Source organism: Macaca nemestrina, chromosome 11 (genome assembly GCF_043159975.1).
Source record: "Macaca nemestrina isolate mMacNem1 chromosome 11, mMacNem.hap1, whole genome shotgun sequence".
NCBI classification, from domain to species: domain Eukaryota; kingdom Metazoa; phylum Chordata; class Mammalia; order Primates; family Cercopithecidae; genus Macaca; species Macaca nemestrina.
In genome coordinates, this window is record NC_092135.1 from 42,739,741 (window position 1) to 42,811,829 (window position 72,089).

Sequence of the window (72,089 nt, forward strand, 5' to 3'; positions counted from 1 at the left end):
TTTGCTTCCTAGTTGGAAGTTTTTGTCATTTTCAGGTTATGAAAGAACTCACCTAGAATGCGTTTTTAGTGCTTTAATCCCTTCCTTTCTCCCTCTCTTCCTACTCTTTTTAGGACTATTGACCCATTTTGAATTATCTGGTACTTGCTGTACCTAAAGTATGGATCTAATATTTTGTTTTAGATGGTTATTCAGGTGTCCCAAGATGTTTATAAAATAATTTACTTTTCTCCACTGATTTGGGATGACATCTTTATTGTAAACAAAATTTCTGTTTATATTAGACATAAGTTGGGATTTGTTATAATATTTTATTAGTCTATTGGTATTAATGTGATATTAACATACTATTAATTATTAAGAATTTAGAATAAATTTTAATATGTTAGAGCTAATCTACCTCTATTGCTCTTCTATATCAGGGTTTTCTTGGATATTATTGTATGTATGATTTTTTTCCATACAAATTTTTCAATTATCTTGTCTAGTTCTTAAAACAAGAAAAAGCAAAATAAAACAAACAAAAACAACAAAAAAAACACACTGTAATTTTTGGAAGGGTTGTATATAAAATGTATGAGATAATTTCAAACAAATTGGCTTCTTTACAATGTTGGGTCTTCTAGTCCACGGTAGGTTTTCCCATTAATTCAAGTCTTCATTTTTGTCCTACAGTAGCATTTACAATAGTTTCTTCATATGGGTCTTGCATTTTTTTTTTTTGTTTTGTTTTGGTTGTACCTCGGTATGTTTTTTTTTTTTTTTTTTTTTGAGACGGAGTCTCGCTCTGTCTCCCAGGCTGGAGTGCAGTGGCCGGATCTCAGCTCACTGCAAGCTCCGCCTTCCGGGTTCCCGCCATTCTCCTGCCTCAGCCTCCCGAGTAGCTGGGACTACAGGCGCCCGCCACCTCGCCCGGCTAGTTTTTTGTATTTTTTTAGTAGAGACGGGGTTTCACCGTGTTAGCCAGGATGGTCTCGATCTCCCGACCTCGTGATCCACCCGTCTCGGCCTCTCATTTTCATTCTCTTGTATTTTTCTTGGTTAGTACCTTTTATATAATGTTAACCATAGTGTTGATGTTGGACATTCTTCTTTTTTTCTTACATCCAGTGTATTCCAGATAAGTATGATGCTAGATCTGGGAATGAGAGAGATATTTTTTCATCATATTGAGGTGTTCATGTGCTTTTATTTTATTGATCTTTTAAAAACTAAAACCATATTAATAAATTTAACTCATAAAAAACTAAGAAAAATTGTGTATGGCCAAAAACTATATAAAACTCAAAAGATAAACCAAAATCTGGGAAAATTCCTCATAACTCATACTGTACAAAAAGTTCTAATGTAATAAAAATCTTCTAGAAATCAATAATTTAAAAAGACCAATAATGTTTAAAAATATAGACAAAAGTTATAGAAATATAACATACCTTTGTCTCTTAAATACATGAAAAGAGGCACAGTAATACCCTTAATAAGAGAAACGTTAATTGAACTATATCATAATACCACCGTTTTTTACTTAAAGATTGGGAAAAGTCAAGAAGTTCAATAAAATTCTTAGGCTGTGGGGAAGTAGAAATTAGTATGACACTATGAAAGGCATTTAGATATATCCGTTAAAATTACAAATGCAATACATTCTACTTCATCAATTTAACTTCTGGCAGTTTTTCTTACATATATACTGCATATGTGCAAAATGGAATATTACCAGGTTCTTGATTGCCACATTGTAACAGCAAAAGAGTCAAAACAACCTAAGTGTCTATGTTAAATTACTGGTTAAATAAGTTAAGTATGCCTATGCAACGGAATACTATGCAACTCTAAGACAGGAGAAATCTTTGCACATAGATGGGAAAATACGAGGTTCAGAGCAGTGTGCTACATTTTACTTAGAAAGAGGAGAAACGAGAACATACTTCTGTATGTGCTTATATGCTCATTATAAAATTCTGAAGGAATGGCAGGAAATTCACGACAATAATTATATTCATGGGTGGTGGGTGTGGTACTAAACTGAGGAGGGACTGACCTAGGAACGAAAGTTTCACTGTTTGCTTTTGAAATATACTTTTAAAATTGTTGAGCCATGTTAATGATGTATGCTCTATTTAAAATTATATTTAAAGAGATAAATCTACTTTTGCTACATTTATTTCTCAGAATATAGCTTTAGTAAAGGTTTCCTTTCTTACCGAGGTTGTTCTTAGGCTCTTTTGGCTACATCAAAGATAAAAAGAAAAAAGAAATCTACACATTATTACTGAAGTTTCTCAGAAAAGGGTAAATGAAGGAAGACATCATAAGATATTATAGGAAAGTATTCAAGATAGAATTCAGGATTTTTTATTTTTAAGATTCTTTGAGAGAAATCTAATTGAATTTGAAATTATTAGATTTTCTCATTGATTTTAATTGAATGTAACATAATTATTTCTGTACATGTAGGAATTTCAATAAATTCGTAAATAATACATACAATTTTATTTTATTTTATTTTTTAAGCCATCACTTGGTAGTTAATATGCTTTCGGTGGGATTCTTGTTGTGTTTTCCAAAGCAAAGTTCTCATAAAGGCAGAGGAAATCCTCAGGTTTCCCATTCCTACCTTGTAGATTGCGTTCCTCTGGGAGTGAAAGTCCGTGGGCAGAGAATGCCTCCAAAGGACGCAGGGCCTGGGGGAGGACCTTGGGTTCAGCAGCAGTTCTGGGGCTTGTTCTGATGTGCTAATCCTGTGACTGATTCTTGGCTTTGCCCATGGCCTTGGCTCCAACTCTTGGCTTAGATCTTGGGCCTTGGCTTGGTTAACTCTGTGACTTCTGGTTCTGAACACTGGCTGTGACCCCAGAATAAATACTTGCAGCAACCTCATTAGAACTTCTGGTCTGCGGTTCGATCCTGGTTTCCTGGCCCTAGGCTGGTTCTCTAAAGCCAGCTCACAGACTGAAGACTTTGTCCAGAGCTGTATGAGAAAGAGTTTTAAGTGAACTGTGATGAGCTATGTAAATGCAAAAGAGTAGTAATATTATTTTAATATTACATTAATAATAATATTCGACCTTCTGGCAAAGGCAGTAATAAGGAATGCTAGTATACAGTGATAAGGGGAAAAGACATGCAAAATCTGATGATACATATCAAAGACTGAACTAGAGACTCTACTCCTGGGTTCATATTTGAAAGAATTAGCTTCATATGTGTATAATGTATTCATTCCATTGAGGAAAATATTATCTCTGAAATTAATCTACTGTAATTGCTTCTCTCTTGTGTTTCAGACCCATATAGCCAACTTCCCTCTGGGTCCCTCCCTGTGGATGCCCACCAGGCAACACAGGTAAAGTAAGGGTAGAGCGGAGCTCATCCTATTCTTTCTCCAGCTCTGGTTCCTCAGCCTGCTCCTCCTTCTGTGCTTCCCAGCTCAAGGAATGGTAACAACATGTCCAAGGTGGATACCTTGGCAGCAGCCTCAGTTCTCCTGGCCTCATTCCTAACTAACAATAATTCTGTTCATCTCTTTCAATTTCTTCTGTTTCTCCTCTACTGTGGCCAACATCACCTCTTGAAGGTATAACTGCCATTGTCTTGTGGTTGATCTCCTTGCTTCTAATCCTTCCCTCATTGAAGCACTTTATGAAAAAGAGTGATATTTTGAAAACACACATCTGATTATGTTGCTTTTCAGATGCTATTTCTACCACTTTGAATAATCATTCTTCCATAGCCAGTAAGTTGATAGCTCCTCGTTCTTCACATTCAAGTCTAGACATCAAAACCTCCAGGAGTTTTTCCTCAAGAACCAACTCTTTTAGGACGAACTTACATGTCTCTTCTCTTTATTCTCACATAACTCTTCTGTGATCAAAGCATTTATCACACTCTATTATCATTGGCAGTTTACCTGTCTATCTTCTCCTGGTACCTAACATGATCCAGGAATGCAGTAAGTATCCAATATTTATATTTTAAGTAATTAATTGAATGAATGCATGAATATTTAACATGAAATGTAAAATAATTCAATTACTAAAGCCAGAAAAATACCTGTTTAGTTATTGAGAATGGCCAGTTGAGTGAAAGAGACAGCTAAAGAACAACAAGAAAATACTCAGAGTAAAACCCAAAGAGATTAACAAACATAAAGACAAAGATGAGAACTTTGCTAATTCTACTCAGTAAGGCAGAAAATGAGATACAGAGAGAAGGATGTGACCTCCACCTATATTCTTCAAGACACAAGGGAGGGAGGGAGGGAGGTGGAGGGGGGGAGAGAGAGAGAGAGAGAGAGAGACCAATACACAAAGATAAATAGATTTTTTAGACTTATCAACTCCCACATGGCAAAGAGGATGCAATAGATATCCTTGAAACTTATTACTATTCTTTGAATCTCTGATGGGCATAAAGAATTAATGTTTTACTAAAGTTTTGCAGTACTTTTCGTAAGAGGAGTGTTGACTTTTAACACTTTCTCCATGGGTTACCCACAATTAGGTTGTTCTTGGGAAGTTTCCCAAACACTAGCTGTCTAATAAAGGAGATTTTACCATCAAACAAATGCTAGCTTGTATTAAACTACTGAGCACAGCATTTTCAAACTAGACCTTGGAATACTGGCAAGAAGGCTAGGATGTAAACTTTCAATAATTCTGCTTTATTATGATTCATCTTTATCTGGTTAAAAATTCTTATACATGAACTGGATATTTTTTATTTATTTGAAGTATATTATAAATTTATTATGTACAAAGTTATTGGATATTATTTTTCTTCTCAAGACCCTTGAGCAAAGAGAATTTTGGTCTAGCCAGTCTTAACTGATCTCAAGCTGTGAAGTAGCCATGGTAGTTATTGGGGTTTCAGAAATACCATGGTGGTATAAATATAGCTTTTCTAAACTTAACCTCACCTACTATTGTATTCTTTATTTTTTTAATGAGGAAGTTGTTAATTCTACTCTAAGAAAATAATGGAAACAACTGTTTATACCTTCATCCACAAAAGTATGCTCAACAACAAGTCTTTCAACAACTCCCTTATGTAGTTTTTGTCATATGTGTCATATGTCTATGTCTAAAGTCATGTTGCTTAGTTAGATACAAATAATGAAACTGTTGCCTTTCAAAACAGTCCGAAAGAAAAAACCACTATTAAGAAATTTGTATTAAAATTACTCTTCACTCTCTGACTCACCCACTACTGTGTAGGGCAGGGTCTCTCAATCCAGGCATGAGCGATGTTTGAGACGGGATAACTCTTGTGGTGGAGGCTGTCCTGTGTGTTTTAAGATGTTTAGCATCATTCTTTGCCTCTACCCAGTAGATACCAGCAGCACCTCACCCCCTCGCCCCCACCAGCTATGACAAACAAAACTGCATTTAGTCTTTGCTGAATGTCCCCTGGAAGGTGAAATTGACCCTCATTGAGGACCACTGCTCTAGATTTTGTAGTTTGCTTTTGTTTTTTACATACAGTCCAGGCTATATAGTGGCTATTCAAAACTGTCATTTTAAATGAATGAATAAAAGGCCTCTATCCTCCTTTTGTTCTAAATATGTGTCAACCACAAAAACAAAAGTTTCAGGAGACTTACTGTATGCTCACCATTGTATTAGGTATTATGGTTGACTCAAAAGAAGTATATGGCTTGGCTTTGCACCAAAGAAGTTTTTAGTCAAGTTGGAGAGAGATCACTACTGAAAGAACATGAGAGATTAATGGAAGACAAAATATATTGGCAGTAGACTAAAAGACAGAATGGTCACACTTCAAAATGTTTGGTACAAGCTATGGTGATGTTGTTGATCTTCTGATTTGATGTTCCTGTGGAGGTTCTATGACCTATTTTGATATGTAGACAGTGGTAAAATGCTCATAGTTCTTTGCTACAATATGTAATAACAAAGGGAACAGTAAGAAAATATTCTGTTTAAATAAGCCAGATCACTTTTACATGTGATGGCCAAGCCATGCAAGAGAGGAGGTGCTGAGCCTGATTCTGTTAGTAACTGAGTGGTAACTGAAGAAGACAAAAATCTAACCAGGCATGGCAAGTCTGTGGATGCCATGTGAGCCTATGCATTTAGAACTAGGGCACACTAATAGAGATCAAACCAAGTTTTTCCACTAACATCAGACCTTTGCAATTTAATGATTATAAAACTTTCCTAACATTTGCAAGTTTCTAAACATTTATTTTCTTTTATTCTGCACAATTCCTATTACCATTGAAATGATTTAGGTCGCATATTTTTGTGTTATCTAAATAACACTCAAAAACAAAACCAAAAAATTCTTGTTCTACTTTTAACTATCCTGGTTGGATAGTTTATATCAAGTTCTAATCTCCTAAAATTTTTAATGTGTTTAATAATGAATCTTTGAAGAATAAGATATGATACACTTCTATAATAGCTTTTTCATATAATAAAATTTTCCAAAGTAAATAACTTGACAAATTAAAAAGAACTCATACATTAAATGCAAAGTACAATTTTGTTATAATCATAGAATTTAATAAGTTATAAGGATTTTAGAGACCATTAAGTTGATGGAAGTTACTGTAACTTGTGGGGAAAAGAAAGAGAGATCAGACTGTTATGTGTCTATATAGAAAGAAGTAGACATAAGAGACTCCATTTTGTTCTGTATTTGAGATGCTGTTAATCTGTGACCCTACCCCCAACCTTGTCCTTGCAAGAGACGTGCTGTGGTGACTCAAGGTTTAACGGATTTTGGATTGTGCAGGGTGTGCTTTGTTAAACAAGTGCCTGAAGGCAGTATGCTTATGAAAAGTCATCACCATTCTCTTAATCTCAAGTCCCCAGGGACACGTACACTGCCAAAGGTCGCAGGGACCTCTGCCTAGGAAAGCTAGGTATTGTCCACGGTTTCTCCCCATGTGATAGTCTGAAATATGGCCTCGTGGGAAGGGAAAGACCTAATCGTCCCCCAGCCTGACACCCGTGAAGGGTCTGTGCTGAGGAGGACTTGTATAAGAGGAAAGAAGGGTTCTTGGCAGTTGAGATAGAGAAAAGCATCTGTCTCCTGCCTGTCCCTGGGCAATGGAACATCTCAGTGTAAAACCCATTGTATGTTCTGTTTACTGAGAAAGGAGAAAACCGCCTTAGGGCTAAAGGTGGGACGTGCTAGGAAGGTGGGACGTGCTAGGGGCAGTGCTGCTCTTTATGCACTAAAAAGGTTTGTGGAGATGTTTGCATATGCATATCAAGGCACAGCACTTTTCCTTAAACTTATTCATGTCACAGAGATCTTTATTCATATGTCTTACTGCTGACCTCCCTACGAGGATCCTATTATCCTGCCACTTCCCTTTTTCTAAGATGGTAAAGATAATGATCAATAAATACTGAGGGAACTCAGAGACCTGTGGTGTCGGTATGGGTCCTCTGTATGCTGAGCGCTGGTCCCCTGGGCCCACTTTTTCTTTCTCTATACTTTGTCTCTGTGTCTCATTTCTTTTCTCAAGTCTCTTGTTCCATCTAACGAGAAACGCTCACAGGTGTGGAGGGGCAGGCCACCCCTTCAGTAACTCACAAATATTTTGGTATTCCCACCTTCTGGGCTCATGACAGAATTGCACTTCTCTGCTGACTTGAAGCCAGGTGTGGACATATGACATGCTTTAGCCAATTAAACATGAGCATGTGTATTACTGGGCAAAAGTTTTAAGAAACAGTGGGTGGTTTTCCTGTGTCGTTGTGACCAGTGATAGTCCAGGCAGTGGTAGCTCTGTTACCTTGAATCTTGGAGTGAGGATGATGACAAAGCAGTTACATGATCCCAGCTGACCTGCATAGAACATCTAGAGGGAAGGAGAAATAAAATTTTTGGTTTAAACAACTACAAATACAGTCAGCAAACACAAATACAGCCAGTGAGATTTGGTGATTGTTTGTAACCACAGCCTAACCCAGATCACTCTGTTTGATATAAAATCCACATTCCCCATTGTCAAAGAGTTATTTAAGGCACAGAGAAATTGTAGCACTTGACTGTGGTTGCAAATGAGGTTGACAAAATCTTTTCCAGAATCAATATCTGCTGCCTAGAGTAGTATATTTTCCCTCTATACCAATGTTCTCCCAAATTTGTAATGTGTACCAACATTAAATATGAGGTGATTTTGTGATATAAATATTACTTTAAATGATAATGGATCACATAGACAGAAAGTTAATGTCTTTTCAGTTGTCTTTCACTCTTTCCGATTAATGAAGGGAAGAATTCTTTATTTGGTGCTAGCATGTCTATAACTGTGGATCTTTAGCTGCCTTCTAACCATTCCTTTTTTAAAAAAAAAAAAAGGAATGAGAGAACAGGACTCAGGCTCTGAGTCTTCCTTAGGCACCAGACAGGATTCAATAAGTGTTTGATTTTCACTGAGATAAATTTTACAGTTACTTTTTGTTGTTGTTGTTGTCGTTGTTGTTGTTGAGACAGAATCGCTCTGTGTCGCCCAGGCTGGAGTGCAGTGACATGATCTCAGCTCACTGACACCTTCACCTCCCAGGATCAAGTGATTCTCCTGCCTCAGCCTCCTGAGTAGCTCAGACTACAGGCACATGGCCACCACACCCAGCTAATTTTTGTATTTTTAGTAAAGATGGGTTTTCTCCGTGCTGGCCCGACTGGTCACCCGACCTCAGGTGATCTGCCCACCTTGGCCTCCCAAAGTTCTGGGATTACAGGCATGAGCCACTGCTCCTGGCCACAGTCACTTCTTCTTCTTTTTTTTTTTTTTTTTTTGAGATGGAGTCTCGCTTTTTTGCCCAGGCTGGAGTGCAGTGGGGCTCTCTTGGCTCACTGCAAGCTCCACCTCCTGGGTTCACGCCATTCTTATGCCTCAGCCTCCTGAGTAGCTGGGACTACAGGTGCCCACCACTGCACCTGGGTAATTTTTTGTATTTTTAGTAGAGATGGGGTTTCACCATGTTAGCCAGGATGGTTTTGATCTCCTGACCTCGTGATCCACCCGCCTTGGCCTCCCAAAGTGCTGGGATTACAGGCATGAGCCACCGCACCTGGCCTACAGTCACTTCTTTTATAAGGTTTTCCATTTTCATAGTGACATAACATTTACTTAAAAAATATATTTGTTCAAGAACCAAAAGTTAAAGAAAAATATTAGCTAAATTACAAGACAGGTGCTGTGCAGATATGGCAGAAATTGCAAGAGTAATTAATACACAGTGGTGAGTGGTGAGTGGTGAGGTGAAAATAACTGATGCTGGGGAAAGAAATTCTACCATGTGGAAGTACTGACATCAGATCCTTTCTTTCTATAAAAAAAGAAAAATAGGGAAATACATATTCATTTATTCTATGAGTTTCTATTCAATTCTGTTAGCAAAACCCATTCCTTTGACATCTACCAAAGAGAATTTGCTAAGTCCTTGGTAGCACAAAAATGTGTACAGTCTTGTCACTAATCCTCAAAGACTGAATGTCACATATAACTGGAAAAAAAACTCTTTTAATGTAAGAAAACAAGAAAACATCAGCAATTTTACTGACCTTCTGTGATCTCATTTGAACCTTGTCTACACTTGTAGGCTTAATAATCTATTTAAATAATGCTTGTATAAATTGATTTCAAAAGTATTTTCTATTGTTACTGTTGTTTCTTTAATTTCAGATCTCTAAATAGTGTCCCTAACTGACATTTCTTTTCTATGTGGGTAGGTAAGATTGATTTTGTTTCAATTAGATAGCACCTATCTCTTTGTTGGCCTGGTCAGGGTGAGGAGCAAGTGAATGCTTTCTATATTTTGAATAATAGTGGAGAATGACATAATTAACTAAAAGTAAGCAACATAGAAGGAGGAGCAGGTTTGAAACAGTATGCTAGGTACAGTTTTGAACAGTGATTCCATTAAACTTATAGCAAACAGAGAAGCCACAATATTGAGCTACATTAATCAATTTTCAACAGAATCTCAAAATTAAGATTTAGCAAATTTCAATATCATGTAGGACCATGGGAATCACCTATTTTTTATTAGATGCATGGCTGTGGTATAATTTATTAGATGCATATGTGTGCGTATCAGTTTTAAGTCTCCAGGGTCAAACTCCATTTAAAGCCACAATGGCCTAATAATGTTTTTGTTTTATACTGTTCTACACTTTACTCTCTGCTACCTTAGCAGCCAAAGACTATATTATCGGAGTGGTATATTGCAATGGTTTTTCTGGCATTTTCACCAAGCAACATGTATTGAATGCTATTATATTAAATGTAGTTGGAGAAAGGGCTTTCAGATATGCTACTAAATAGTTGTTGCTCTTAAGAAATTTAAATTTAGATAAAACAGATTTTTTTAAGGGTATAAGAATAATGCAGACTGTAGCAGGATGATTCTGTATTGATCAGGCTGAGATTTATATTATATGTATTTCTATTTCATTCTGTTGGAAGGTGATAGAGGCAGTCTTGCTGTAATGCTCACATTGAAAATATGAATTTGTTCCAATGTGAATATCAGGGAACAATTTGCATAACATAAATTTTGCACTTGTTTATGTACAAAATTGTGTCTGTGAGAAATGCAAGGTGAGCATACAAAACTGCACTCAGTAGAACTGCACTGCTTAGGAACACACAAAATGCACACGTGCACATACTTCAAACATCTACCAGCTACCCTGTTCACGGTATGTGTTATGAGCCACACCTGTCCACATCTGGTATTACAGCTTGCTGTATAATTTCAAGTAGCCCTCCATCCACCCCTGCACATTAACTTAAGAGCTTTTGTCTTTCTGAGGCTCACTTCCACAAGCACACTTCAGGTCTTTTTCAAGGTAAGGTGACACGTTCTGTAGCATTTATGCAATTCTTAACTATTTATCGTTATGTAAAACTATGCTATCATTTTTATTAGGTGTCTATCTTTTTTTAATGAGTCACTGATAAAGTTTTTGAGTGTTGCATCCCAACACCATTTTTCCCCACAAGCCCTGTTGTTTTATTGCATGATTTTGCATATATATATCTCATTATCGCAGAACTGACTGTACATGTGTCTGCTTATTTTGGTCCAATATTAATAGAGCTAATACTGGCAGTGTTAAATCTATGACACTGTAGGAGTTGTATAGAAACTTAAAGCTATAGCAGTATCCTGTATTTCAATCTGGTACAGAAATCTCTAGAAGTTTTGAAACATTGCACTTGCCTCATATAAAAAAAAATTAGACACATCTTTAACTATGATAGTATCTGTTGTAAGAAGCAATTGTTTCCCAAATATATTGCAACTGTCTCATTTGGGAAAGATAGATTTTATTGTATAATCAGTAAGTTATCAGTTTAACGGGGCCAATTATTTCCCTTTCAGCAAATAGGGGAATAGGGAATGAGGTCCAGTTTCCCAATCTATTCCTTTATCCATATTTTTGGCAAAATTTTATTGAGCAACTACTGTGTATTAGACATAGTGGATATTATGGTAAGAAAAACCAAATCCTTGCCCTTAACTTACATTTGCTATCAAATTTATAGATATGCAATCACATGAGTAATCAAAGAGAATTAATAGTAGCTTTCTTCTATGTTTTTAGTTTTAAAATGAGTTTTTGAGTAGCAGTCCTTCAGGATTAATTTTTAGTTTCAACTGGTCCCTGGCAAATTCGATTTAGGTAGTCATTCTCTCAGAAGGGAAGGCCAGAGACAAATATTCTAGAAAACATGCTCTCCAAAAAAAATCGCTTGCTATTAGAATGATCAACAACCTTGAGCAGGCCGGGTTGTGAATGTGTGGCCTGGTGCTATGTCCCAGGGGTTGGGTATGTGGTAGAAAGATGCAAGAAAGACTGGTTTGGCTTCCAGTGGTTTCTAAATTGAATTAGCCAAGCAAACATTTCAACTATTCACTACCAGTTGGAAACATTAACTGTTCACATTAGACGATTACAATTTTTGACCATGTTTTAGTTCTGAATATAAAATTTAGTAGAACTCATTTAGTCTCATTGGAAGAGGGTTAACTTCTCTGGTTTCTTCTAAATATAAACTTGCTTCCTTAGTCCAGGACCCTCCCCAGTTCTCCTGGCTCGCCCTCTCTCTTCCTGATCGCCTTTTGTTTTGCAGAGGACTCCCTGCCTTGGGTGAGGCTCTGAACTACAATGCTGGAGAAGGGGCTTTTGTGGTCTGTTTTGAGCCCTGCGAAAATGCATTGGACAAGTTTTACTTTCTTAGAGTGCTATACAATGATTTTTTTAAAAATGTGTCTAAGAAATGGAAACATTTTGTCTCATATAAAAAAGAAATATTTTTATACTGTGCTCCACTCACAGACCACATCAGAGGTATTCTAAGAATAGAATAGATCAAATATATTTTATGGAAATATAATGAGAAAAGGATGTGTTCCCAAAACTCACTCTGAACAAAGGAATGCAGCATAGTCAGGAATACTTTAATGCTCCTAACAATTTTCTCATGTGAAAGGCTGAGGAACGGCCCTGGTTTGAAGAATTCTCCCACTTCTCCCCAGGCTCCCTGAACTTGAAATCAGAACTAGGAAATCTATACATTGCAAAAGAGAAAATGTGTGGAAAAAGTGACTTAGGGCATTAACCAAAAAGGCATTTTTGAAAGAAGGAAACATCAATATGAAACATTTTGTCATATTTCATTTCATTGATCATATATTTATTTTATGTATTCCAGAGTACTGAAGCTTAGAAGTAACTGAATTTCTGGGGATTCATATTAGATTTGTCAGTCTGTGTTTGAAGAAACTTACTGAGAAACAAAATATATTGCAATCATTTGCTTTTATCATGCTATTCTGTCATGTATACAAAGAACAGTAAGACTAAATACACAGAACGTATATCTTTCCTGAAAAACAAAGTACATCAGGAACTGAATATATCATCAAATAATATTCTTTTCACAATTATAACCTTCAGGTATTCAAAACACTGAACGTACTGGTTTATTGAAATCACCTGACTAGAGGTAGATTTTCTTCTAATCGTATTACATAATGCATCTTAGCAATATGTTAGTTTGCTTTTTTAACTTTTAAATTGTAGCTGTTACACGAATGCCTAAGTGTGATTTTCTTGCCTTTTCAAGACTCCGTGTTCCAGTTTATATACTCATGTTGATTCTTCTGCTGGATTCAGTGTTGCCACCAAATGTCTGATTGTTTTCCTGAGTTTATTTGGCTTAATAATTTTACATTTGGAAATATTCTACATTAGGCAATAACATTCAGCCCCCTTCAATTCAATTTGGGGTTTTCTCAAAAAATATATGCATTCTCAATAGATTACTGTTTATTTACTGTATATGCTGTAATAAAGTCTGAAGGGACTACAGAGTCCCATGAAAGGAAAATCATCATAATATTTATGCATTAAACACACATATTCATGTACATATATCTATTTTTTGAAAAACCCAAAATGCATATGCTATCATGGCCCCCAAGGTAGCAATAACATATGCAGAGAAAATTTATGCAGTTCCAGGCTGTGAACAGGATTTCTAAGAGCTACTTCCAGAAAACATTACCCCCCTCCTCGTTCTTCAATCTGTCCACTTACTTCACTCTGAAGACCTCCTTCTTTTTCTAAATTGACTAGTGAGCTGGGTGAGTTAGTCTAATCATTTAGGTTTGCTGTTTTGTGACTTTTGCAGGGTAACAAGAACATTTTTAGGAAGATGTGTGTGTTTGTGTGTATGTTGGCATGTTTTTTCCCCCTTATAAAGAATTTGCGGGATGGGTAGACTCCTTAATAGGGAATGGCTTTATTTTAAAAAGTCAAAATAGTATTGAGGTTGCATTTTTGTCAACTCGAATTCTCCTAGTTATTTTCAACTAGAAAAACAGATAGTAATTGTGTGATTCTTAAAAATAATTTTTAAACTTTTCAGTAGATAAATCTAAAGATGTTTACATTAAAAAAATTCCCTCAATGAGGAATGAATATATGCCCTGGAAATCTTACTGCTTTCACTATTTAACAGGAAATGTTGATGGAGGGTTAAAAACTGTCAAAAGCAAAATCGTGCTTAGTTTTGAATGACATACATTCACAATATCTGTGATATAAAGTTTGAAATACTATGTTTTATATTCATTTACTTTATAGTTTTGAATATGTAGTCTATAGTTTATATGTTATACTTGCTATAATAGTCCGTATTTTTAATAAATTAAAAGATATGTATCATTTATAATATGTGAACTACAACTACGATTTTGTTATTTGGAAACTGTTTCTCTAGGTTTTGACAGGCCATGAGGCTCATCATTAGAATTCTGTATTAGAATAAGAAGGACTTATGAAGTTTTGAAATCTCGTTTCATTTGCATTTTTTACTTTCTGCCTCTCTTTTTCTATAAGGAAATTGGACATAACTTATGGATGTACATTCAAGGTGCCTATCATAAAGTTACAAATTAGGATGAGGTGGCCCATTATATATTTCAGTTGATGTTAATCCCTGGTAATATTATTAATATAGCGTCAAATTTTGCCTCTTAAATTTTTCTACTCTTTGGATCATACAGATTTTAATCCAGCCTCATCTACTTACTCATTTTAGAGAAAACACCAACATTTTTGTAATGGCCTGCAAGGCCTTCCAAGATCTGCCTCCTGCAACTCAACTTCTCTTGTGCTTTCCTTCTGGACTCACTCTGCCTCAGCGACACTGTTCCCTGTTGTCCCACCAATATGCCAGGTAATCTCTATCCTGTGGTAGGGTATTTGCTTGAGTGTTTTCTCTGCCTAGAATATTCTTCTCCTGATATCCAGTTGACTGACTCCCTTACTCCCTTCCATTCTTTGATCCTTTCAATAAGGTCAACCCTCATCACAGTATTAACCCTGCAACTTATCACCTCACACTCTTCCCAGCACCCCAGACCCTCCTTTAATTGTTCAACATGTTTTTCCATAGGGCTTATACTTTCTAATGTTCTACATGATTTACTTATTTATTGTAATATTATCTGTTATTCTTTAAAGAATGTAAGGTACACGAGACAGATACCATTGTCTATTTTATTTGCTGATGTTTCCAAGTGTCCAGGTTTGTGCCAGGTATAATATACTCAGTCATACTCAATAAATGAATTAAATGAGTGAATGAATGAATACAATATAGCTGTTTTCAGTGATTGTAATGGTTTACCATCACCTCATTCTAATATCTGTTCTCTGAGTATTCTCCGATGTATTGGCATTCCTATAAAAGTAGTATCCCACAGTTTTCTTGGTATAGTTAGATCAATTTGAAGTATAAAGGGGAAGGCATTGCAGTGATTTAGGGCACTATACTCTGAGTGTTTCTGTCTTGAGGCAGTCATGCTGTTGACTCACCTGGAAATTGTAATTAACTAAAATTCTGAAGTACACTGTTGTATGAGCTGCCCTTAAGCTTCATGCTCCCCATTCTGCACCCGTGTAGTTGGCTGTATGGATATAAATGTTGGAATTTGCACTTATTCATTTTACATTAGAGTTTGTTATATTTGACATAATTATTACAGGTTATTGAGATCTTCACCCTGTCATTTGTTTAGACGTTAAGTAAGTATTACTTAAATATCTACCATGTACTAGGCATGGATGTGGAATGATGAACAAGAAAACAAGTATGCTGGCAGCTCTTCCGTAACTTACAACCTTGGAGGAGGGGATAGACATTAACATATAATCACAACACACATTAGGAGCTGCCACAGGAAACTCTCCCACCATAAGAACTTGTAACAGGGGACAGGATCTGTCTCTAAGAAATGACATCTGTGTTGAGAGCTGAAAGATGATTTCACTAATAAAAAGGTGAAGGCAGAAGTTTCCCACAGAGATAACAGAGTAGAGAAAGTGCTTGTGCATAAAGCGGCATGATACACATAAGGGTCTGAAAGAACACCAAGGTGTCAAAGTCAAGGATGTGTAGGGAAATGGGGTGAACTGGGAGGCAAGTAAGTAGGGGCCTGATCTTGTAGGGTCAGGAAGCTCGGTTCTCTTATCTGCCTGATATTTAGAGGTTCTCAGATGCAAAAGTTATTTTGTCCACTCTATCAAAGAATTGCACTAATGTGGAGTGGTTGTGTTTTAGCTACCTTGGAGAACTACAATATTCCATATACGATTTATTTCAGTTAAGATGCAATCACAGTCTTCAAGTATATGGAGCCAGGGGAATAAGAATATGGAGGTTGAGGAAAGTTTGGTAATAAACAGTTCTTCTTTATCACCTCTGAGGATAGCACAGTTGGGAGTAGTTTTAAAATACAGCACAAAGTTGTGTAGAGCCTGGAGGCAGCACATGGAATCTTCACTGTCTTGGCTTAGATTTATAGGGTCAGGGAGAAGACTTGTTACAAACCTTCTTCTATTTAGAATTGGTTTATCAGATGTATTGGATAAATCTTTGTAAATTCAGAGTTCTAGCATCTTTTTAAAAAATCTCATCCTGAACATAAAGGGCAAATATAAAAATTGTTAAACAAATGAAAAATACCAACTAGATATTAGTTTAATGCAACCTGAACGTACTTCTTTAATATCTCAGAGTACAAACCTGGTAATAATGTCCTTATTTCAGTGCATCACTCCACCCGCACATATGCTTATTAATAGGAAGTCTACTGCAGGGAGAAGTTTCTTCCTTACCCTAGAATTGTTCTGGAACCCCAGAAGCTTGGCTAATATGAAAGTAGTGTAGGTAGGTGTCCAGAGTTTGTTGTTCAGAGAACTGGAAATTCTAAGGCTTTTCCCTGTCATTTGTTGAGCCCCCTGTTTGTCCAAGCCCTGCACAGCTCACGGAGGGGCTGAATGCTGGGATTCGAGCTATAGCTATCTTACTTCACATGTATGTATACAGTGATTGCTCCCCAAGGCAAAACTCCATATTATGGGAGCTGGAACATGAAGAGCTTTGTTTTCTCTACACATTCTTATCAGAATCAGTTCTTCTCACAATCCTGGAGGTCTTCTCATAGAGATTCAAATCCAGTTGACCCAAACTTCTACCTTGTTCCAGGTAACATCACTCTTGGTTATTGATGTCACTTTCTGTCTGTAAACTTTGCTCCTGGCCACCTTGTTCTCACTGCCAAATTTCTTTAGCCCTAAGCCTTTAGTAACTAGAGTCAGAGTTTTTCATTCAGAAGACCATTGATCTCCTTCTGCCATTCACTCCACTCCTCCAGTAGACAGGAATCTACTGTCTTTAAGTCACTTGAAGAAAGCAAGTGCTTTCTTATATATGTCTCATACATTTCAGAATGAAGAGAAGCCCTTCAAATGACCTTGAAAAGCTTAAAATCCACCTCATGATGACACTGTTCTACTAACTGGAAGCGATAATTCAAGTCTGGCTTGCTTATTTGACCAACGCAGAGGAAACTATTGCCAATCAGAAACTGGGTTGCAGGATGGCAGGATTTGTGTCTGTTCCATATACTGCTATATCTTCAGAACCTAAGCGTGGTATATAGCAGGTGTACATGTAGGTATGGAATTAATAACTGAATGGTTATTTCTGGTACAATTGATTAGTTTATGATAGAATTGTGGGCACAAAGTGCCTCAGCAAGAGCAATGTGGATATGACTATCTGAAAGTTAAAATTTAAATCTATTTCATACATATTTGGAATAGGAAATAAATGGAGATGATATGATGATAAGGCTGGGGTGTGAGACTGAGTAAAATGACTGAACTGTTTTTCAGAAGCATATTGCAATAAAAATTTTACCTTTATAAATTATTTAATTTTGTAATAATGTCATATAAATAAGGAAATAAAGTTTTCATGTTAACATGAAGTAAATAGTTTTTTTCTCAGTTCTTCATACCCATGCAAACCTTCTTATTACACAGACACACACCACCCCATTACATGTCTTTCATATTGAAATATATTTTTAAATTAGATTAAAATTAATAATAATAAGCAAAATTTGATAAAACCACACCCCAAATGTTACTGTTTATCCTTTTATAAAAAATAAAGCAGGAATATTCAGGATAACCACTTATGTACTCCATAGATTTTATATATGTGATTTTATTACACAGAGTGTATGACTTGTTAGGTAATTTGTATCCTAACCTCCAAAGAAGGCATTCTGGTCTATTGGGTACATAAGGGAGGATTAAACAAAAACAAAAACAAAAACAAAAAAACCTTCCTAATCATGTAATTATCTATCAAACCAACATGTTGGGAAATTAATATAAACCACTAAGATTTCTCATTTAAATGATTGCATCCTCTAATGCTACATTCTAGTACCTTTGTGTCCTTCAGTTGAAAGCCATATTTACTTATGGAATAAACGGGAAAGGTACAAACATGTAAATTCACTTATGTCTATCACCTAAACTTAAATTCCATCATGTAATTAACTTAGGAAAAGATTGAATGAGATGACACTGTGTATGTGTGTGTGTTTTTTTAAATTGTTATTTATTTATTTATTTTGAGATGGAGTCTCACTGTGTAGCCCAGACTGGAGTGCAGCGGCACAATCTCAGCTCACTGCAAGCTCCACCTCCCAAGTTCATGCCATTCTCCTGCCTCAGTCTCCTGAGTAGCTGGGACTACAGGTGCCTGCCACCACGCCCAGCTAATTTTTGTATTTTTAGTATAGACAGGGTTTCGCCGTGTTGGCCAGGATTGTCTCCATCTCTTGACCTCGTGATCTGCCCACCTCGGCCTCCCAAAGTGCTGGGATTACAGGCGTGAGCCACCGTGCCTGGCTGAGATGACATTGTTTTAAAATTCAATATACATCTGACATTCCTTTATCTCAGATCGTTCATTCTTTGTTTTCTTCCTGAAGTAATATCTAATGTCTACATTAACTTTGAATTTCTTGTTTTGTAGTCTTATTAAAAAAATCTGCTCTTAAATTAATTTTTATTTACATAACTTAAAGTAACTTTTTTTCAAAGAACAGTTCTTGTTCTAATTTCCAGTTAAAATGTCTGGTTTTCTCTTGTTTGAACAGCAACTTTAACTTCACTTCTGCATAATTTCTAGGAATTTCTTCTCATCTAAGTGATTCCCAAGGATAAACTGTGATGTTTCTTTTTTTTTTTTTTTTTTTTTTTTTTTTGAGACGGAGTCTCACGCTGTTGCCCAGGCTGGAGTGCAGTGGCGCGATCTCGGCTCACTGCAAGCTCCGCCTCCCGGGTTCCCGCCATTCTCCTGCCTCAGCCTCCTGAGTAGCTGGGACTACAGGCGCCCGCCACCGCGCCCGGCTAATTTTTTGTATTTTTAGTAGAGACGGGGTTTCACTGTGGTCTCGATCTCCTGACCTTGTGATCCGCCCGCCTCGGCCTCCCAAAGTGCTGGGATTACAGGCTTGAGCCACCGCGCCCGGCCAAACTGTGATGTTTCTTAGGAAAAAAAAAAATACAATTATGATGTTTTTCTTAGGAAATTTATAATGTAGAAACACCATAATCTACTGGATTACAAGTTAGGATTATCTTGAAATGAAATTCTGAAAATATAATACTATTTAATCCAGAACAGTAGATAAAATTAAAAATTATGTTAGCCCATATGCAGTTTTTACTTGCAGGCATTTGGGAAAGAAGTGTTCTAGATCAAGTAAGATACTTGTTAAAAAGCTACCTGAAAGCCAAGAAAATAAGGTAGCATTGGCCTGGTGTGGTGGCTCATGCCTGTAATTCCAGCACTTTTGGGAGGCCGAGGTGGGCGGATCACCTGAGGTCGGGAGATCAGCCTGGCCAACATGACGAAACATTGTCTCTACTAAAAATACAAAAATTAGCTGGGCATGGTGGTGGGCGCCTGTAATCCCAGCTACTCTGGAGGCTGAGTCAGAATAATCACTTGAATCTGGAAGGCGGAGGTTACAGTGAGCCGAGATCGTGCCATTGCACTCCAGCCTGGGTGACAGAACGACTCCGTCTCAAAAAAAAAAAAAAAAAAAAAAAAAAAAAAGATAAGGAAGGTAGCATTTTTTTTTAAATACCCAAAAGTTTTTTTTGTTGTTCTTGTTATAAATTGACAAGTTATACTTGTATAAAGTTATGGGGTAAAAAGTGATGTTATAATTTGTGTACATAGTATGAAATAATTACATAAACCTCATTAATGTATCTCTCACTTCAAATACTTTTTTTGGGGGGGAAACATTTGAAATTTGCTCTCTTTCCGATTTTTAAATGTATAATCCTCTACTATTAACTATATTCACCATACTGTGTAATAGAACTAAAAATAAACACATATTACTCCTAAGATTTTGTAACTTTGGACCATTATCTCTTCATTCCCCCACTTTCCAGTCTTTGTAACCCTCATTCTACTCTCTGCTCCTGTGAGTTTGATTGTTCTCATTTCTACAGATAAGAGAATATGCAGTATTTGTCTTTCTGTGCCTGACTTATTTTACTTAGCATAATGCTCTCCAGTTCCATCCATGTTGTCGCAAATGACAGAATTTCTTCCTTTTTAAAGGCTGAATAGTATTCCATTGTGTACATAGACTGTATCTGTCAAAATGGCTTTTATCAAAAAGATAAAAGATGACAAGTGTTGGCAAGGATGTGGAGAAAAGGGAGCCGTTGTTCACTATTGGTAGGAATGTAAATTAGTGCAGCCATATGCAGAACACTATGAAGGCTTCTCAAAAAACTAAAAATAGAACTACCATATGATCCAGAAATCTCACTTGTGGGGATGTACCCAAAAAGCTCGAAATTTGTTTGTCAAAGAGCTATCTGCACCCCCATATTTATTGCAGCAGTTTTCACAATAGCCACGTTATAAAATCAACCTGTGTTCATCAACAGATAAATGGATAAAGAATGTTCTTTAGAAATATTTATGGACAACTTTCTTGATTGCATATACATGGTTCACCAAAGTAACCAATCTATTTGGCTTAGTAAGTGCCATTTAGCACAGTAGCTAGTATGGCATTTATCTTATCTAAAGATGATCAGAACCATCATGACCGGTTGAAAATATTGGCTAAATTTTGACTCAGAGGAAATCAGAATATTTAAATCTCAAGCGACTTTCTCATTTTTACTTTGGAAACTGTAATTAGACACTCAAATTCCAGCCATTGCCTGAGTTATCTTTTAAGGATAATTTGCTTAATCTGCTCAAATAAATTGTGAGCATTTTGGTAGCAGGTTTTGCATATTGTATATCTTTGGATCCCTTAATAGCAGTAAATACTGTGGTTAAGAACATCTGTATTAAAGTAGATGAAAATAGACTTAACTCCTGGCCTTGTCTCTTACTAGCTTCAGGACTGTGGGCAAGTTCTTCAACCTCTCTAAGCCTCTAAAATGGAAATGCTAGCAGTGTGCGGTTGTAGGTAGGATTAAATGAGATAATAAACTTATGAAAGTGCCTGGCATATTGTAAGTAGCAGATGTTATTAGTAAAAAATATTAGGTATTCATATCATAATTATTGTTTTCTACTTAATCTAATACCACATTTTGATGGCACTCTATAAACGTTCAAGTGGTTGGTTATGATACTTAGGCAAATACAAGATTTGGAATGTAAAGTGAGAAAGGAACCATAGTCATCATTACACTAAATTATTTTATTCCTATATCCTGGAAACAAGAGATACTCGCAGGATATTATATAAATAGTATATAGATATGGCTGAACCATTCAGTTCTTGTCCTATTCCCATTTTGAAGGAGGCTTCAGCCCATCACTGCATCCGTCCCAAACTAAGTTACATTCTACATTACTTTGGGATGAAATATGGAATTTTACTGATGATTTCATGGTGGGTTGGGGGTTGGAAAGATGATTTTTATCTGACAGCATCAGGCAACATGTGAAAAAAAAAAATACACAGTAGACATGTCTGTTCTTCCCAGAAAGATAGCTTCACTGTTTCCTTTCAGCATTGAGCCTCCATGTCTCTCAAACCTCCTCTCTCGTGAGAAGTTCAGCTCTTTCTTCAAGTTTGCTTGCCTGTCACCCACAAAGCCTGCAATGAAAAGAACCTACCAGCCTTAGAAAGCAGTTTATAGATTATCTGTTGCTTTTCCAAATATGCCCCCTTATGGGTCTCACAATTCTCTTATGGACGCCTCATCCCAATTGGCTTAGCGAAGTATTCCCTCCACAAAGATTGGGCTCTTCTAAGGAGATTCTGATATTAAGGAAATCAAAATTTCCTCCACATTATTACTTATTCAGGATACTAAGTCTGAAAACATTTAATTCATTTCAATTTATCTAATATTTATTGAGCACTTACTCTGTAACAAGCACTGGGTAGGTGAAATGGGAGGACAGGAAGAAGACCAATGTCTGTGTCCTTCTGTCTGAAGAGAGACAGACACATGACTAATAGTAACACTGACAAAGGGTAGATTTCACTAACTGCATTAACAGAGCTTTGGGTTGATATGCGGATGCAGAAGAGAGAGAAATTAATTAGGAAACAGTAATTCTGATGGAAATTTTATCTCTGTCTTTACAGGATGGATCAAATTTTGATTTGTGAATATTAGAATACACATTTATGAAAATAACTAATAATGAGAGAGTGCTGTTTAAGAAAAGGCAAGGTGTGGATAAGGGAGTTATGTCAGAGGAACTGCAGGGGTATTGGCCTGTGATTGGTAGACTGGAGAAATTAGAGAAGGTAAAATGGGAAAGTAGATCTGGAAAAGGCTTAGGATGAACTAATGGAAGCTTGAGGGAACTAAGTCCTGAAGAGAAGTCATGAAAAGTTTTTGAACAGGGATTGCTTTATAGCAAATGGTTGGGGAAGAATCTGGGGTCAAAAATTCAGCTTAATAATATAATAATCACATTTTTGCTGAATAATTATTGTGTTATTTAATTTTTTTTTTTTTTTTTTTTTTTTTTTTTTTTTTGTAGATTTTGGGAGTACAAGTACCATTTTATTACATGGATATATCACGTAATGGTGAAGTCTGGACTTTTCATGTACCCATTGCCCAAACAGTAAATGTCTTACCTGATAGATTTTCAACCCTCACTCCCCTTCTACCCTCCCACCTTTTGGAGTCTCCAGTGTCTATTCATCCTCTCTGCCTGCCCACGTGTTCCCATTGTTTATAAGTGAGAACATGTGGTACTTGACTTTCTGTTTTTGAGTTATTTCAGTTAGGATAATGGCCTTTAGTTCTATCTACTGCTGCAAAACACATGATTTCATTTTTTTAAATGAGTAGTATTCATGTGTGTGTATTATATATGCATGTGATATATATGTATATTTAACACATTTTTAATATAATCATCTGTTTATGGACACTTAGGTTGATTCCATGACTTTGCTACTGTGAATAGTGCTGCAATAATCATACAGGTACAGATGTCTTTTTCATATAGTTATTTCTTTTCCTTTGGGTACATACCCAGTAGTGGGATTGCTGGGTCACATGGTAGTTCTACTTTTAGTTCTTTGAGAAACCTCCATACTGTTTTCCATAGAGGTTGTACAAATTACATTTCCATCAATGGTGTATATGTGTTTCCTTTTCTCTACATCCTCTCCAACATCTGTTGGTTTTGGACTTTTTCAGTAGTAGCCAATGAGATAGTATCTCAGTGTGGTTTTAATTTGCATTTCTCTGATGCTTAGTGGTGTTAAGCATATTTTCATGTTTCTTGACCACTTGTGTGTGTTCTTTTGAAAAATGCCTGTTCATGTCCTTTGTCCACTTTTTAATAAGGTTATTTGTCTTTTTTTTCTTGTTGAGTTTCTTGTAGATTCCAGATATTAGCCCCTTGTTGGATGCATAGTTTGCAAATATTTTCTCCCATTCTGTGGGTTGTCTGTTTACCCTGTTATTTCTTTTGCTATGCAGAAGTATTTTAGTTGAAGTCCCATTTGTTAATTTTTATCTTTGTTGCATTTGCTTTTGAGGACTTCATTATAAACAATTTGCCTAGGCCAGGGTCCAGAAGAAATTTTCTAGGTTTTCTTGTAGGATTTTTATAGTTTCAGGTCTCACATTTAAATCTTTAATACACGTTGAGTTAATGTTTTTATATGGTGAGAGACATGGGTCTGGTTTTATTCTTTTGCATATGGCTCTTTAATTTTCCCAGCACCATTTATTGAATAGGGTGTCCTTTCTCCACTTTATATTTTTGTTGACTTTGTCAAAGATCAGTTGCTTGTCAGTATGTGGCTTTTATTTCTAGGTTCTCTATTCTGTTCCATTGATCTATGTATTTATATGCCACTACCATGCTATTTTGGTTACTGTAGCCTTGTAACATAATTTGAAGTCAGGGAATGTGATGCCTCCAGATTTGTTCTTTTTGCTTAGGATTACTTTTGCTATCTGGGTTCTCTTTTGGTTCCCTATAAATATTAGGACAGTTTTTTCTAATTCTGTGAAACATGTTATTGGTATTCTGATAGGAATTGCATCAAACCTGTAGATTGCTTTGGGCAGTATAGCCATTTTAACAATATTGATTTTTCCAATCCATGAGCATGGGATATTTTTCCATTTGTTTGTGTCATCTATGATTTTTATTATCAGTGCTTTGTAGTTCTCATTGTAGAGCTCTTTCATTTCCTTCGTTATATGTGTTCCAAGGTATTTTATTTGTAGTTTTTTTTTTCTATTATAAATTGGTTTGAGTTCCTGGTTTGGCATTATGGTGTTACTATACCATACCTATGATTTTATTTCATCTTCACAATAGCACTATATTATTTCTACATTACTGAGAAGAAAAATGAGGTGTAGGAAGATAAAGTAATTTGCTCCAGAGCACATAGTAAGTGCCTGAGCTGTAGTTCAAATTTGCTGCCTTCTAACTCTAAATTCTATGTTATTAATTTTTCCCTTATTGCAAAGGAATTGCAATTAATGAGGCAGAAGTAATGTGATTCTTCATTTGGACAACTAAAATCAGAAAGGACATGGAGAAAGATTTTTAAAATAGTGTAAAAGGAAATTCTATGTATTTGCAAGATTGACTAGATGGAAAGGGCATGAGAGAGAGAGGTCTATGGATGGAAGGGACAAGCGGTAGGGCTACATTTCCATGTGTGCCCCAAATCAGGAGGAACGTCTTGGCTAGAAATCTAAACCTGGAATTCATCCTTAGGAGGGAAAGACTGAAATGATTTGAGTGCATAATGTCATAGAGAGGATGAGACTACATGAGAAGAATGCATGGAGGAAGAGAATTAACAGAAGGAGAAGGAGACAGCACCTCTTAGAGCTGGAAACAAAATCAAGTAAGACAGGCAGAGGCAAGAACACATCTAGGAAGAAATGAAAATAGAAAATATACAAAATGCTGCAAGGTGGCCAGTTCTTACTAGCTGGACAACCATAGGAAAATCATTTCTTGACCCTGCAATTTCTTTTAAGTTGCTCTTAAAAAGTTGTTGTTAAAGGAAAACATTGTGAGAATGAATGTACTAACATGTGCAAAATGCTTGGCCCAATGCCAGGCATATAGTTTGTGCTCAGTAAAGTCAGCTATCAGAATGATTGCTATCATCATCATCATCATCATCATCATCGGTAAGAGTTGAAAGAGGCCTTTGGATTTGATGACTCATAGGTTTTTATTGACATTTATGTAATTAGTTACAATACTTTGTGGGGCAAGAACAGATGACAAGAGAGTGAGAGATGTCAAAGAAGTAGGGTAAGATAACCTAAAATATTTTTCAAAAAGTTTGGCAGTACTTGGGAGGGCAGAGGGCAGTAATTCAAGAGGGATTAGCCTGAGGTTGAATATAGTTTTACTCTGAGAGGACAGAGGCGGTAGAAAGGGAGAAGGTGGGAATGACTAGCAGAGGAATAGTTTTCAAATGGACGTGCAGGAAATGGTCCAGGAATATGCTTTCAAATGAACGTGCAGGAAGTGGTTCTTTTGAAGGGCTGTCAAATTTAGCAACCTCATAATAAAATTATCTGACAATATGTGTTTTTCATGCACAGGTGGAATGAGTTACAGAGAGGATTACAGTGGGGCGTAGCCTCATTCAGTGATTCATTTGTACAACTCAATTCCCATCGTGAAAATTATTTGAGAGTAAGTTCCACAACTAAAGCTGTGGCTGCAGTTTTTCCATTCTTTAAATATTAGTGATGCTGAGGCTAGATCTCAAGGAATGCAATTTAGACTCCTGATGGATCTTGCAGGAGCATCACTGAGTTTACTGTTAGAAAGAGTGAGAGTGAGAGTGTGTGAGAGAGAGAGAGAGGGAGAGAAGAAACATCTCATTTTTCCTTTTGTGCCAAATGACATAAGAATGAGTAAATCTTCACAGGGTATGAGATTGCAATAAAGATGTGTGCAAATTTAGATGGAAATTAGGCATGTTCCCAGGGCTCCTGGAAAATTGCCAGCATAGTGCTCAAGACATTGCCTTTATAGACTATGTATATATTTATTTCTTTGTAAATCTAGTCTATAGAGTTTTCTGTTTATTATTGTTCCCAAGGACATTCTTTCTCCAAGCATTTCTCTCAGCAGAAACTAACTCAAAGCCCCTTTTTAAACCCTATCAAATGTAACCAGCATTTTCTGTGAAATTTTCTCATTGATGTTACAGTTCTGCTCCTTACAATTTCTATTGTGCAACAATCATAGTGAAAACTTATCAAAGATGCATAGGGGTGTGTGTGTGTATGAAGGACAATCCCAAACATGGGGAATTAACAGTATTAATTATTTTTTCTCATGCCCTTTAAACACACTTTGAATGTATATTCGAAATATTTTGTTTTGTAATACAGTTTAATTCCTAAAGGTCCTCCGCAGCTTGAGTTGTTTTTGTAAATCATAATATGATAGTGTAAGTTGAAAAGTAGGGTATCAATTGCTGAAAAAAATGTTATTAGTTTTGAAATATCTGATTGGTGCAAAAATAATGCGGTTTTTACTATTATAGCAAAAACGGCATTACTTTTTCACCAACCTAATACTTAATCATATCTATTTTTCTTGTGCTTTCATTTTACTAATTTCAAAAAGCATGTGGTAAGGTAAAGAATATGAAACCATTCTGAGTTAAAGAAGTTTACCACGAATTATAGTTTCTGTGAAAGACACACATATGCTTAAATAAGTGGCTTATGTGCTTTTTGGTGGCTTTCTGTCTTTATGCATAATTCTAAGTTTCTTTAAAGTAATGCAGTTCTGAATATAAAGATTTATTATCCAGAAAAGAAATAAATCATTCAAAGACTCAATAGTTATAAAATGAGAAAATATATACTCTTGGACATATAAACTCTCATGACTTTACTAAATAAATGAAGTGAAATACAGGGCCCACTTAATCGATGATTTTTTTTTCTTCGTACTTCGATAATATTCAGAATGAAATCTGAGTGGAAATGATACAGTTATTTACTAATTTTTATTTCGTGTTGATTTTGTTAATATTTATACACTATTAATCTTATAGCTTTTCATAAAATAAAACAGATGCCCTTCACAAGCATTTTACTTTTATTTTTAGAATTAATCTATTAATTGTATTAATTGACACACTTTAATTGTACATATTTATGGGGTACAGTTTGATGTTTTGATACATACATGTTGCTTAATGACCAATCAGAGTATTTAGTGTATCCATCACCCCATGCATTTTTTCCTTGGTGATGAGAACCTTCAAAAGCCTCTCTTCTAGCAATTTTTTAATACACAATACCTTTATGTTAACCAGTGTCACCCTACTGTGCAGTAGAACACCGAACTTATTCCTCCTATCCAACTTTGTACCTGTTCACCAACCTCTCCCCATCCTCCTCACCTCAATCTCTGGTAATGTCTGTTCTACTCAGTGGAAGTGTTTCATATTGCTGTTTTCCGAGCTTGCAGCACACTTTTGAGAATAAAGAAAGAATCGTGGTTGAAGATTTGGAGAAAGGCCTATTTTTGATCCAGAGGATCTATTTTGGGATGGAAGTCAGACTGTTGGTTCTTCTTCTGGCTCCCATGACCAGCCAAGGGCCTCAGGCAAGGCTGGGAACCATCTCAAGGTGGGCAGAGGAATGTCTGACTCCTATCCTCACTTTCTAAGGATTGTCCTCAGAACTCAGCAAGACTTGACAAAAGTAATGCATACATTTCTTTTTTACTCAAATAACATTTTCTTGTGTTTTTCTAATTATGCTCTTGAAATAGTATCATTACTCTCAATTTTCCAGATATTTTAAAATGAAGATTAGGCCCACCTACACTGAAGAAAACAAACCACTTTCAGCTTCTGAGATATTAGAGCTACCTTGTTCTTGAGAGAACAAGGTTTGAGGCTTTTTAGATCCAAACTGTAATGAGCTGGATTTCTATTTCACTTTTTTTTTTGGTATTAATTTAACCAAGCAATTTGTTAGCCATTATATACAGTTTAAAGGCAGGGAATTCAGTAAAAGTTATAATAATAGATATTTTAAATGGGTGCCCTAGAACCTGTTCATGGTTCCTATTGTAGCACATGGAGGTGCATTGAGATGACTCCTGGTGTTAAAGCTATATTGTTAAGAGATTTAGAAGGTGGCTGGTGACACAATTTGGCTTAGTAAAAAACCTAAAACTGAAGAAAATAAGGGTTATTGAAAAAAGCAAGCAGAAGCTATTAGCAAAGACTTAGATTAGCATTTTGGCAGTTGGATTGGTGCATCTCTGCTGGCATGACCTCCTTTCTTCCGTTCCTCAGGAGTACTCTTTCTCTTCCTTGAAAACTCAAGTCAACAACATTCTTCCTGAGGGTGGCTTTCCTTTCCCATGTCTTTTGCTCTCAGATTTTTATTTCTGTTTGTGATAGATAGGTGTATATAATTTAAAGCATCAAATAGTACAAATTTGCCTAGGATATTTTGGCCCACTTTTCTAATTTCTTCTCCTAGAAGCAATGACTTTCAACTCTATCATCTCTGTATTCTAAACATGGATGTATTTCTATCTTGAAAATGTTTAGTTCTAGGTGCTAGCTCCTCAGTGACTTCTGGAAATGGGATTTAGCTCTCTTTCTGAGCTGTCTTCTTTCCTGTCACAACAAAACCTTAGTGCTTCCTAGCTCCTTATTCTTGAATATTACAATATTTTTGAGTCAGATCAATATATATTATAGTGTTTATATTATTATGGTTATGCAAACACTACCCACATCTGAGCCTCATTTTTATATTATATCTTTGATGTATACATATATAAGTTTTCATTTTCTGCACAAATTATATTTTCTCTTCTTTTTCTTCTGCTTAGTTTTTTTTTTTTTTTTTCTAATAAATGTTTATCACTTTTTCTATCCAAACTCACCTTCAGTTGAAATCTCTTCCCAACATATTGGAAGACTCAGGTGTATTATTAGTGTCATTTCTCTATTAGAGGCTTCTAACCTTTTCCAATCTGGACAGGTTGCCCTCTCGTGCGTGGTGCAGAAGTGTTAGTCTTTGCTCATCTCATTGTGTCTATTTTCACTTTTCAGTGCCCATGTCATTTTTTTGGGTCTCACTCTGTCGTCCAGGCTGGAGTGCAATGACAGGAACATGGCTCACTGCAGCCTCGACCTCCTGAGCCCAAGCTATCTGGACTCCTGCCTCAGCCTTCCATGTAGCTGAGACCACAGTTGCATGCTACCATATCCAGCTAATTATTTTAGTTTTTTTTAGAGACAGGGTCTCACTTTGTTGCCCAGGCTGGTCTTAAACTTCTGAGCTCAAGCAATCCTCTTGCCTTTGCTTCCCAAAGTGCTAGAATTACAGGCATGAGCCACAACACCTGGCCTACACATGTCTTTCTCTGTCAATTTATTTCTTCATTTTGTTGGAGCCAGCCACTAAGAACTTTCTGAAAAAAAAAGGAATGCAAGGGAGGAGATGATGTTTGAGAGTAATCATGTATAAAAATGTCTTTATGTGAGTAATATTTTGATATAAAATTCCAGCTTGGAAAGTCATTTTCTTCTATCTTCTAGTGTCACTGTTGATCCAAAGTCATTTTAAACTGCTTTGTTTTTTCCTTTTAGAAGCTTGTAAGAACTCCCTTTGCTCTCCATATGCTGATACTTCACAGTGGTTTGCTTTACTGTATATTTAATGACATTCACTATGGTGGGTGCTTAGTGGATTCTTTCAACTTGGAAGTTCATGTCTTCCATTGCTGAAAATTTTCTTAAGTTATTTTGTAAATGATTTCCTTTTCTTTATTCTAGTAACCCCTCTCCCCACAGCCCCCACTGAAGATACTTGGATAGTGGACATCCTGGACTGACTCTCTAGTTTTCTTATTTTTCCCCCCTATTTTCTGTTTTTGTTTTTTTGTTTTTTTTCTGTTTTCTGAGAAATTTTCTCAACATTATCTTCTAAACTATTTTGAGTTTTTATTCCTGTTAGCATATTTTTAATTTTCAAGAGAACTGTTTTTCTCTGAATGTTCCTTTATAATAGTTACTTATTCTTGTTTAATGAATATAATGCCTACTTTTATCTCTTTAAATATATTTATTAGATCTTCTTTCTTTAGATGTTTTTTTCCCCTCCTTCATGAAATCTGTTTCCTCAAGTATTTCCACCTACCTCCTCTTCAACTATTTTGGCCTTTATTTCTCATGTTGGACTCTTTCTTTACATGCTCAAATATCCTTAATTATCTGCTACTATCTAAGTGTGGGGCACTAAAAAGTTTCTAGGAGACTCTGAGCACATGAATAGGATTTGGTGACTGTGGTGCCCTCAGGGTATTTCATTGGATAACCTTTGAGTCTTCTCATGGGTTGGCATATTTCCCAGATGTATAATTTCTAGTCTCCTGCCTGGAGATTCTAGGAGTGACTGCCAGCATTTAGGGAAGCAGAAGGCCTACAAAAAGTAAAAGAAAAAAGCAGTTTGTCATTTTACTCAAATCACCTTTTTCTCTATTGTCCCTTACTAGCATTATAATTATCCCAATCATCCAGGCTCAAAATCTTGAATCACTCTTAAAATATATATTAATCTTTTTTTCATAAATCCAAATTAATAGCCACATCTTATCTTCCTACTATACTGCAAGATATTTGTTCATGGGACCCAAGAGTCAAAGCAACATGGTAGAATGGTTCAGTGTATAGAATGCAGGCCTGAGCTTGAATCTTGATTCTGTCATTTGCAAGCTGAATGACGTTTGCATTTACAAAACTCAGGTTTCAGTACCTCCCAGGATTTCTTCAAACCCCAAATTAACATCACATAGTATTTTTCTGCACAGGGAACTTTTCCGCTATAATATTATAATTTGTTATATATTTGATTCCTATTATTATATTTTAAAATGTAGTCAGATTTTTTTTTTTTTTTAATGTGATGGAGTTTCACTCATCGCCCAGGCTGGAGTGCAGTGGCATGACCTCAGTTCACTGCAACGTCCACCTCCCTGGTTCAAGCAATTCTCCTGCCTCAGCCTCCTGAGTAGCTAGGATTACAGGCATGTACTACCATACCCAGCTAATTTTTGTATTATTAATAGAGATGGTGTTTCAAAGCCAGGCTGGTCTCAAACTCCTGACCTCAGGTGATCCACCTGCCTCAGCCTCCCCAAGTGCTGGGATTACAGGCATGAGCCACCATGCCCAGCCAAAATCTAGTCAGTGTTACAGATAAGGCATTACTTAGAAATTTATCTTCCAATCTGATGTGCCACAAATTGTTTTTCCTACTCAGTAGTTGCGCTTAACAATACTTTTTTTTAAAAAGTTTGGAATTTACAGTCTGTCTCCCTTCATGAATTACTCAGCCTTTGCTTCTATATATCCTAATCACTGATGGATAGTCCTCTGAGTTTCTAGGGTCTTTATGAACTACTCATCTTTCCATTCACTTTGAAAATGTTTTTCTTTGGGCTGCATTTATCTCCTAGAACTTTTCTTTTATTAGTGACCTACATAATGGAGTTTTTTTACGTGGTCAATACTTATTCATTTTACTCTTCCTTAACAACTCTGAAAACCTTCCTGATGAATGGATGTGTAGGAAGTGGTGTCTGGTACGCATATAAATTTTAGCTGTTCCATTCATCAGTAGTGTAAAGTAACAGTAATTAGACTGAAATTGCAGGCTATGGGAAAGTGTTAGGTGTGGCCCGTCATTAATGAAGGCAGTATGATGTAGTGTCAAGTGTGAGGGAAGCTGTGTAGAGAGAATGTTTTGTGTCTGAGAAAGATTGAAGAATTGGTTACCATGCTCTGTTTCTATTGTAAATAGGCCATACTGAAAGAAGATAGCATAATGTAAAAGCATTTAAGAGCAGACTGCTCAAGAATGAATTGAGGCTGAGGGATTGCTTCCACAATAGCACAAGTAAAAAGGCCCTTTTCATTTGAGTAAATGGGAATTTGAAATATGTTAAGACAGAAATCTTCCTTTTTAGTGGCAAGTTGGACACTATAATATTATTTGTTTCTTGGTGTTTTACAGCATTATGGGAGTTGGTGGTTTTAAAAGCCTCTCTCCAAAGATAGCTAAGATGATCTGGATTTGACTGTGGTCAGGGAAAGTTTTCTGAGGTTAGATTACTATTTAAAAATATCCTTTCAGCTTTATTTAAAAAAACTTCCACATGCTTTGTAAATAGGTTTTTGGAATTATATCTTAAGTGCTTTAAAATTCATTTGCTAATTGACACTCTCTATGGAAACATAAGACTTTAGCTCTTTTTTACTTATGGTTAAAATGTGAAGAGCTTGTGCTCTATAGTACAGATAATTTGGTTCCTCTTACCTGATATTTAAAAACATTTTGCTTCTTCGGAGACAAAGCAACAATTACACATTTGAAAGCTCTTCATTTTGTGTTATCGTTTTTGTTTGCCTAAGCATACATTTTCTAGCTCTAGCAATTTTCCTATGCATGAAATGTGCTTTACTCTAAAAATCATATAGACATAAAATGACAGAGGCTATCAGTTCATAAACCAAAACACATTGGAGTGATTTAGCATAAATAAATGCAAGACATTGTGGGGAACAATTGTCTGGTAAAAGTGTAGTGTGCTCCGTTGTGCCTCAGGTCTCTCATCCATATTACTTGGAGATGATTCTGTCCCTCAGTAAGTTCTAGCCTCAATGCCATGCACTCATGGGATTTATGGTTTGTATCTTCCTGTTTAAGATAGTTACTCACTAGGAAGAGCTGCAGGACTGACAAGAGTGATAGGAACAGCAACTTTTTTTTAAATTTTAGGTTCATGAGGCTTATAATAATGATACGTTCTTGTTTTATTTTGGTCCATCCTTTCATATATCTCTATGTGTGTATACATATGGACACACATAAATATAGGAAGGCATAGGCAGGTAAATGTCTCTATGTAACTATTTATAGCTACATATTGAAAATGATATCCATGTCTCTCCATTTTTTACAGGCACACTTTATTTACTGCATTAAGTAGTGCTTTTTTTTTTTTTTTAAACAAATTAAAGATTTGTGCCAATCCTGTACCAAATGAGTCTATTGGTGCCAACAGCATGTGCTCATGTGTCACATTCTGGTTATTCTTGCAACATTTCAAACTTTTTCACTATTATGATATCTGTTGTGATCTGTGATCAATTATTGTAATTGTTTTGGGGCATCACAAACCACACCCATAATTAATACATGTTGTGTATGTTCTGACTGTTCCACCAACTGACCATTCCCAAATCTCTCTCACTCTTCTTGGGAATACCTATTCCCTTAAAAAGAACAATATTGAAATTAGGTCAATCAATAACCCTACAATGGCTGTTAAGTTTTCAAGTGAAATGAAGAGTCACATATCTTTCACTTTAAATCGAAAGTTAGAAATGATTAAACTCAGTGAGGAAGGCATGTCAAAAGCCAAGATAGGCCAAAACGAGGCTTCTTGCATCAAGCAGTTAGTCAAATTGAGAATACAAAGGAAAAGTTCTGGAAGGAAATTAAAAGTGCTACTCCAGTGAAAACACAGATGATCAGAAAGGAAAACAGCCTTCTTGGTCATACGGGCAAAGTTTTAGTGGTCTGCATAAAAGATCAAACCAGCCACAACATTTACTTAAGCCAAAGCCTAATTGAGAGCAAAGCCCTAATTTTCTTTAATTCTATGAAGGCTGAGAGAGGTGAAGAAGCTGCAGAAAAAGGTTTAAAGCTAGCAGAAGTTGGTTCATGAAGTTGTGGAAAAGAAGCTCTCTCTGTAACGTAAAAGTGCAAGGTGAAGCAGCAAGTGCTGATGGGGAAGTTATAGTAAGTTACTCAGAAGATCCAGCTAAGATCATTGATGAAGGTGGCTACACTAAACAATATATTTTTAATGTAGACAGAACACCATATAGGAAGAAGATGTCATCTGGGACATCCATAGCTAAAGAGGAGAAGTCATTTCTTGGATTAAAACTTCAAAGGACAGGCTGACTCTCTTATTAGGGGCTAATGCAGCTGGTGACTTTAAGTTGAAGCCAATGCTCATTTACCATTTTGAAAATTCCAGGTACCTTTCCGATTATGCTATATCTACTCAGCCTGTGCTCTGTAAGTGTAATAACAAAGCCTGGATAACAACACGTCTAATTACAGCATAATTCACTAAATATTTTAAGCCTGTTTTTGAGACCTACTGCACAGAAAAAGAGATTTCTTTCAAAATACTCCCACTTGTTGACAATGTGCCTTGTCACTCAACAATTCTGGAAGAAATGTACAAGGAGTTTCATGTTGTTTTCATGCCTGAAAACACAGAATCCATTCTACAGCCCATGGATTAAAGAAAAATTTTGACTTTCAAGCCTTATTATTAAAAAAAATACATTTTGTAAGGTTATCACCATCATAGATAGTGATTCATCTGATAGATCTTGACAAAGTCAATTGAAAACCTTCTGGAAGGATTCACTATTCTAGATGCCATGAAGAACATTCATGATTCATGGGAGGAGGTCAAAATATCAATACTAAAAGGAGTTTGGAAGAAGTTAATTCCATACCTCATAACTTGAAGGGGTTCAAGATTTCAGTGGATGAAGTAACTGTACACACAGTGGAAAGAGAACTAGAATTAGAAGGGGAGCCTGAGGATGTGACTGAATTGCTGAAACCTCAAGATCATAATTAAATGAATGAGGAGCTGCTTCTTATGAAAGAGTAAAGAAAGTGGTTTCTTGAGATGGAATCTATTCCTGGTTAAGATATTATGAACATTGTTGGAGTGACTTCATAGGATTCAGAATACTTTATAAACTTAGTTAAGAAAGCAGAGTCAGGTTTTGAGAGGATCGACTCCAATTTTGAAAGAACTTCTACTCTGGATAAATTGCTATAAAAACAGCATTGTTACAGAGAAATCTTTTCTCAAAGGAAGAGTCAAACAATGTGACAAACTTCATTGTTGTTTTATTTTAAGGGATTGCCTCAGCCACCCAACCTTCAGCAACCACCACCCTGATCAGTTAGTGGCCATCAACATCAACACCCTCCATCAGTAAAAGTATTATGACTTGCTGAAGACTCAGATTAACATTGGCATTTTTAAGCAATTAAGTGTTTTTAAATTAAGGTGTATGTACATTTTTTTAGACATAATGCCATTGCACACTTAATAGACTATTTGAAAAACCAAAAGATTTATGACTTACTTTATTCTGCTATATGCTTTATTATGATGCTCTGGAACCAGGCCCACAATATCTCTGAGGTATGGTTCAGGCATGTCTTGTTTTATTGTTTCACTTTATTGCACTTTGCAAATATTATTATTATTATTATTATTATTATTATTTGTTTGTGGCAACTCTGTGTCCAGCAAGTCTATTGGCACCATTTTTCCTATAGCATGTGCTTACTTTGTATCTCTGTGTCAGCATTTTTAATAACATCTTTGACATTAATTTATGTACATGGTTTTCTAGACATAATGCCATTGCACACTTAATAAACTATGGTATATTGTAAACATAACTTTTGTATGAGCTGGGAAACACAAAAAAAGTGACTTTATTTTGATGCTTGCTTTCTTGTGATGGTGTGGAACTGAACCCACAATATCTCTGAGATATGTCTGTACAGACATGATGGGATGTTACATCTGAGATTAGGTTACAAAAAGGCTCAGGCTTTCTACTTGGGTGCCTCCTCTTGCTCACTGGTATTGTTCACCCTGTGAGCAGTCAGCTGCAGTGTCATGAGGCAGCTCTGTGAAGAGGCCCATGAATGAGGAATTGAAGCCTGCCAAAATCCATGCGAGTGAACTTGGAAGTAGATATCCCCTCCCTAATTGAGACTTCATGAGTATGTGGAGGATGACAGCTTTATTGCAATTTTATGAGAAATCTAGAGCAAGGGAAACCTAGCCAAGGCACTCCTGAATACCTGATCCACAGAAATTATGAGAAAATAAATGCTTGTTATTATAATCTTCTAAATTTTGGGGATAAAGTTGCATTGTCTTACAGCAATGGATAACTACTGCATATAGGGTTCTTAGATTTTTCTCATCAGTTTATGACTGCTACATTATGATTCTCTACCTATTAACTTTCATATTCTTGGCAGCTATTTTTTCAACTCTAATATTTTAATAATGACTTTATAATAACTTCTGCAATGTAATTAAAAATAAGTTTGTACAGTCAAATATTTTATTTTTTTCCATTTCAAAACTTTCAGCTCAACACTAGGTAAAAGACATAATTTTCTAAATTTTTCTTTGATTTTTATTGTTTCATTTTTTATACTTAACTCTGATTCATACCGAATTCATTTTATAAGGCATTATTAGTATGTTTTACCGTCTGAAGAAGTCCTCTAAGTTTGTTCACTTTTTTCTTTCTGATTTCCATGTGTGCCTTTTTGCTCTGTGTTTTGAGATATTTGCTCTACTTAATCTCAGGACATTTATTCAAATCTCATCAGCAGTATACTTGCTTTCAAGTTCTATATTGAATTTTGAAACTCAGTAGCCATGTTTCCTAGTTAGATTTTTTTTTTTTTTTTTTTTTTTGAGACGGAGTCTGGCTCTGTCACCCAGGCTGGAGTGCAGTGGCGCGATCTCGGCTCACTGCAAGCTCCGCCTCCCGGGTTCACGCCATTCTCCTGCCTCAGCCTCCCGAGTAGCTGGGACTACAGGCGCCCGCCACCTCGCCCGGCTAGTTTTTTGTATTTTTTTTTTTTAGTAGAGACGGGGTTTCACCGTGTTAGCCAGGATGGTCTCGATCTCCTGACCTCGTGATCCGCCCGTCTCGGCCTCCCAACCAAAGTTGTCATTGAAAGATTTTCAGTGCCACTTAAAGTTTGGTTTTTGGTAGATCAAGTCATTAGTCTCCATATGCAATTCTGCCTTCCAAGGAGCTGAATATTCTGAGTGTTCTGCTTGCTCTCTTCTTCTAGCTGCCGGTTTCTAAGGAGCTCTTCCTGGCTCCCAGGCCCCATCCCTTTATCTTACTGTTCTCTTAACTTTTTGGTGCCAGCTAAACTTCTGTCTGACTGTGCAGTGAAAATTCCCCAGGTGGTGGAAGACATCATGGTTCACATCTGCAAGCTTATGGTATTCTGCTGGTGAATGCTGGTCTCTTTTAGGGCAGCAAATGGAAGGCTCTCCATTCCTGGTCTTCTGTGTAGCAAAAGTTTGAACTTTTAATCTCAGTGGTTGGGAGAACTTAGTTTAGCAACTCTTGGCTCCTGTTTGTCATTGACAATGACCAGCTTGCCATAAAGTACTTTTTTCCCCCTAGAGTACAAGATCTCATATACCTGCAGAAGTGATATGCCTGCTATGCCCAGCAGCTACTCAGCTCCAGAGAAGTAGTAGATAATTTGATTAGAGTTGGGGAAAGACCACAACAAAAATGCATGCCATGTGTCTTCAGCTTTTCTCCCCACCTCAGTTCTAATTCACATAGTATAATTCTCATGTAGTTTTAGGTGTATAGTCAGTATTAATTACTGAGGTGTCCAAAGTTCTAAAACAGATGTTTAAGATAAGCACAAAAACTAATGAAGACATGTAATTTGCCACTGAATGTGGAAAACTAAAATGCCAAGTGTATGGTCTATTGAACTGGAGAAGGAAGTCCAGATTTGGTAATTAGAACTGAAAAACATCGCCTTCTTTTTCAAATGTAAATTATGATATCAACTGAAGGAATGTTTGGTGTATTTTTGTTGTTGTTGTTGTTGGTTCTTATTGGTTTTAATTTATTGGTTAGTTTTAGTCATTGGTAAGAGCTTTTAGTGAGTATGCTTAAAGAGAAAAAACAATGAAACCACATGTAAGGTAATTTTTCCAAGAAGTTTAAGGAAAATCCAGTAGAACGTGAATGACTCTATTAAAGATGACAATGTAAATAAAGCAAATTTCACTGAATGAAACAAAATTTAAGTGAAGGTGAATTTCACTGAAAATAGTTTTTACTTAGTTATCCTCTCAACTGGCAATTCATCTGAGCTGGAATTTTTCAGCAACAACAGCATTTTATCTTCTATTTTATTTATATTTGATTCATATTAATCTACTTGTTTGAATTCTGCTAACAAGTATAGGATGATGCTGAACGAATGATACTGAATGTTTGTATGTAGGTTTATGATTATCAATGCAATTAAGTGTAAAAATATAATAAATGTAACAAATTTTATGGCATGTTTTCCACTTGAAACAATTTTAAAACAATCAGTAACATCATGAATCAAAAAAATCCAGGTCGTGAAAATCAATCTGCATTTTGGGTGTATTTACTTACCCAATTCGTAATACTCTAGGGTAGAAAATTATGTGGGGCTGGGTGATATCTCTGTCTGTGGAAAGAATTGGGACTTGAGACCCAACAAACAAACAAAGAAACAAAAGAAAACAGAGATGCTGCTATTATAAATAGTCTTCCTTTTGCAGAACTACACAAATATAAAATATTCCAAAGTTGTTTAGGTTGACATTTTAGGGACTACCCTCAGAAAAGTAGTAACTGATGTTATATTTTTAAATAGATAAAGGTGGCTCTCATGAATTTTGCTACAGTGTAGCAATGCCCACAGCTGTTTTAGCTTATTGATACATTGACATTTTTATGAATATATAAAGTCTTCCTTTGTGTCTTGTAACACTATTTGATGGAAAGTCTATTTTGTCTGATATTAGCATAGCCACCTGAGCTCTCTTTTGATTACTATTTGTATGGAATATCTTTTTTCATCCTGCTACTTTCAACCTATTGGTGTCTTTGTATTTCAAGTGAATCTCTTATAAACAGAAAATAACTGGGACATTCTTTTAAAAAATTCATTTTGCCAACCTCTGCCTTTTAATTGGGGAGCTTAATCCATTTACATTTAAAGTAATTACTTACATGAAAGGATTTGCTTCTGCCATTCTGCTGTTTTCTACATGTCTTGTATCTTTTTTGCTCCTCAATTCCTATATCACTGCTTTCTTTTCTGTTTAGTGGGTTTTTTCTAGTATAGTGTTTGATTCCCTCCTCACTTCCTTTTCTGTGTTTTTTTTTTTCATTATGGTATTAGCAGTTACCCTTGGGATTATAGTTAACATTTTAAATGTATAACAATCTGTTTGAATTGATACCAACTTAGCTTCAATAGCATACAAAAATTCTGTTTCTATACAGTCATTTTCCCCATCCTTTTATGTTGCTGTTGTCGTCACAAATTATATCTTTATGTATTGCATGTTCATTAATATAGATTTATAATAATTGTCTTATATATTTTTCTTTTAAGTCATATATGAAAAAGGAAGTATTAGAAACCAAAAATGTAATAATACTGGCTTTTATATTTACTTATACAGTTACATTTACTGGCATTTTCATAGTTGTTTTTACTGCTTTGAGTTTTTGTCTGATGTCCTTTAATTTCAGCCCAAGGGTCCTCCTTTAGCGTTTCTTATAGTGAATATATACTAGCGAAAAGCTCTTTCAGTTTCTGTCTACCTGGGAATATCTTAATTTCTTCTTCAGTTTTGAAGAATTGTTTTGCTAGAGAGATAATTCTTGGTTGATGGACTTTTTTTTTTTTTTTTTTCCATCCCTTTGCCCTCTGGCCTCCATGGTTTTTGATGAGAAATTAACTGTTAATCTTATTAAAGATTCCTTGTACATGATGCATTACATCTCTCTTGCTGCTTTGAAGGTTCTTTGTCTTTAGTTTGATTATAATGTATTTCAAGGCATAGATCTCTTTGAGTTTCTTTTATTACGAGTTAGTGGAGCTTTTTGGATGTTAAGATTCATGTTTTTCATCAAACTGGAGATATTTTCAACCATTATTTCCTTAAATATTCTTTCTGCCTCTTTATTTCCTTCTTCTCTTTCTGGGGCTTCTATATTGGACATATGAATATGCTTTATGGTAACCCACTGCTATTTAGAATCTGATAAATTTTCTTCACTCCTTTTTCTTTCTAAGACTGTATAATTTCAATGGACATATCTTTAATTTCATATCTTCAATTTGAGCAGGATGAAATTCTTTTTCCTGATTAAATCTGTATTGAACCCTTGTAGTGAATTTTCATTTTTGTGATTTTACTTTTTAGCTCTAAAATTTCTATTTGGATTATTTCTATAATCTCGATCATCAATTTACTAATACTCTCTATTCATTGAGGCTTCATTCACCTGGTTTCCTTTAGCCATTTGTTTTTGAGTTCCTTTAACTTTTTGAACATATTTAATGTGGTTGATTTAAAATGTTTGTCTAGTATTTCTAATGGTTGGGCTTCCTTGGGTATAATTTCTGTCATTTTTTCCCTATAAATATGCCATACTTTCATCTTTCTTTCTTTCTTTCTTTCTTTCTTTCTTTCTTTCTTTCTTTCTTTCTTTCTTTCTTTCTTTCTTTCTCTCTCTCTCTCTCTCTCTCTCTCTCTCTCTCTCTCTCTCTCTCTCTTTCTTTCTTTCTTTCTTTCTTTCTTTCTTTCTTTCTTTCTTTTCGAGATGGAGTCTCACTCTGGTTATCCAGGCTGGAGTGCAGTGGCACAATCTTGGCTCACTGCAACCTCCGCTTCCTGGGTTCAAGTGATTCTTCTGCCTCAGCCTCCTGAGTAGCTGGGACTACAGGCATGTGCCACCACGCCTGGCTAATTTATTGTATTTTTAGTAGAGACAGGGTTTCACCGTGTTGGCCAGGCTGGTCTCGAACTCCTGACCTCGTGATCCACCCTCCTCAGCCTCCCAAAGTGCTGGGATTACAGGCGTGAGCTACTGCGCCCGGCGTCGTTCTGTCACCCAGGTTGAAGTGCAGTGGTGCAATCTCGGCTCACTGCAACCTTCTGCCTCCCAGGTTCAAGTGATTCTCCTGCCTCAGCCTCCTGAGTAGCTGGGATTACAGGCATGTACCACCACGCCTAGCTAATTTTTATATTTTTAGTAGAGATGAGGTTTCACCATGTTAGTCAGGCTGGTCTCAAACTCCTGAGCTCGTAATCCACCTGCCTCAGCCTCCCAAAGTGCTGGGATCACAGGTGTGAGTCACTACACCTGGCCCTCCTGTTTCTTTTCATATCTCATATTTTTTGTTGTTGAAAACTGAACATCTTGATTATTGCAATAATTCTGGAAACCAGATAGGTCACCTTTCCCAAACTTTGCTGTTGTTACTTTTTGTGGTTGCAGTTGTCTATATGTTTGTGACTTTTCCAAACTATTATTATTGACTGTAATTTTTGTCATTCATGGCCACTGAAGTCTCCGTTCAATTCTACCAGCAGTCAGCCAGTGACCTGACAGATTTTCTTAAAAATGCCAAAATTTAGCAGACATTTTGCTTATTAAACATTCCCCTGTTGGTCTTAAGCTATTGATTAGGTTCCAGAGTTCCAAAACAGTTGATTTTGCCAGCTTAATCACTGCTTCAGCAGAGAGATCAGGTCTATGAAGGTTCCTACTCTGCCATTTTTGTTGATGCCACTCCTTGTCAGTAGTTATTTTGTGGGAAAATAAATTAGGTGCAGGGATTTTTTTAAATTCATATCTATCTATCTGTCTGTCTGTCTGTCTGTCTGTCTGTCTGTCTATCTCTCTCTCTCTGTCTTTCTGTCTATCTATCTATCATCTGTTTATCTATTTTTTGAGATGGAGTTTTGCTCTTGTTGCCCAGGCTGGAGTGGATTGGTGCGATCTTGGCTCACTGCTACCTCTGCCTCCCAGGTTCAAGCAATTCTCCTGCCTCAGCTTCCCAAGTAGCTGGGATTATAGGTGCCTGCCATCACACCTGACTAATTTTTTGTATTATTATTATTATTATTATTTATATAGTAGAGATGGGATTCCATCATGTGGGCCAGGCTGGTTTCAAACTCCCAACCTTCGGTGATCCACCCACCTCGGCCTCCCAAAGTGCAGGTATTACAGGCGTGAGCCACCACACCTGGCCTACTTCTATGTTTTTTTGTTTCTTCCTGTGTAAGTCTTCAGAAACTTTCTCTCTTATGATTTCCATAAACATAGGCTCAAAACCAACATGTAGATGAGAAATAAATACTTTGAATTCTGTAAAGTTATTGTTCTTTCTAAAGACTCTATATTTTAAGTGTGTTAGAAATGAGGTAGCAGAAACTGACATCTGAAAATCAAGGTTAAAAGTGTTCTGTCTTCCATTAACAAAGACGTAATTTGGAATCATATATGGGAAAAAGTCTTAGGATCCATTTTTTTCTGCTTATTGTTTTGAAAACTTTATAGTCTGAAAAAGTTTTAGGCTAGTTTTATTGAACTTTTCACTTATTTATCAAATTGGTTTATTTACAATAATTGAGCTTAGTAATATGAATTTTGTTGTTGATGTTTCAATAGTCTTAATAATTATGTAGTTAAATATTTTCTATACACTGTAGTCCTATAATTTATGAAACTAAAGAAATTGATTAAAATGATTGTCAAAATTAAAGGAAGAGCTTTGCAAAATGTCTCATGGAAATTGTGAGGTTTATGATATAATAGTTCTTTTTCTAAAAATGTTCAAATATAATACATAATATGCACATTTTTTCTTAGTGCATAAAAACTGATGACAAACTTATTTTTAAACAAAGAAATAATCTACCAATTTATTTTAAAATATTTAAAATTAAAATAAGGAACACTTTTTTATATATATTTTTCCCAACTTTATTGAAGTATATACTTGACAAATAAAAATTTTATATATTTAAGGTATACAATGTAATGTTTTGATATATGTGTACATTGTGAACTTATTACCCCAAGCTAATTATTACCCTAAGATAATTAACACATATACGTAACCTCACAAATTCATGATTTTTTATGTGTGTTGAGAGCACTTAAGATCAATATTCTTAGGAAGTTTTAAGTATATGGCACAGTATTAGTAACTTTAGTCACTGTGTTATATATTAGATCTCCAGCAGTTTTTCATCTCACATAACTGAACTCTCAGACACTTTGACCAACATCTCCCTATATCCACCCCTAACCTCAGTCCCTGATAATCACTATTCCATTCTCTGCTTTTGGGAGTGGCTGCTTTAGATTCCACATATAAGTGAGATCATGCAGTATTTCTCTGTGTCTGCTTATTTTGCATAGCTTAATGTCTTCCACGTTCATCTACATTGTTGCAAATGGTAGGATTTCCTTCTTTTTAAAGGCTGAATAATATTCTATTGTATATCTGTATCCATTTATCCACCAGTGAACACATAGGTTGTTCTCATACCTTGGTTATTGTAAATGCTGCAGTCAATATGGTATTATGGATATCTCTTGAAAAAATGTTGTAATATTTATAAAAAGTGAGCTTAAATCTGTAAAAGAAAATAAACAAATATTTTTGTTTATTCTCCACCATAAAATCCCTTGGGGGAGTTAATTTAATTTCAAATAGTTGAATTTATTTTATTGTTATACATGTCAATGATGTTATAGTTGAATACGGAAATATGGTAATGATGAATAAACTGGCATGAAATACTCTGCCTGTGCTTCTGAATAGTATGTCTTTAATGTGACTACTCTTAACAGTTAAAGAAACTTTGACAGTTAAGTAATCCCTTCACCACTTAAGTACAACAGGGTTTTATTATTAAGTACACTGCCTGGAAATGGTGTGCTTTTTTCATTCACACTATAAACAGTTTTGTTAGATTGGTAATCCTGCTTGTCAGATTTGTTCACTGTTTGATATTAATCAGTAGGTTTATAAAAGGTGCAGTACTGGACAGAAATGAACAGAAAATACATTATAAATAAGGTTTCCATAAATCACAGAGGGCCATACATCTCTAACTCTGAGGTGTACGGAATATTTTGACATTCTGTGGGTGGTTTGATAGCTTGCTACTAGCCCAAAAGTTTAACAGCAGAAGCTACTGTCCATTTCATTACATGTACATAGAATTCGCTCTCCCAGTATAAATTTGTTAAAAGTTCATGGAACTTTTTTTTTTTTTTGGTATTTTAATACTTAATTTTTTTTAAGAGACTTATTTTTTTTTAAAGAGCAGTTTCAGGTTCAGAGCAATCTCCCCACACATATGCATGGCCTCCTCAGTTGTCAACACCACCCACCAGAGTGGTACATTTGTTCAATTTTATGAATGTCCACTGACACATTATCACCCAAAGTCCATAATTTACATTAGGGTTCATTCTTGGTGTTGCACATTCTATGGTTTTAAACAAATGTATAATGACACGTATCCACCATTATAGTATCACACCCAGTATTTTCACTGCCCTAAAAATCCTCTGTGCTCTGCCTATTCATCTCTTCCTTCTTCCTAAACCCTGGCAACCACTGATCTCTTTATTGTCTCCTCAGCTTTGTCTCTTCTGAGTTTCATATAACTGGAATCATATGGTATGTAGCCTTTTCAGACTGGCTTCCTTCACTTAGTAATATACATCTAAGTTGCCATCATGTCTTTTCCTGGCTTGATAGTTTATTTGTTTTTAGCACTGAATAATATTCCATTGTCTGGATGTACCAGTATTTTTTATCCATTCACCTACTGAAGGAGAAGTTGGTTGCCTCCAAGTTTTGGCAATTATGAATAAAGCTGCTATAAACATCTGTGTGTAGCTTTTTGTGTGGACATAAGTTTTCAACTCCTTTGCATAAACACCAGGGAATATGATTGCTGGATTGTATGGCAAAAGTATGTTTAGTTTTGTACAAAATTGCCAAACTCTCTTCCAAAGTGACTAGCATTTTGCATTCCCACCAGCACGAATGCGTATTCCTGTTGTCGCACATCCTCTCAGCATTCGTTGTTGTCAGTGTTCTGAATTATGGACATTATGATAGGTGCATAGTAGTATCTTGCTGTTAATGCTTAATATTGTAAGGCTTACATTCTTCTAGAACATGCACAAAAATGCTATGGTTACACCATGAATTATATAATTCAAAGTCTTGAGCAGTTGTGTTGCATGTGTCTTTATCTTCTTTACATATCCTCCTGTAGTTTGGAAAATATTCATGTATTACTTTACTTAAATACTCAATTATGTAATCAGCAGTTTATCCACCAAAATATGAATTGTTTCTCTAACTTTGAATTGTTGGAATTGATTTGGAAGTGGGTTTTAAATTATCTTAGAAACTCCAGGGTTTACAATATGTGTCCAAGGATCTGTTACATAAGTCATTAAAGTAACAACTAGGTTAGCATAAGATGTTGTAAAGTGACTCGTGATCATCAGATGTAATTCCTGGATGAACATACAGGTATCTTTGTTAGTTTTGTAAATAGTTGTTCATCTTCAAAATGTATAGATTACAGAAATGAATATATAGGTATTGTCCAAAAGTGATTCAGCCTAAAATGTGTTACCCTAACAGTGTTCAATGGGCTCTTTCCAAGTCTTTCACCTTTCCCCATAGCTCACAGTTTTAAGGTGATGGTAAATTTTAAACATTTTCCATGCTAAGTCAGTGTTTCCAAATTGTACAAGAATATTTTTCTCTCCTATTCACGCCCTTGCTGTTTCCTTCTTTGGCCCCTAAGTCTTGATATTTTCCTTTCTTGATATTTTCCTCCCTGATGAGGCTTTGCTGTGCATTGGCCACATCTCAGAAATTGCCAGAGGGTTGTGGGAAACCCAGAGAGACAAGGAGAACAAGATAAGAAATACTTCTGTCATTTTATAACAGGAGAAGAAAGTGGTTAGTCTTGAATCTACAGCAGGACTGAATTCCTTCTAAGCTATTATTTAATGTTCATTATAATCCTTATGTTACTAGCATATAGGTGGGAATGAGACACAGCCTTTCTGGACTTCCATATTCCAACCATTTCGTTACCTACTGACAGACAACTGAAGACTTTTTTTGATAAACCTGTTTTCATTGTATTTTCCTTGGCTTTTCTTTTTTATGAGTGTGTAATTACTCATAAAAATGCAGCCAAGCAACAGGTATTTCAGTCTGTTCAGATAAGGCAGTTGCACAAAGATGTGAACTCAGAGTGAGGGGTGGGGAGGCCTGCATTGCAGGGTGCACTGGGCCATGACAGCAGTTTACATCCTCACATTCATTGTGGAGCCATCACATATATGATGAACTGTGGGCCAGAGCACCTGTCTTCTAGTCGTGGTTCCACCATTACTTAACTGCAGGACTCCACAAGTTTCTAAAACCTCTAAGCTTCAATTTCTTTATTACTATAAAATGGTTGCACTCCTTGGTTTCTCAAGTCCCTTTCTTCTTTAATAGCTATGATGATACTGAATGCGATATGTCTTCATGGTAGATGCCAATAAAAGGAAAAGTTAAACTGAAATAAGGAGAAGAGGAGGGAAGCAACAATTCTTTTATTGAAAAAACGTATCACATATTATGCATAATGATAGAAAGGGGAATAAAGAAAATAATAGGCCAATTACTTTTCGTAGTGAACAAATGTTTGCAGTTTTTCAGTTTATTCCTGAGTAAAATAAAGAAGTAACATTCCAGGCTTCTTTTATAGGCTTTATGCATGACATGAAACTCTTTAGAAATTTGATAATTTAGTTTACCTTTCTTTGGGGATTTTTTTTTTAACATCAATAGTATTATTGATGTTAATCCATTACTGGACATTTTTATTGAAAGGTTTAAAAAGTATACTGAAGTATTATCTGGGGTAGACTTGTTTTTAGGAGAAAATATAAACACAGAGAAACCATAATCCTGGTATAATGTAGGAATCGAATTGAGACTAATGAGGCAACATTAAATTTAATGTATGATGCATTTTATATGTCTCGCCATTAGAGCTGCAGCAAGCTGTTCGTCAGAGTCATCTTTGGTGACTATCCGCCTACAGGCATTCCTTAGCACTCTGGGTGTAGCCCTCAGTGCTGGGCTTACAAAGAAGACAACACAAAAGTAACCATGAAAAGTAAGTATAGTTGCAGTCATTTACTGGCGAACTCAGCTGGCCAATAAACCCAAACATGTTTATGCAGCAGAGAAATTTCTTTTAGATTACAAAGCCTACCTTTTGAATTTAGGGACACCAAGGCTGATAGTCAGTGACCAAAGAAATTAGTCCTGTCAAGAAGAGAAACAGGACAGAACAAGTAGCAGAGAGATGAACAAGAGATGATCGTTTTACTGAATTCCTAAAAAGATTTAGGGCCATTATGATGAGGAGGAATTAGGGAAGACCTGAAGAAATAAAACTCATGCTGAAATTTGTAGCAGAGTTTAGCTGATGTGTGTTTAGGCACAAGAAAAGAGGAACTGGTCACCAGGAATCAGGAATTAAGAAAGTTACACATGACATGATAAACCTCTGCAATGATATCTACCACAACAAATTATAATAGTTAATGTTTATTATGGGTTTTGTGTGTACTAGTCAGTGATTTAGGGACTCAATGCTTACTGTATCACTTAGTGCTTAAAATAACCCCATGAGGTAATTGAGATTATTATCCCCATTTCACATGAAAGAAACTGAAGCATAGAAAAATAAACTAAGCAGTTGCACAGTTAGCCAGTGGTCGAGTAGAATTAGAAAACAGAAATCTGAATTGCAGCTAGCACCCCTAAGACTAGAGAGATAGGCTTATATTTTCTCAGGAGTTTGAGAAACTCTGAATCCACACGGAGAAATCAGGCCTATACCCTATGCTGCAAAAATGACAACTCCTTTGCTTATTTTAAATTTTAAAATTAATGATGGGTTGATAGGTGCAGCAAACCACCATGGCACACGTTTACCTATATAACAAGCCTGCACGTCCTGCACATGTATCCTGGAACATAAAATAAAAAAAAATAAAAATTTAAATTAAATGTTTATTGTGATTTGGTTCTTTAAATAGAAACCTGAAGTTCTCTGAGCTTGGGTCATGCTGCCCCAAAACTTTTATAAATGGCTTCTAAAATTACAACCTTTCTAGATATGGAATGTTCCTGCTTTAAAGAGTGATGGTTCATCCTTGCTAATTATTTCTGTTTGTTGACATACACGCTTTGGGCAAAGTTTCTGAAAGTTTGAATTCACAGTCTCCTGGATCTTGCTGCTCCCAGGAGACAGTGATTCAGATTTGATGTTAGATGGTTCAGGGAGAGGACAAGCCATCTATGTCCATAGAAGGCCACCATCAAAACTCACTTACTCATTCACGAACTAAATAACTCACTCATGAACTAAATAACTCACTAACTCGAGTTCAGCATTGCAGGAATTATAGGATTGGTACCCAAAGGAGGAAGAGAAAACACTTCTTATTGCTTTCAGTCATTCCTTGTCTACATGCTTTATTTCTCTCTTACCTTAGTCTAGTCACAAAAACTACAACTTTGAATTAGTAAGGAGCAGAGCTGTGAGTTAAACCTATGCAGTGTGGCTTACGGTACCCACATTCTTAACTACTCACTCTAGTGCCTGTGAACCCGAGAGAGTTACTTTCTTTTGGTAAACTTCAAAAAAATTCCATCTCAATTGCTTTGGTAACTATTAAGCTGAAACTTTTCATATGCAAGGCAAGCTGAAAAATGTGGTTAGTTTTAAGGTAAAGGGATCTTCTCAGGACAAAACTACACATTGATGGAGTTCTAGGTCACAGTTTTCAATGACGTGCGTATATACAGATGAGATCCAATGCTTAAGTGGCTGTGAATTATGGATTAGCTCAAGCATGTGCAATTCTATTTAAGAGCTATAACAAAAGATCTTTTCTTTATGACTTATATAGCTGGAGGCATTTGCACACTGTAGTGGGACAATGTGGAATCAGTGGGTCCAAATCAGTTGGTCAATTCACTTTGAGAATGCTAATGCAGAACTAGAAAGATGGACCACTTTGCTTAAAAAACACAATGTCTAAAGCATCTCTTGAAAATTAGGGGTGGGTTACCTGCCTGCCCTTTCAAAGCAGTGCTTAAGTAAGTGGCTGTCCAGTGATTTTACAAAAGTTTCTTAGATGACATCTATCTCTCTCCTTTCTTGGATTGATGATTTCATTAAAAGCCATTCTACTATTGTCATTTTGCTATCTCCACTTTAATATGGTCTGTGGGGTTCATTAGATCCAGCGTGTTAATGGCATCAGCTGGGTTTAGGTTTGATTGCAGCTGAACCTCACCCTTGCTAATCACTTAGCTAACATATGCCAATATCATGGTACCTAATGACTCCTTCAGCAGAGACTCCTTTATATTCCCGTATCTGCCCCTCTAAAAGACCAGAGTAACATTGATTATCCGTGTGAACTGCAGGATGGAGAGAGTACCGATAGCTTTCTCTCTCTTGGATAACAACATGTGTACTGGGTTCAGAATCTTTTAGCTTGATTGGCCTTTTTCAGGGATCCTTTTAAATCTCTTCCTTTTCCTTAATGAGGTTGTCACATGCAGCAAAAATCAGGGGCTTGCAAGTCCAAAAGAGGAGAGACTTTTACATTTTGCTGCTTAATTTGTGAATCCATTTCTAGGCCTTAAAGTGGAATATCTCAGAGTAATCTTCGTTTGCTTTCTCCAATCTCATTGTTCCCTCGGGACACAGAGTGAGTCCAAGAGCCAGTGGGAAAACATTGCAGATCTACTGAGAACAGTACATTGCTCTTTCGAATCATTGGTATTCTGAGATAATTTTGAGTTTTATATCTTATTTTTGGTTTCCTTTGGTATCTGAGACCTGAATAAAAGGCACTGTTCAATCTCTTTCTTTCTCCCTTTTCCCCAAATGTCATTACAGAGGGAAAGATGAGGGCCTAATATTGAGGGGCTGCTGGCTTGGCGGGTGGTGGGGGAACAGCAGAGTGTGATGGCAGAGAGTAATTCTGCTTCAGGGAGGATACTGCCCAATTTTTTAAACTTAATAGGATTAGTCATGGGAACTATTTTTAGCAGAAGTTCAACTTTATCCATGTATTTTAATGTGGGAAAATTGTGTCCTTTTCCCTCTGCTAATGTTTGATGTATTCCAGCCCTCCTGTGAGCGTGTTTGAGTATCTTAGGGGATCTGGAGTGGAGGAGAACTTCCTCTCGGATTCTCTCTGTTTTCTTTCGTGAAAATGACATTCCAAAGCTGTTTCACTTTCTGACAGGAAATGGAGCCTTGCCAAAAATGATTAAAGTCCAAGAAAGCATAACAGTTCCAAAGCTACAGCAGTTCTTTAGGAGTCCTGAGTTTGACATTGTGTCAAACAAATGTGAAATATTGTTTAATAAATTTGAATAATACAAAGATAGGAAAAAATCATTCTTGGCTTATAGCAGTAGTAGTTTGTATTAAGTATGGAAAAGACTGCCTACATCTAATAAGTTGAAATACATATGTAAATACACTTGTGTAAGGTTAACTCAGCTTATGACTTTATTCCGCTGTATACTAGTTATATGTGTGAGAAAAAAAGTCTTGTTTGAAATACATGTACGTTTAAAAATATGTGTATTTCTCGAATGTTTAAGGCAAACAACTTCTGGTTATGCGATCTAACCCATTCATAATAGATTACTATTTTAAAATATTTTACAATGAATTCAATAAATTCATCAATAAAGTCACTTAAACCCAAATAGTTTTATTTAAAAGGGCAAAACAATAATTAAAAACTTAGTCAATATCTGAATCATAAGCTTAAAAGGCTTTTTATATAAAAGGATTCTCAATTATTTCACTGACAACCCCAGTTAAGTTGTTTTTATTTTTCTACCAGAGAATTATGCATTTATGTAGATAATTATGCACCCCTCAACAAAATAAAACTGGACAAAAAAAAAATCTCTCTCCTATCAATAAAATATACCACTTCTCTGAAAAAAAATCTTTGCGTGAAACACTTTTAAAATTTTGTTTTTAAAACACCTTTAAAAATTATTTAAACCAATTTTGTCACTCATTTCTCTCACTTTTTTTGGTCTATATTTGGAATATATGTTTTTAGTACAAGAAGTTCAATCTTTTCTGTATTCACTGACATTTGATGAATACCACAATTCATGACCACTTTTTAGACAAGTTAAATTGATTAGAGAAGTCATTCAATGTCACTGAGTACCATTTGTCACTTCATAAACAGCTACAATCTGCTGCCTACAAATGCAGAGAGACCGCCAAATAAATCACATCAAATGGTGGGAGTAGATACTATCCCTTCATCTGTAATTGGTCCAGCCCTCTCCTGTCACATTTGTTCATTCTTGTGATTCTGGTGTGGATTGACACTGACACAGACCGGGCAGCCACTGTCTCAGACGATAGAGAGTCTGTGCTTCGGTGATGTACATGCTAATAGATACCCATCAGAATATTACAATAACGTCACCCATGTATCAAACGTACAACTTAACCATCTAGATATCTGATGAGATGCCCTTATAGACCTGTTCTAATAGGAGATAAGCTCTGTGGCTTTGAAAAGAAATTGATAGATGCCAAAGGAAACACATGATTAATGGATATACAAGAAAACAAACAAGCGTAGTTTGCATGTCTGTTTCATTGGACATAATTGTCAAGCTCTAAAGTTTAATTTCAGTCACATTTTTATAAAATATGATAAATATATACACCATGGTTTTGCTAATTTCAGAACATCTTTCACTTTAAGAATTATTTTGCTTTCCATATTGAACAAAAATGGCACTGTTACAGTTAACACTTGATATTATATTCCAGATTGAAGCTTTAATGAAAATCTGCTTTCTTAGGGTCAGAACTCTTTCACCCTGCATATTTGTGTTTGTGAATGTGTGTGTGTTTACACAGGCTTCCATATATATTATACCATATGCCACACTAACATTAAAAATTAACATAAATTAATGAAGACAATATACTTCCATAATGTCAAATCTTTAAACACTGTAGACTCCAGGGAAATGGAAATGGACTTCAATTGTTGCTAAAACATCTCTAATATATTGTATTCCACTCCGCAGAGACAATGGCTGTGTCTACATGACAAACTGGAAAATTCAGTATCATATCAGTTCTAGCTTTTTAAATTTATTTTTACTATTTGCCAGAAATTTTGCATATATTATCTCATTCAACTTTCAGAGTAAGTGGGAGAGGTGGGATTTTTTTTTTTTTTTTTTTTTTTTTTTTTTTGAGACGGAGTCTCGCTCTGTCGCCCAGGCTGGAGTGCAGTGGCGCGATCTCCCCTCACTGCAAGCTCCGCCTCCCGGGTTCCCGCCATTCTCCTGCCTCAGCCTCCCGAGCAGCTGGGACTACAGGCACCCGCCGCCACGCCCGGCTAATTTTTTTGTATTTTTAGTAGAGATGGGGTTTCACCGTGTTAGCCAGGATGGTCTCGATCTCCTGACCTCATGATCCGCCCACCTCGACCTCTCAAAAGTGCTGGGATTACAGGCGTGAGCCACCGCCCCCGGCCGAGGTGGGTATTTTTATTCCCATTTCATAGATGAGGAAATGAGGCATCAAGAAGATAAATGATGTGCACGGTATCACCTGGAAAGAAAAAGAACTAAGATCCTGAACTCAGGACTGTCTGGCTCTAAACCCCTTTATGGTATGGTATGTTCCCAGAGCAAATCTTCGAGAAGTGAACACAAGAATAATGACAACCAAGCCAATAATAGCTCCTCTGAAAATGTTTCCCCTTCTCTAAAATATGGCATTACTGGATCTTGGAAGCAGAGGGATCGGCAGAAGTGCTTGCAATACTTTCAGCCTCATCCAGCATCAGGGACAAAAATCCTTTCTGGAATGAGGTGGGTAGCATGGGACTATTGGAGGGGCACATGAAGATTCTATTCACCACAAGTACACAAGTCAGTCATGCAGATGAAAGGTTCTAATCTTACTACTAAATTAGTCCAAATCTACTGTAATTTTTTGACTTTCGTATTAGTCCATTCTCACGCTACTATAAGGACATACCCAAGACTGAGTAGTTCATAAAGGAAAGAGGTTTAATTGACTCATAGTTCCGTAGGGCTAGGGAGGCCTTAGGAAACTTATAATCATGACAGAAAAGGAAGCAAACACATCCTTCTTCACGTGGTGGCAGCAAAGAGAAGAATGAGTACCCAGTGAAGAGGGACGTCCCTGATAAAACCATCAGATCTCGTGAGAACTAAATCACTATCATGATAACAGGATGGGGGAAAACGCCCTATGATGCTATTATCTCCACCTGGTCCCTTTCATGACATGTTGGGATTATGGGGACTACAATTCAAGATGAGATTTGGGTGGGGACACAGCCAAACCGTATCATTTTCTATAAAGAAAATAAACCCTTGGAAAAAATGCAGGAATATTTCTTTTACTGATGAATGGAACTTATAAACAACATTTAGAAGAACTTTTCAAAGAGTCTGGTACGCCTTTCTTGGGATCTTATTCCCTAGAAGAAGTCAGATTCAGCTGGGGATCTGGAGATGTACATAGCATTAGAAACAAGTGACTGCAACTTTTTCCGAAAGATTCATAAATAGTAAATGACATTTTATTTTTTCTGTAGGTTGACTCATTTAAGTGCTACCTGATATGTATTTGTTAACATGGAGTGTGCTTTAAAAACGTGCAGTAAACCTATTGTTCTTTCCTAGTAAAAAGGAAACATGTGAATTCATTTGAAAATAGGTTTAGGTAAATACATGGCCCAAAGTAATTCTACTTATTTGATCTAAGTTATGAAAAATGGTATGCTTCTATTGATAAACAGCACAGAATTGACCAATATCCAAAGCAGGCAGCTTTCATGGGACTGTGCTCATTGTCAACAAATGTTGGGAAAAGGTCAATGGTTAATTAAATAATCCATCACCTCAAGATAGAGAGTAGTTCTCAACTCTGACAATCAGTGACAAATATTAAAAGGTCAAAAAATGAGTTACAATATATTCTGGTTTGTTATTATGTATTATAAAGATATGGCTCGATGCAAGAAGTACAGGATACCAAAGGTTCACATCATTCTAGAAACAGGGTTCCAATTAAATGCATTTTGGATTATTTACTGATATGAGCAGTGTGAATTCCTCTGGAGCCATAATGGGCTTCTTTTGATTTGCACACTTTTTGAATAATGTGCTTTTGGACAAAGAACATTTTGTCTCCATACTTGAGAAACTACGTGATGAGGGTGGAGAGGGGGTTCAAGGGAGAAGCTTCTCTTTTTGAGAATTGCTTTCCCTGGGGTTTGGTGATTTCAAGTTGCTATTTGCACTGTAAAAGAAGGTCTTTGCAAACGTGGTAGCTTTCAACTGCTGAGTGTACTTTCATCTTATACTGTATAACTCTATCATTCTCAGAGCATAGTAACATCTCCAGTTTCCTTACATTAAGTCCAGAATAACCCTTCTGTAAATTAAAAGTGCTATGCAAACTTAATATATTGATTTGACCTAATTTCCTTTTCCCAGGATTGGTTTATTCATTATCCTTTCCAGACCTTAGTTTTTGTTTTGTTTTTTATTCAATGGGAATTATTATTTAATTTGGGCTGCCTTATCTAGCAAAAATTCTTTCTCTATTACCCTCCCTTATTCCTTCTTCCTGCCCCAGAGTGCCGGTGATTCATTCTGAGTTTTTCAGTCTCAAGTGGAAGCATTTTTTTTCCCTCTGTGCTGTAGGTTGACTAAAAGAAATACCACTCACTTTGGGCTTCCCACTATCCTTTCTCTTTTACCTTTTGGGTCCAAAATATGGAACACAGACAATGAAAAGAGGTGGCCCAGAACAACTGCTTTCCAGGAAGCCATAAATCATGTGTGATTAAAGTAATTGGCAACGATAGAAAGAAAACATGTTCTTGCTCTGGCTCTTTCGTTTGCATATGAGAGGAAGCTGGTCACCAGTTGAGATCACCATAGGTTTATGAGAGATAATGCTTTATTTGAATAGAAAAATGAAGCCTCTTACTTGTCCCTTGAGAATGTGGGGCTCAGCAAGTGATATTATATGGCCACGTCACCCTGCTGAAATGTTCATTTATATGGTTTCTAAACGAGGGGTACTTGGCCAGGGACTTTGACCCATGACTGTGCACACAGCTTTACCCCCTTGCCGTCTGGGTGATTGTGGCTATTTCCAATATGGGCAAGTGTTATATGATTATTTTATCTCTTACTGTAAAGCGTTTTGAGAGCCTTTGTATGAGAGGCAATATAAAAATAAATTGAATTGAACTATGGCTTCACCTCCCCACTTTTTAGTGCAGAAACCTTTAGAGCAAAAAGTGCAGAGCTGTGACAAAGGACAAGATTAAGGCGATGTCAGGAAAATGGTTAGCTCTGGAGAGCCCTGACCCTGCAGGAGGAGTTTGAGACAGAGAAGAGAGAGAGAGAGAGAGAGAGAGAGAGAGATGAGAGGAGAAAGAAGAGAGAGAGAGAGGAGAGAGAGTGTGTGTTTGTGTGTTTGGTTGTCACACTTTGGCTATGTGTTATTTCATGACTCTACACAACGAGAGAAAATCACATTTGTATTTTTATTAAGTTGGTTATTTTGAATCATAAGAGATCCAGAATCTACTTGAAGCTAATGCATTTCTACTAAGACAAGACTTGTTAATTATACAAATATATCTTTTACATAACATATTACGGTGCATTAAAAGCTGCCTGGTTAGTCTCTGAAGGGCCAAGGTCGGAACCACATCATCTAACTTTCAGAATCCACAACTGTAATAATTTTTCTTTTAAAATAAAATAATCTTGGCTCAGGGTAATAGGTTTTTCCTGCAGAAATATGATTTTGTGTTTTATGACACCGCATCAATACATTATTTTAATAAATGGCTCTTGGTTCACCAGAAGTGCTGTATTTTGACAATATCAGCCAACCTTTTCATTTGTTTAAGCAGGAAAAGTAGGGTGCCAAAATAAAGCTACTCCAGAAGAACATCTCAAGAATGTTTATGAAAACTGTTACAGCTACATTTATTAGAGTTAAAGCATAGTTCTAATTTGTCATGCAGAATTCCAGGGAAGTGAGTAATTTCTGTATTTCTCTAAATGCCAGTGTTTCATATTTTGAGGTAACAATTTTGCTTGTAAATATGAAACTAGCAACATAGACTGCAATGTGACAAAATATATCAGAGATTCGTCATTATCTGGCAATAGTTATTGGATGCGTTTGCTGCCATGCCATGAGGTTTCTCAGAAAAGTAAGTTGGGGAATGGAAAGATTTATCACCCCAAGTTATCTGACAATAGGCGTAATTTTTAAAAATTATTCAAATTATAATATTTCCCAGTGGTTAGGTCTTTGGGGATGGCTTCCCCCACCCACTTCTCACAACCCAGAGCCTTCTCTAGCCTTCCTTGTTCCTGTCTCCATGGAGGCATTCTGAGACTCTGTTTGTAGCATTTTCATCCATGGAAGGTCAGGCTGATTTCAAGATTGTAAGCACACTGACTGTTAAATTACTAAAATACAGAGAGCAAATCTCTTCCTGTACCCGGAGTCTTGCTTACAACGTTGCAGAGAGTGCTTTCCTCTGTAGATTTGTTGTTTATTACTCCTTTTTATCTGAAGCTCTCAACAATATTTTTGCATAGTGAGTCAGATTCTCCCAGGTATCCTGGGGATACATGGGAACATTATTATCTCCAGGCAGTAAATGGTCCCTCTGGGGCCTGAAACAGTGAATACCCCTTCAAAGGTGCTTATTATCTTAGGATGGCATGGAGACACTAACAGTCATTCATTTATGTGTCCATTCTGCTTTGTTGAACAATATGCTCTTGTTCAGAGACGGGATGCTCCCCAACCCCAGAAAAAGACAATAGATGTGTGCGTGTGTATACTAGAATATATGGGTATGTGTATACACATACACACACACACACACACACATATTATATATGCATTTCTTTTTCAAATGACTCATTTTATACAGAATGCGGTTTAAACACAGGAGTAGGCAAAGAGCTCAGGAATGAGACAAGGGAGTGGCGTATTTTGCAATTTATTAAGTTATAAGTCCTAACACTGCATTATTTCCTCCCCCAGAATTGTATTTATTTCCTCTGTAGACCATGACTCCATTTCTTTTTTCTTTTTTTTTTTTTTTTTTTTTTTTTTTTTTTGAGACAGAGTTCTTGCTCTGTCTCCCAGGCTGGAGTGCAGTGGTGTGATCTCGGCTCACTGCAACCTCTGCTTCCTGGTTCAAGCGATTCTCCTGCCTCAGCCTCCTGAGTAGCTGGGATTACATGCCATCACACCTGGCTAATTTTTGTATTTTTAGTAGAGACAGGGCTTCACCATGTTCGCCAGGATGGTCTCAAACTCCTGACCTTGTGATCCTCCCTCCTTGGCCTCCCAAAGTGCTGGGATTACAGATGTGAGCCACCACACCCGGCCCATGACTCCATTTCTAAATGCATTGATCCACAGGTAAAGTTATAGTCTGAGGCTTTGCTCTACCACCTTTGCTGTCTTTCCTCCTCCTCTGCACTTACCCAGTGACTTCCTACTACCATGCTCACATCTCCTATGTACCAGGCACATGACCATTTACTTTTGCTCAAGTATGCCAGGTGTTTTCATGCCATTGGGCCTCTGTTCATGCTGATCTCTAGGACTGAAATCACTTTAACCATCTCTGAATATTGAAAACTTACTCATCTTCAAGTCTTTCCCCATTCAAAGCAGCAGAAATGAGCCTCAGGTTTCCATTTGCAAAATGGGAAATATATACTATCCCCTTCCTATGGTGGCTGTGACCATAAGATGAAAGCCTGTGTTTGACACTGTTTAGTAAAATACCCTGATGTTATTTTAATAAATCACTGCTTCCCTGAGAACCAGGAGCACTTTGTACTTAAAACACTTATCCTCTGCTTATGCAGACAGATGCAAATATCTTTTTCTATCCCTTGTAGGCCTCAAGGAAACACTAGCATTATTTATCTATAAGTAAATAACACTTTACATATATTTCAGCATATAAACCTGTGGGAACTTAGTAAATATTTGATAAAATGTCTTGTCCCAAATGTTCAATGTCACAACTATCCCAAATGTTCCATTGTATATTCTTGGACAGTTTAAACCAGTACCAACTGAACTTCAAGTTAGTCTAAGTCAGTAAGTTTATTCTTACCACAAAGACTGTTCTTTTGACAGACTCTGGCAAAGAGGCATGGTATATGAAATACACCTGTGCAATTTTTGTTGCTACCTGATTTTCTAACAGCAACACAGCTCAATGATGAACTGATGTATGCCTAGGAATGGAACTTCACTTACAGGCTCTTCTGATGCTGTGGGCTCCACCTTTACTGCTTCATTTGTGGCAATCTTTGTGCTGGTCTGACTATATTTTCAAATAGCAGTGCCATGAGCAAAAGGTTAAAGCTGCATAGCGTGACTGGCCCTTTACTTCAAGTAGCATCCCTGAATGTATCAATTATGACACAGAGGAAGAAGGCAGCAATTAAAACAGGTCACTTTAGTATTGCCACATGGCAGCTGACTGAGCATAACATGATAGGCATACACACACAAGACTTATAGAGGTATGGTGGGCTTCTTTAACAGAATTTCAAGACTGGTTAGGATAACTGTCTTTGCTCATTAATGGAGCCATCTGACACATTCACAAAGATGAGGCCCAGAGACTCGGGTTTTTCTCCATGTTACTTAAGCATCCTATGTGATATCAACTGACCAGCTAGTGGAACACAAAAAAACAAACAAAAAAAAAAGATTTCTGTCTTTCAAAAATCTGTCTAAAAACACCTCTTGATTTGTTTTTTAAATTTTGCATATTTATGAACACCCTTGTTCTTCCCCCTCAGGGGAGCTGACTTCTTCAAAATTGTATGGAAAACTCAATTTTTGTATTGGCAGCTTCATGTCAAGCCCAAAAAACACATTCCACAAACCATTGAGGGAGGCAGGCAAACCCTCAGGATGCCAATTTTAGATTGAGATCACCTGGCTCTGAAAAAGCCTGCTCTGCAGCTAGTCATTTTAGGTTTAAACTTTGCCAAACTGGTTTCCCAAAATTGCACATACCCATATCTCTCACCTCTGCCAATCAAACCCACAAAGTTACAAAGGGTTTAAAGGAAGGAAAAGACCACTAAATCCTTCCTTAGATCCATGGGGGTCTTTTTTCTTTTCTTTTCCTTTTCTCCCTTTCTTTTCCTTTCTTTCTTTCAAAACAAAACAAAACAAAACATAGAATTAAAGTTAGATTCCCAGGCCAGGGGTTTTCAAGTTCTCACATGTCTCAATGAAAGTTAGCCTAATTAGTATAAACCAGACTTTTGTATTATAGAAACCCAAGTATAATGAGTTATATTATGATAGATTGCAGTGAGTCGGATACACTCTATTCAATGGTATGTTTAAGAAAAAAATAAACATGCTTCATTTCTTCATTAGAGGATGCTTATTTATAGTGCAATATATATCTACCTCCACTGTAACATTAAAGATTTGACTGCTTTTTAACTATAAAATTTGATATTGTTGTGGCAGCTGCACTATTCAAATGATAGCTGTAGTACAGCTGTTATCAGTGAGGGAAATTTATAGCTTCCTTCCACAGATAAAGATATGTGCATATTTACTTTTAGTTTTACTGCTGGTGTCCTATATTTTAATGACACAAGGTGAGATAAAAGAATATTATAGTAAGTCCTTTAATTCTGCAAATACAAACTCCACACTTCATATGAAAGCCTATTGTAACTTTCTATAAATTCCCAGTCTTTTCCTTCAGTGAAACAACCTATATCCATAAAGATCTTATATTCCGTAAGGTTCCAAAGTTTGTTTTTGGCATTTCTTTTACATTGAAGACTGGATAGAAGAAAAAGGGAAGGAGAAGGAGAGAAAAAAGTGGAGAGAGAAAGAGGAAAATGGGTGAGTAAACTAAAAGCAGTTAAAATAATTTTTAAATGTTGGTACCTAATTCCTCAAGGAAGTTGTTTGATTTGAAACTTCAGATTCAACTTCAAGTCAGTTTGGAAGCATACAGCTTGCTGTTCAATAGACAATAAAGAAAAGGAGTAGAAAGTTGAAAACATTGTTTTCTCCAACTGACTATGTCTCTTGTTCTGTGTCTTAATATTATCTTGAACCAATAACCTCATGACAGATGGGCAGAATCAAGAGCTCTTGGCAGTTTGGATCAGATCTGATAAGCATTCAGGTCTATTTGGTATTGAAACAGAGCTGGAAATCACATGAAGACAGGCGTTCTCAGAAAAGTCCCATTACTGGGTATTTTCTGAAGGGTTGAAAGTATTGCTAGAAGAGTCTTTGGAGTATTTGGGGTTTCATGATTGATATTAGGCAATACATAGGTGCCCAGTGCACTTTCAAAAGTATTAATCACACTCTTTAAAACAGGAAAGTTTGATCTGTTCCTTTATTATCTCAAAGCCCAGAACTATTGCATATACTCATACCCTCCTCTCAGTTTTTTTGTTCAGAGACTTGCGGATTTAAAATGCATTACTTCTATTTACGTAAGAATAAACCTCAAACTTAGCAAATACAAGTGCCCTATAGTATATAGGGTTTAAGGGAACATATCTACATCTCCCAATTACCAGAGAAGTATTTTACAGCTCTCAAAATTTCATCACATACATATTAGAAAATAAATTGGCAATTCAAAAGTTATTCAGTAAGCAGATCAGGTAATTTTACCTGTACTTATAGAAAACGAAAGGAGAAATCCTCATTATCTGTTCCCTCTATGGCTCAGTAATTGGATGGAAGATTTGTTAGTATTTTAAGCTAATTTAATGTAGTAAGGATTGACTTTTGCACTAGAGTCTTATCTAGTTATTGTTCTTCAGTCTTCAGTCATATGCAAACCACATTTCTACTAAATATGTATCAAACTGCAACTTCTAAAAAGTTCATAGGTGTCTTCTTAATAAAGTCCAAATTGCTGCCTTTCTGAATTAGACAGCAGTTCTGGTATATGAATTATCATTCCTGTAATAATTGCCTGCAACTGAGTAACACATGGAGACCATCTTCAGTAAATATAGAAATATCTGAGTTTGCTAAATAGTCTTTGCATTGTTCCATGATAAAGCTATGCCAGTCAATTAATTCAGCTCTCGGGGATGTGAACACATAGTACAGCAAGTACTGAAACGAGGGAATTTGGATCTGTAACTCAGGACAAATTAGACATCTTTAGGAGTCAAGGAGATATTCAATTGCCATCTTATTTCTCCATGAAATAAATGTCTTGGTTTAAAAATATTTATCAAGAATATGAATAAAACTCCAAGATTAGTATTTTTTACCACCCCAAACCCCACCATCTTGCTCCACCATTCCCCACTTCCCACCAATATGGCCTGGCAACCTTTATCAAAGGGTTTTGGTTTTAATGAATATTTTACCAGAGTCCATTTTAAACATGATGGACATGTGGGTTCTATTTTTAGGTGTTTTCTAAATAAATCTTCAGTGTATATGTGTGCTTATGGTAATTTAATTTTCTTGTTTATGTGAAAAACCCTATAAAAATGCAGAATATCACACATTTCTGTCCCAGATTTTAATATCAAACATTAGAACTGACAGCACTTATAAAAAGTATGAAATTTTCCTTAGAGTAATACAGATGAGAAAACTTCTGGTGAAGAAAAAATTACCACATGAATAAGATCATAATTATATTTAAATTATTTTTGTCAGGTGTTTAACTGTATTTCATCCTAAAATTAGTCCTGTCAGCAGATTAAAAGTAGTGACATCGCTATGCTGTTATAAATCCAACATGAAACATACAATCATGTAGGTTTATTTAGAATTTGAGTTTAATAATTTGAGTGCTAATTTATTTGCTTTTATTTTTATTTATTTATTTATATTTTTGAGATGGAGTTTTGCTCTTGTTGCCCAGGCTGGAGTGCAATGGCAGGATCTCGGCTCACTGCAACCTCTACCTCCTGGGTTCAAGCGATTCTCTCGCCTCAGCCTCCCGAGTAGCTGGGTTTGCAGGCATGCTCCATCACGCGCAGCTGATTTTGTATTTTTAATAGAAATGGCGTTTCTCCATGCTAGTCAGGGTGGTCTCAAACTCCTCACCTCTGCTGATCTGCCTGCGTTGGCCTCCCAAAGTGCTGGGATTACATGCGTCAGCCACCACGCTTGGACTTGTTTTTATTTTCTAGAAATTCTGCTGCTTAAAGATTCTGCAAGTACTTGATTGATTCATTGATTTCAATGTAATCTATACTGTTTCCACTCACTTGGTTCAATCTTTTTTTTTTTTTTTTTTTTTGAGATGGAGTCTCAATCTGTTGAGTGCAGTGGTGCAATCTCAGCTACTGCATCCTCCACCTCCTGGGTTCTAGCAATTTGCCTGCCTCAGCCTCCTGAGTAGCTGGGATTACAGGTGCCCACCACCATGCCCCGCTATTTTTTGTATTTTTAGTAGAGACAGGGTTTCACCATGATGGCCAGACTGGTCTCAAACACCTGAGCTCAGGCAATTCACCTGCCTCAGCCTCCCAAAGTGCTGGGGTTACAGGCATGAGCCACTATGCCTGGTCAATCATTTTTAATTGGCTCATTCGATCACTGGCTATTTATCAACTAGCAACTTAAGTAGACTAGCAATTATCCAATTTCAATATTTGAAGGAGTTTGTAAATGGTCTCCATATAAAGCAGGCAGGAAAAGTTGAAGGACTGACATTTTTCAAATGCCTTTTCAATTAGAGTGAGTTGTCTCTTTTCTCACAAAGAATGGCTGCACTATTCTGTGCTTCCAGGTTGTGACTGCATTTGAGGATGAGTCAATGGGGAGTGGTGGTATGAAAAGATCATTGAGAAACCCTGGTTCTCTCCTGGGAATTCGAAAGCATCATAGTATGCAATTCCTACAGCAAGCCTAGAAAATCATAGAATTGGGCATGCTGGGTAACTAAGGATTAGAGAAGCTAGGTAATTGTATGTATTGTTATCTAGCTTATAAGATACATAGTGAAAATTCAGGAGCTACCAGAGATTCATTGAGACTTTAGAGAAATGCCCTCTGGTAGACAGATGCCAGCCACAAATACAAGCGAGCCAAATGTGTAATGTTAAGTTTTCTAGTCACATTCAAAGAGTAAAGGGAATCGGGTGAAATTAATTTCAATACTATATTTTATTGAATATACCCATTTTTAATTTCAAACTTTAAGAATCAAAATTATTACTGAGATAATTATTATTTTTTCATGCTAACTCTTCACAGTTCAGTGTGTGTTTTCACTTATAGCATATCTTTGTTTCTAGCCACTCACATGCCACGTGCTCAATGTGGCTAGTGGTCATTGTATCAGACAGCATAACATTAGGGTCCTTGAGAGGCCAAAAGTAGCACAGACAGTATTGTTATTGATTGACTAGTGATCATTGTACTAAAAAGCCAAGAATTCCAGGGAAAAATGGACCTATTGGCATAGGCATTCCCTTTGGGCTGTGTAGTGAAGGGCTGGTCTTATTAGGGAAGAAAATAAGTGTTCTAAGGGAACATGCTACTTAGATAAATTGGAGTAAGGTAAGCACAGAAAGGGTATACAAGTTTGCTGGCTGCTGGTGCTTGGGAGACATGGTTTTCCAGCTTCATAATCTTATTAGTGTATTCAACAAACATTGTTAAGTGCTGTTGTATCTGAACTGTAGTATATACTGGAAATAAAAATATAGTGCCTGTCTAGCCCATTGGCCCAAGAGACCTGTCTCCTAGTCCATAATGCACATTCAAATAGAATGACAAGTTCTTATAAAACTGGAGATCAACAACTATTCTATGGGACTGATACACCATACCAGCTATACAAGCTAGCTCTATTCCAGAGACACTATATATACATATGTTACATGTATATATCACACACACACACACACACACACAGACACAGGCACACACAGACACAAACACAACAATCAATCCAGCAAGGAAAAGAAAAACAGTAAAAATGTTGACTAGGACCATTTGACTTCCATGGCTGGGAAGATTTCAGACTCTGAGAAGAGGGACTGACAGTAAAGTAAGTGCACACTTGTGGAGGATATGGGCATTTTATGGCTAGTGTAATTCATTAGTAACTCTGCATATAATTTAACCGTAGTGGTTTTTAACTTCTCTTCAAATAATTTCTTTGTTTTTTAAGGCTTTCCTCACCAATAAAATGAAATAAGATGCACCTACCTCCTAGGGTTGCCGTAAAAAATAAATGAATTAAGAGCACACCTCTGGTATCTAACAGCCGGGGTTCAAACCCTGGATCTGCCTCTTATTCTCTATGTTATTTGGGTCAAGTTACTGGCCCTCTGTGTTCTTGAGTTACATCTACTGTGAAACAAGGATAATGATGCTTCTTACTCACGGGTTTTAGTGAGGATTAAATTAATGGATGTTTTCAGAGGTATTAGAACATTGCCTAGCTCTTGGTTTCAATGGATATTAGTTATTATCATTGAAGTTACCTGGGGCAACTTTTAAATAATACACACCTTAACTCTTATATCTCCTGAATTAGCGTCTCAGGAACCTCTAGTGTTTGTGAAATTCCTCAGTAAATCTGAGGACAGGTGAGTTTGGAAATGACAGTGAGGGATGGGGAAACAGGACTGCTGATGAAGCTGACCATCCTCAAGGCGAGCTGTCCATCATAACAGAAGTGATTCTCATTTGGGCCCCACATTAGTATCACCTGGGAATTTTAAACATCTGGTTGCAGACAGCACCTGGACCAATTAAATCAGAATAGTTGGAGGTGGCTCTCAGGCATCAGTATTTTAAAAATTCTCCACATGGTAGCTGTGTGTAAATAAGGTAGAACACCTCTGATCTGAAGTATGTTTAAATTCTACATCCTAACTTTTTTTTTTTAAAGAAAAATGCTTCTAAGGTTTTAGATGATGGCAAATTGACATAAAAATAGCACATTAAGAAGAACATTGTGAAAAGGGTGCTTAACTGACCCAGTGTTATCTTTCCCTGCCCTTTTTTATATGGATGAATAAAGACAGATAGTAGTTAATTGCTCTTCAGCTAGATCAAGGTCAGTCTTTTGTACTGCAGTCTTGGAACTAGGTTAAACAGGAAGGTATTACTTGTATCACTATAGTTAACCTTGACTTGGGTCATTTAATGCAGTTTTCTAAACTTGCACATCAGAATCACCTGGAGAGCAATTTAAAACAGATTTCTCAGCCTTGCCTCCGAGGATTTTGATTTGGTGGGTTTAAGATGGGATCCAGAAATCTGAGTCACTTGAAAACTTCTCAGATAATCCTAACGGCGTAATTATAATTTGCTATGTGCATCTAGTCAAGGTACTAATTATGGCAAAACTGATGCTAATGTTAGTAATCAGAAAATATTGACATAATAAAGTAAACACAGTGGTTAATTGTTTCATTTCTGGCATGTAATAAGCTAAATGGACTTGCCCAGTCCATGACTTACATAGAAAATGACTTTATCCTATACCATTTGGTGCTTAGTAACCAATGGCATTAAATATCATGAATGACGTATTAATGACAAAGATAGTCTTTTATTGAACAATTTCTAGACACCATGATAGAGAATTAACTCCTCCTAACAATCCATTGGGATAAAAAATATTACTTCTGTCTTACAAATTAGGAAACAGAAGCCTCAAGTGGTTAAATAACTTAGTTACATTCACACAGCAGGTAAAAATAATGGGAGCTGAATTAGAAGCCAGGTCTATGCCACTTCAAATCTAAGCTCATACAGTTAGCAACCCTCAAAATTCAGTGAATTCTGCTTTTAGCAGGAATCAGTCGCAGACAAAAACACCTTGACCAAATGCAAATGTCTTGATTTATGTTTAAGACATGAAACGTCATTTTCCTATTATGTATGAACTCTGAGTGGTAACAAAATAATTAAAACAATTTTTTTCCTAAGTAGTTTGGTTTCAGAAGCTCTTTAGACCGATCCCCATAATTTCATACATTTATAACGAATAGGATCATCACAGGAAACAGAGACAGACCTCTGTGGTGAAGATCTGACTTCTTTAATAAGGTGCTCCAAATGACTATTGTATAAGTCCTTGAGGAATAGTAATTTAAACCTGCAGGCCAGTTGGCATTAATCTTAGAGAACACAGAAGAAAAGTATCTAAAAGACCCTTAGCATGTCTGTAAACTTAAGACAACCTAGACCAACTCTGATGTACCAGTGAAGCTCAAAGGGCAAAATGTTCTCCAAGTGACAGTGAGAAACAATGAGATTGAAAGTTTTGTGATCTGATTTTTTTTTTCTTTTTACTTAATGTTTGTTTCTTTAGACATTTTGAGTCTAATTAGGCACAACTTTAGTTTGTGGCCCCGGGATTCACTCTTCCTGTGGTGCGTCAGATCCTCCTTCTTTGTGCCCCAAAGAGAAACTTGTACTTTGGCTGGTTGTGACACTTACTACTTTCTACCATCAGTGTTGGCCTGTAATTTTGCATTTTCTGTCTGGGCCTGGTCATTTTCATCTGTGTCTAGATCAGAAGCTGACATCTGGTTGGTTCTCAGTAAGTGTTTCTTAGAAGAATTAATTGATGGAATTAGTGGAATTAGGAGCTTGGATGTATGAAACTGAGCCATTGTTTTAAAATCTAATTATTTACTCAGCATAAAAGGAGTTATTTGAACCTTGCTTCCAGTCACCTAGTAGCTCATGGAATTACTACAACCTATCATAACGCCTTTCCTCCCCCCACCCCTACCCCCCCCCCGCCCCCTTCAGAGGTGTACTCAAATGCTTTCATGTGAATGACATCATGGCTAGGCCTGAAAATACTTTCAATTAAAAAAATATATATCTATTACCCTGGCTTTTGATAAGGAGCTAAAAACATACCCAAACAGAATACTGCAGTTGAAGCCACTGTAAACAGTTCAAGTAGGGAAATGCTGGATTTTGCATCAGAGCACAGCATTGCTGTTTCATGGGCTAAAAATTGAAGAGCAATAGTGGCATATGATATATTTAAAAAAATTTTAAATTGTATTTTTTCCAGTAAATGGTGTAAATTAAAGTAAGGTGTCAAATTGACAGTACAATAATGCTGTCTTCACAGTAACACGTTCTGTACCACAATGAAAATCCTATCAGTTTCATAGAAACATTAAAGATGAGATCTGAGGAAAAATAGCTCAAAATGCTATTCTTTGCAATTTAGAATCATCATTACTTGCTAGAATCCACTCCAAACATAACCACAAGAATAACCATAATAAATCATGATAATTTATATCACAGCTTATTTTGGGGAAGTAGAATCAGATACACTTCATCCTGCTCAAACTATAATTATTTTCATTAAACTATAAAATTGCTTACAGCAGATTTACTCTAAACACATAAAATCATATCCTTAACAATGAGCACAACTAGACCACAAGTGTTCAAAATAACTGAAGTCAAGTATAAAATAGCAGTCCTTGATTTATACTTTTTTAAATTATATATCTTTGTAGACACAATCAATGTACTTTTGTGGGTTTATAATATATTCCTTTTTATTTTGTTGAAACATCCGACAGGCTTATTCAGTCTCTATCCTGTTGATTAAAAGGTAGTGTCAAAAGAAACTTATGAAAATGATGTCAGGTGCCTATTAACACAAACTCCCAAGTTGTTGGTGTCTGTCAAGAATACAGATTATTCCACAAATGAGGGCTCTGGGAGAAAAGTTAATGGGTTTTGTGATTTTTGAAATGGGAGGTGATAAGAAAGGTGGCTGAATAATCATAAAAAATTGAGGATACCTAAACTCTTGATCTGCAATGAGTGGTATATTTCACAATAACTGGGAAAAAGGTAGGATACTGAAAACAGTCCGTTTGAAATTATATACTTTCCAATATTTTTGCTATTACCAAACAGATGTTAAACAGATATTTCAATGTCTTTATTTTTTTGCTTACTTCTACCCTTGCCTATCCAAAAAATGTTTATCTTTGAATACTTGGTGCCACACTAAGATATCCAAGAATTTCATTTAAGGAATGTAGAACTGGAATCCATGTATTATTTTAACGCTTCACGGGTCTTCACAAAGCTTGTGACTATTGACAACACCAAACATATATCTATTTTCCTAGTCAAATATGGTTTTATTGTCTTAAATGCAGATATGAGATTGTTTACAAATATGACAAATTATTTATTTAAATATTTAGAACATGAAAGAAGATTTTAATCTTGTAATGGTTATAGGTTTTAGTGAGATTCTTACTAATACTTTGATTAGTTACCTGTGTATACATCCTCAAGAAATGTAGAGAACAAACTTTTAAAAAATTTTACTCAGATTTAATTATTTAGTATGGCTATATTATAAAATTCATATTAATGTAGCAAATCTCCACTTATCTCGTTTCTATATAGATACTACCCAAATGCAAATCAGTGTACCATTAGAAAAACCTGTCATGATATAGTCATTAAGGAAATACTAGTCCAGTTTTTTTTTTTTTTTTAATTCAGGAAAAGAAGTGTTTCTCATATCCAAACACTGAACAAAAATCTTTTATTTTTTAAATTAATTTATTAATTAATTTATTTATTTTGAGATGGAGTCTCACACTGTCACCCAGGCTGGTATGAAGTGGCATTGGCTCACTTGTCTCAGCTCACTGCAACCTCCACCTCCCAGGTTCAAGCGATTCTCCTGCCTCAGCCTCCTGAGTAGCTGGCATTACAGGTGCATGCCACCACACCCGGATAATTTTTTGTGTTTTTAGTAGAGACAGGGTTTCTCCATATTGGCCAGGCTGGTCTCCAACTCCTGACCTCATGATCCACACGCCTCGGCCTCCCAAAGTGGTGAGATTACAGGCGTGAGCCATTGCGCCTGGACAAAAATCTTAAGTTTACTCTGATTGAATCAACCAAGACACCTGCCCCCAGTAACAGGTCACTGGGATCAGAGAAGTCTGCATCCTTGAATGGCTGAGATGGGTTCCAGTGACATCTGAGCTCAACCTGTGGGAAGCAGGGAGAGTTGTTTCAGTTATACTACTGGGTTCAGACCAGTCAGGACCCACTGCTAGAACTGAGGTTTGGTATGCTGGCATCCAAATTGCATAACTGTAAAATTCTGAATTTTAGAAAACAAGACAGTTGTTTGATAATCTTAACACAGAGGCTATAAGCAAAAGCCTTTAATTGTAACAGGAAAGCTAATCTACTCATTTAAAGTGTTCAAAATTACCTGTGGTGTCTTTTTTGACTTGAGAAGAATGTAATGTGTAATGGCAAGAAAAATGGTGTTTCTTGGAGAAATGCTTATATCAGTTGGCTATTTTTGCTGAGAATCCTACTCATTGCTTTGTACTTTGATATATGTATTGATTCTCAGTTTAAAAGAGTATCAGGCTTATTAGAATAATTTTAAATCATTCATGTTAAATTGGTTTGTTCCTTGGTCACAATGTTTCCCTTATTTGAAAGCCACGATTTCCAATGCATTCTTTGTAAGGAATGGACACCAAACTCAGAAAAAAAAATCTCTGTTAGTGTAACTCTAATGGATGCATAACAATTAACAGTAATGTAGCTTAAATATCACAGGACACAGCAATTTTCTTCACTAATGGTGGTGATGAAATCTATGCAAGTTAAGTATGAATAAGAAACAATAGTACATTTGGATACATTTGGTAAATTTTGGGCAGAATTTGATAATATATCTAGCCGTCTTTGACAGATATTGGCTCTTTTGACCTTTTAGATTATATTTTACATAATATAATAATTCCAGTTTATTGTATATTATTTAATCTAACTTAATTTGGATTTGTATGACTTTAACGTGATTCGTTGTATATAATTTTTTGTTGGAAGATACGAAAGGTCAGTCTGGATCATGAGTGACTTTCCAATCATATCCATGAAATCAGTATCAGATTATAATGCTTAACATATCTCAGATTAGCAAGATAAGTTGATTTTCAGAAACAACAATTGTGATTTTTGAATATTCTGGTTACAACTCTCACTTGAAAATTTAGAGATTTTTTTAAAAAGGCATTACTACTCCATCCCTGTATGTGAGCTTAATTTGTTGGAGTGTAAAATTCAGAAAAATAACTATTTGAATAAAATTTTGCTTTCTGCCCCTTCCCCCACTTATGTTATTCTCACTCTTAATAGAATAAAGGGAACAGTGCTGCATGGATATGACACAGGTATTAAATTCATCTGAGTCAGATGTTTTCAGGAATTTGGGTAAAATAGAATGTCTCAGTCAAAAATTTTGCCAGAAATGCATTATCATAAGAGTACAATAAATCACCACTATGGATAGCAATAATATTGTAGGCCTTAGGAGTGACTATAGAGTGACTATAGAGACTTATTCAATCAGTAGTATCTTTTTATGTAGTCACCTGGAGATGTACATGAGTAAAACTTTCTGCAAGTGACAGAGTAGAATCTATTTACTCTCATAACCAAAAAGTCCAGAGTACATTTGGCTTCAAGTCTTATTTTGATTCAGGGGTTCAAACCAATTTATAGGACCTACTATCTCTTAATCCCTTAGTTAGCCCTTGCTAGTCTCTGTGTTACGATTTCATGCACAGGTTCCTTTTGAAGCAAGTGGGTGCTTCCAGCCATAATCTCACTACCTCCCAATTCCATGTTCTGTGAAAACAGTGTCTGTTGTCTGAAAGTACTTACAAGAGTCCCAAGGCTGATTCATTCCGGTTGGACAAGCTTTAGTCATGTGTCCATCTCTGAACCAGTCACTGTGGCCATCAAATGAGTGCGTGACTCAATTAATGCTTGGCCGCATGCCCATCACATGGTCCTAGCAAAGAGCTTCACTCAGATCACATCAAGTTCGGTGTCCCTAAGAGAAAACAGAGCATGTTGCTGGAATAAAAAAAAGTAAATGCTTAGGAAGGGAATGTTTGCTATGGTAGTCTATTCAGGCATTATGGGATGTTAACTCAAGATGTTTTGGGAACTTTTGCCTTAGTATGGAAAGCTTATGACTCACTCCCCACAAAATAGTCTTATTATTTTATATCTCCAGTAAAATTTTTATTGGAAAGGGTTTTACAAAATTTACTTAGCATTCTTATTTAGCCCTGCAATAACTGACTTTTGACTGGTTCCAAAATAGAAATTGTCCTCATAGGAAAAGGATTTGCTCTTGTTGTGAATATTTACAAGAGTGCTCTAGATATGCTCATGTAAATTCCAGAACCTCAGGTCTAAAAATACTCTGGAAAAATATCAGATCATTGGCATAAATGTGTAATATCCCAAGATGACTGATTTGAAAGAGTGTACACTCATTTAGATATATAAATTCTGGTTTATTTGTGTACAAAATATCCCTCCATAGGAAGGTAATTATGATAATAAGCTTTGGAGCTTGACTACCTGGGCTTGAATCTCAGGTAGTCAGTGTTCTATCTTGAAAAAGTTATTTAAGTCTTCTCTGTCTCAGAAACTTTATATGTAAAATGATAATGACAGTTGTAATAGTACCTATTTCATTGGATTGTTTGAGATGCAAGTGTATTAATATATATTTCCTAATAAATGATAGTTTGTATTAATATTATTTTAAAATGCATCTAAAATTACTATTTTGCAAGTGAGGACAGAAGTATACTATAAGTCAGCTTGAGAGAGCTATCAAGCCTATGGTTATTGAAAAGTAGGAAATATGATATGGGTA

General features: G+C 36.2%; 2 long non-coding RNA genes across 2 annotated transcripts in view; one reads left to right on the forward strand and one right to left on the reverse strand.

Annotated features, from left to right (window-relative positions):
• The first annotated feature begins 3,321 nt into the window (after positions 1-3,321).
• LOC139357103 (uncharacterized) lies at positions 3,322-17,812 on the forward strand. The gene is made up of 3 exons (XR_011609744.1): positions 3,322-3,346; positions 14,600-14,737; positions 17,294-17,812. It is a non-coding gene; the product is annotated as an uncharacterized lncRNA (long non-coding RNA).
• A 51,433-nt stretch (positions 17,813-69,245) lies between these two features.
• LOC105492622 (uncharacterized) overlaps positions 69,246-72,089 on the reverse strand; it is a 3,966-nt gene continuing 1,122 nt past the window's right edge. The window contains exons 2-3 of the long non-coding RNA XR_011609746.1: positions 71,078-71,249; positions 69,246-69,379 (exon numbers count right to left, since the gene is read on the reverse strand). This is a non-coding gene — a long non-coding RNA (uncharacterized lncRNA). The remainder of the gene's footprint in view (positions 69,380-71,077; positions 71,250-72,089) is intronic.